The sequence below is a fragment of the Orcinus orca genome, chromosome 5 (assembly GCF_937001465.1).
Source record: "Orcinus orca chromosome 5, mOrcOrc1.1, whole genome shotgun sequence".
Taxonomy (NCBI): Eukaryota; Metazoa; Chordata; class Mammalia; order Artiodactyla; family Delphinidae; genus Orcinus; species Orcinus orca.
The window spans coordinates 1902440-1974528 of NC_064563.1; positions in this window are offsets into that span (position 1 = coordinate 1902440).

Below are 72089 nucleotides of genomic sequence, written 5' to 3' on the forward strand. Positions count from 1 at the left end.
CACAACAGCCCAGCCCACAGCCCACGGGGTAGTGCATGCTCTCACCTCTCCATTCTCTGATCAAAATATAAAGTTTCCTTTGCTTGTGAACCAAACTCAGTCTCGATCTGTTGCCCCAATGACACTGGGCAGGGGGACACTTGTTGGGGTCCACCCTGGAGGATCAGTAACAGAAATTGAGACTATTGTAACCTCAATGAACAGATGTGTGAGCCAAACTGTAGTTAACATAGAACAGTGTATAAGGCTCGGGTAAAATAAGATGTTTCTAACACTTCCATTTGATATTTCCATCACTTTATTATAAGCAGGTTCAGTGAAAAGGTTTGTCTTATTTGTCAGGTCAATATTAGAGAAACGAAGTGATTTCTTTCCAAGGATGTACATCAAATGATCTTGGTTAAAGCTTCAATCTTGTTTTAAATGCTTTTCCATTGAAAATGATACCTCTCTTTCAGCTCCCCCATTTCTGAGAAGTATAAAATCTTATAATTTATTATTACCAAAGGGGAAAGGTGGGAGGAGGGATAAATTAACAGTTTGGGATTAACACATACACACTGCTATGTATAAAATAGATCATCAACAAGGAACTACTGTATAGCACAGGGAACTACACTCAACATTTTGCAATAACCTATAAGGGGAAATAATCTGAAAAAGAATAGATAATTTTATTGACATCATCTATCAATGACAGTTAAAGTGTAACCTAAGGGAAGCTGGTGGTGAGTGCTTCTGACCCTGAAGACTTCAATCATCTAAAGTTTGGACTCTGCCTACTTCCCAAGGCCCTTAATGAACATATGTGTAGCCATAGCTTAAAAAATTCCCCAGTTTGGGTTTCGGGCAGACACTGATTTTGAAAAAGCCCTGGTGTTCTCCTTACATGAATGGGACTCTTCCTACTGCTAAAACATGTCTGTCACACCCAGAGGATGGTATACCGTCTGATCGGGAAGAGTTTGGAAAAGGCATCTCATCTCCTCATCTCCTGGTGCTCGGGTTCACCCCTCCAGCGTCTTTACTAACAGTCTCCCCACTTGGAGATGTCAGCACTGTCAACATCCTGTTGCGTACAGTTTGGAATTTGTCCAGAGGATGAAGCGGAAGGATGAGGAACAATGAGAGACAAGTCCTAGGTGTTCAGACAGGCACATGTCACTCTAATTTCCAATCAGGAAGACGAATTGACCAAAGGCTAGGGTTGCCCATGGAAACAGTAGAGGGCTTGAGGAAATCCCGCTGCTTCGTGGCCAGTTCCCATAAACACAAGTTGAACAATGGAACTCAGGGGCAGTAAAATTCACGAAACTGCAGAGTTGAAAATATCCATCACTGAAAAATGTCTTGAGGAAAGTCAGAGAAAAGGACTTGTAAGCAAGGGAGAATGGCAGGAAAGGGATTTGAGGAGGTAGAAAGGACTCGCCATTAAGCACGAGAAAAGGAGCTGAACATTGCCAACTTTGCAGTTGGCCTAAAAGGGTGTATGCGTTTTTTTCTGTATATATTCAAGAAAAGGGCATACACTTTTTTAGCCAAGCAAACAGGTGGGCACTGGAAGTCAATACTACAAAAGATATCACTTTGCATCAGTCAGAAGAGCCATCCTCATAAAGCGTAAACAACAGAAATGCAGGACAGGGCAAGGAGAAGAGGGAGCCCTGTGAGACTTATAGTGGAAATGTATATTGCCAACGGCCATTCGGGAGAAGTGTATTGTGTTTACTAAAGCATCTAAAAAATGAGCTACAGAGCATAGGGCACTTGCACTCATGGGCGTATATCTTGGGAAAAACAAAAATCGAGAGGACACAGGCACCCCAATGTTTACCCCCTCTCTGTTTAAAAGATCCTCGACTAGGATATAACTTAAATGTCTCTGGAGGGAAAAAATGGATAGAGATGTGGTACTTAGGTAGAGTGGAATATTATTCAGCCTGGAAATCAATGAACTATGGCCAGTTGTAACAATTCCGGAGGAGTTACGTATGATCATTCTAAGTGACATAATTCAAAAAGAAAAAGACACATATCATAAGATATCACTTAAAGGTGGAATCCAAAATGGCTACACATGAAATAAATTACAAAACAAAAACATAGTCAAATATGTAGAAAACACGCATAAGGCTGCTAAACGGGAAAGGTGGGGAGGGGTGAGGCATCATCCAGGAGGTTGAAATTAGCAAAGATACCATTCCAAATACCAAACTGATAATCAACAAGGCCTACACGGTAGCTAAAAGAACTGCACTCAGCACACTCAAGTCACCGGAAAAGAATATATACGACTGGTAAGAATCTGAAAAAGAATTTACTGATGTCTCTCTGTACGTGAATCAAGTGGATGTACAGCAGCAAGAAACAGAGCTTTGAAAATCAGCTGTAACCAATATAGTAATAAATTGAAAAAAATAAACGACAGAGAGACAGAGAAAACCTCTTACAACTTTTCCTCAGGGACGGTGATGCAACATGGATTGAACACATCTAGACCCACAGCAGGATGAGACATAAGGCTGGAAACCATTTGCACTAAGAGAAATGTGAGGTTGGGTGAGGAAATGCACACCCTTGAAAGTAATACTACCTGGTACCCATTCAATGGGTCCCAAATCTGCAGGTTCAAGGGATCTTCCTACAGCTAAAACATGCATGGAAAACCCAGAGGACTGTACACCATGTGATCGGGAGATGTGTCTAAAATGCAGCTCATTTATCCTCTCCTGGTGCTCCTGTTCACCATTCCAGCCACGTTACTTAGAATCTCCCCACTTGGAGAATCAGCACATTTCAACTTCTGTTTCACACATTTTGCAAATTGTGAGGAGGATGAACGGGAAGAGGGGGAACCAATGAGAGAATAGTTGTAGGGGTTTGGACGGGCACATATCACTCTAATTTCCCATTAAGAATAAGAATTGAAAAAAGGCTCAGCCCGCCTCGCCGGAGCCAAAATAGGGCCTGAAGCAATCCTGCGGGTTTGAGGCCAGCTCACAAAAGAGCAACTTAAAAAATGGAGCTCAGGGTCACTGCAATTCACAAACCTGCAGAGTTATAAATGAAAACTAACGTCCAAAAATATGTTGAGGTAAGGCAAAGGAGAGGATCTGAATGCAAGACAGAATTGCAAGAAACAGATTTCAAGAGATAGATTGGACTCGTCTTTAAAGCACATGAAAAGCGGCAGAATTTCGACAATGATGCAGTTGGCCCAAAAGGGCGTATGCGTTTTTTCCTGATTATATCCAGGAAAAAACGCATACGCACTTTATGGGCAACGAAGCAAGCAAGCAATGCAAATGTGCACAACAAAGAAGTCTCATTTCCCACCGGTCAAAAGGGCCATCCTAAAAAATTGTAAAAACCAGAAATGCAGGACAGGCCATGGAGAACAGGGAGCCTTTATACGCTGATGGGCAGTGTGTGAACTGCCGAGAGCCACTCTGGAGAAGTGTATGGTGGTTCCTAAATCATCTAAAAAACAGAGCTACAGAGCATAGGACACTTCCATCATGGGAGTATATCTAGGGAAGTCTAAAAATCAACAAGACACAAGCACACCACAGTTTAGGGCTACTCTGTTTACAAGAACCTCAAGTTCAGTACACCTTAAATATCCCAGGAAAGAGAACAATGGATAAAGAAGATGTGGTACTTATGTACAATGGAATATCTCTTCACCATGAAATCAATGTAATAAGGCTAGTAGAAGGATAAAGAGTGGATTTAGGTCCGATAATACTACTTGAAATAAGTCAAACAGAAAAAGAAACATATCATAAGATATCACTTATAGAGGGAGGGTAAATATGGCTGCACAAGAAATGAATTACAGAACAGAACAGTGTCTCACATGTAGAAAACACACTTATGTCAGCTTAAGGGGAAAGGAGAGGTGGGGTGATGCATAACCAGAGTTTGAAATTAGCACAGATACCGTTCAATAAACCAAATAGATATTAGACAAGATCTACACCTTGCTCAATGAACTGGCCTCAACACACCCTATACACCGCAGAGAAATATATCTGAGTAATAAGAATCTTAAAACCCATGTATTGATATATCTCCATAAGGGAATCAAGTGTGTGCAGAGTGGCACAAACACAGCAGTGAAAATGAGCTAAACCCCATTATAGAAATAAATTTTAAAACCAAAACGCAGAAACAATGAAAGAGAGAAAAATTCTTACAAAATTCACTCAGGGGCTGTGATGCAACCTGGATTGACCACATATAAACCCACAGCTGGATAAGACATAAAGCTGGGCACTTGGGGCTGAGAGGATTGGTGAGCTTTGGTGAGCAACTCCCAAAAGTTTAATGCAATACTTCATGCTACTCATTCCAAGGGTCCCAACAATCCAGGTTGAAGGGAATCTTCCTACAGCTAAACCATGCTTGGGAAACCCAGCGACTGGTATACCATATGATCGGGAAAGGTTTCTAAAACACACCTCATTTTTCCTCTCCTGGGGCTCCGGATCGACATTCCAGCTGCTTTACTAACAATATCCCCACATGGAGAGTCAATGCCTTTAAGTTCTGGTATCGCACAGTCTGCAGTTAGTGCGGAGGATGAATGGGAATAGGGGGAACCAGTGAGAAACTAGCTGTAGCAGTTTCAATGGGCACATGTCACTCTAATTTCACATCAGTAAGAAGAATAAACCAAAGGCACAGCAAGGTAGACCAGAAGAAGAATAGGGCCTGAAGGAATCCTGTGGTTATGAGGCAAGATCACAAAAATAAGAGCTGAAAAATGGAGCTAAGGGAAACTGCAATTCAAAAACCTGCAGAGTTATAAAGGCCAACTATTTTCAAAAAATATATTGAGGTAAGGCTATGAAGAGGCATTGAAAGCAAGGCACAATTGCAGGAAACCAATTTCAGGAGGTAGACTGGAATTGCATTTAAAGCATAGGAAAAGAGGCAGAACGTCGACAATGATGCACATGGCCAAAAAGGGCGTATGCGTTTTTTCCTGAATATATTCAGGAAAAAAGGCATACGCCCTTTTTGGCCAACCAAGCAAGCTTGCAAAGGAAATCTGCACTACAATGAAGTCTCACTTCCCCCCGGTCAAAAGGGCCATCTGAAAAAAGTGTAAAATCCAGAAAGGCAGGACAGGTCATGGAGAACTGAGAGCCTTGTTATGCTGATGGGCGGGATGTAAATTGCCAACAGCCACTCCGGAGAAGTGTATGGTGTTTCATGAAACATCTAAAAAACAAAGCAACAGAGCCTAGGGCACTTCCACTTATGGTCCTATAGCTTAGGGAAATTAAAATAAAAAAGAGACAGCCACCCCAAAGTTTGGGACGGCTCTGTTTACAAGAACCTCGTTTACAGTACAACTTCAATATCGCAGAAAGTGAAAAATGGATAAAGAAGTTGTGGTACTTACGTACAATGCAATATCACTCAGCAATGAAATCTATGTCATCAGGCCTGTAGCAGCATAATGAGTGGATTCAGGTATGATGATTCTAACTGAAATAACTCACACAGAAAAAGAAACATCATAAGATATCACTAATACACAGAATGTAAACTTGGCTACACAGGAACTGAATTACAAAACAGAACAGGGTCTCAAATTTAGAAAACCAACTTATGCTTGCTTAAGGGGAAAGGTGAGTTGGGGTGCTGCATAAAACCAGAGATTGAAATGAGCACAGATAAAGTTCCTTAAGCCAAATATGGAATAGACAAGAGCTACTCCTTGCTCAACAAAATGGACTCAACACCGCATATTAAACGCCTAAGAATGTACCTGACTAGTAAGTATCTTAAAACCTATGGATTGCTTTGTCTCCGAAAGAGAATCAAGCGTGTGTAGAGGGGCATAAACGCAGCAGTGATAGGATTGGAGAGGTTCGGTGAGCCAATGAAGACCCTTTGAAGTCATATTGCATGGTACCCATTCCACGGGTCTCAACTCTCCAGGTTTAAGGGATTCTTCCTTCAGCTAAAACATGCATGTGGAACCCAGAGTATGTTCAACCACGTGATCGGGAGACGTGTTCCAATATGTCTCAGTTCTCATACCCTGGTACTCGGGTGCAACATTCCAGACGCTTTACTAACACTCTCCCGACTTGGAGAGTCAGTGCCTTTAACCTCCTCTTTGGCCCAGTTTGCAATTTCTGCGGAAGATGAACAGGAATAGGGAGAACCAATGAGAGACTAGCTGGAGGTGTCTGGACGGGCAAATTTAACTCTCATTTCCCACCAGGAAGAGGAATTAACCAAAGGCTCAGCGTGCCGTGCCGGAACCAGATTAGGGCCTGAAGCAATCCTGCGGTGTTGCGGCCAGCTCACAAGAAAGCGAGTTGAAGAAAGGAGCTCAGGGGCACTGTAATTCACAAACCTGCAGAGTTATAAATGACAGCCATCGTCCAAAAATATAGTGAAGTAAGGCTGCCAAGAGGACTTGAAAGCGGGGCAAAATTGCAGGAAACCGATTTCAGGAGGTAGACTGGAATTGCATTTAAAGCATAGGAAAGGAGGCAGAACGTCGACAATGATGCCCTTGGCCAAAAAGGGCGTATGCGTTTTTTCCTGAATATATTCAGGAAAAAACGCATACGCCCTTTTTGGCCAACCAAGCAAGCTTGCAAAGGAAATCTGCACTACAATGAAGTCTCACTTCCCCCTGGTCAAAAGGACCATCTGAAAAAACTGTAAAATCCAGAAAGGCAGGACAGGCCATGGAAAACTGGGAGCCTTGTTATGCTGATGGGCGGGATGTAAATTGCCAACAGCCACTGGGGAGAAGTGTATGGTGTTTCCTGAAACATCTAAAAAACAAAGCAACAGAGCCTAGGGCATTTCCACTTATGGTCCTATAGCTTAGGGAAATTAAAATCAAAAAGGCACAGCCACCCCAAAGTTTGGGACGGCTCTGTTTACAAGAACCTCGTTTACGGTACAAGTTCAATATCGCAGAAAGTGAAAAATGGATAAAGAAGTTGTGGTACTTACGTACAATGCAATATCACTCAGCAATGAAATCTATGTCATCAGGCCCGTAGCAGCATAATGAGTGGATTCAGGTATGATGATTCTAACTGAAATAAGTGACACAGAAAAAGAAACATCATGAGATATCACTAATACACGGAATGTAAACCTGGCTACACAGGAACTGAATTACAAAACAGAACAGGGTCTCAAATTTAGAAAACCAACTTATGCATGCTTAAGGGGAAAGGTGAGTTGGGGTGCTGCATAAAACCAGAGATTGAAATGAGCACAGATAAAGTTCCTTAAGCCACTTATGTAATAGACAAGAGCTACTCCTTGCTCAACGAAATGGACTCAACAACCCATATTAAATGCCTAAGTATGTACCTGACTAGTAAGTATCTTAAAACCTATGGTTTGCTATGTCTCCGAAAGAGAATCAAGCATGTGTACAGGGGTGTAAATGCAGCAGTGATAGGATTCAGAAGTTTGGTGAGCAAATGAAGACCCTTTGAAGTCATATTGCATGGTACCCATTCCACGGGTCTCAACTCTGGAGGTTTAAGGGATTCTTCCTTCAGCAAAAACATGCATGTGGAACCCAGAGTATGATCAACAGTGTGATCGGGAGACGTGTTCCAATATGTCTCAGTTTTCGTCCCCTGGTACTCGGGTGCAACATTCCAGATGCTTTACTAACACTGTCCCGACTTGAACAGTCAGTGCCTTTAACCTCCTGTTTGGCCCAGTTTGCAATTTCTGCGGAAGATGAACAGGGATAGGTAGAACCAATGAGAGACTAGCTGGAGGTGTCTGGACGGGCAAATTTAACTCTCATTTCCCACCAGGAAGAGGAATTAACCAAAGGCTCAGTGTGCCGTGCCGGAACCAGATTAGGGCCTGAAGCAATCCTGCGGTGTTGCGGCCAGCTCACAAGAAAGCGAGTTGAAGAAAGGAGCTCAGGGGCACTATAATTCACAAACCTGCAGAGTTATAAATGATAGCTATCGTCCAAAAATATAGTGAAGTAAGGCTGCCAAGAGGACTTGAAAGCGGGGCAAAATTGCAGGAAACCGATTTCAGGAGGTAGACTGGAATTGCATTTAAAGCATAGGAAAGAGGCAGAACGTCGACAATGATGCACTTGGCCAAAAAGGGCGTATGCGTTTTTTCTTGAATATATTCAGGAAAAAACGCATACGCACTTTTTGGCCAACTAAGCAAGCTTGCAAAGAAAATCTGCACTACAATGAAGTCTCTCTTCACCCCTGTGAAAAGGGCCATCTGAAAAAAGTGTAAAATCCAGAAAGGTAGGACAGGTCATGGAGAACTGGGAGCCTTGTTATGCTGATGGGCGGGATGTAAATGGCCAACAGCCACTCGGGAGAATTGTATGGTGTTTCCTGAAACACCTAACAAACAAAGCAACAGAGCCTAGGGCACTTCCACTTATGGTCCTATAGCTTAGGGAAATTAAAATCAAAAAGACACAGCCACCCCAAAGATTGGGACGGCTCTGTTTACAAGAACCTCGTTTACGGTACAAGTTCAATATCACAGAAAGTGAAAAATGGATAAAGAACTTGTGGTACTTACGTACAATGCAATCTCACTCAGCAAAGAAATCTATGTCATCAGGCCCGTAGCAGCATAATGAGTGGATTCAGGTATGACGATTCTAACTGAAATAAGTCACACAGAAAAAGAAACGTCATAAGATATCACTAATACAAATGTAAACTTGGCTACACAGGAACTGAATTACAAAACAGAACAGGGTCTCAAATTTAGAAAACCAACTTATGCTTGCTTAAGAGCAAAGGTTAGTTGGGGTGTTGCATAAAACCAGAGATTGAAATGAGCACAGATAAAGTTCCTTAAGCCAAATATGTAATAGACAAGAGCTACTCCTTGCTCAACGAGATGGACTCAACACCCCATATTAAACCCCTAAGTATGTAACTGACTAGTAAGTATCTTAAAACCTATGGATTGCTATGTCTCTGAAAGAGAATCAAGCGTGTGTACAGGGGCATAAACGCAGCAGTGATAGGATTGGAGAGGTTGGGTGAGCAAATGAAGACCCTTTGAAGTCATATTGCATAGTACCCATTCCACGGGTCTCAACTCTCCACGTTTAAGGGATTCTTCCTTCAGCTAAAACATGCATGTGGAACCCAGAGTATGATCAACTGTGTGATCGGGAGACGTGTTCAAATATGTCTCCATTCTCGTCCCGTGGTACTCAGGTGCAACATTACAGACGCTTTACTAACACTCTCCCGACTTGGAGAGTCAGTGCCTTTAACCTCCTGTTTGGCCCAGTTTGCAATTTCTACGGAATATGAACAGAGATAGGGAGGACCAATGAGAGACTAGCTGAAGGTGTCTGGACGGGCAAATTTAACTCTCATTTCCTACCAGGAAGAGGAATTAACCAAAGGCTCAGCGTGCCGTGCCGGAACCAGATTAGGGCCTGAAGCAATCCTGCGGTGTTGCGGCCAGCTCACAAGAAAGCGAGTTGAAGAAAGGAGCTCAGGGGCACTGTAATTCACAAACCTGCAGAGTTATAAATGACAGCTATCGTCCAAAAATATACTGAAGTATGGCTGGCAAGAGAACTTGAAAGCGGGGCAGAATTGCAGGAAACCGATTTCAGGAGGTACACTGGAATTGCATTTAAAGCATAGGAAAAGAGGCAGAACGTCGACAATGATGCACTTGGCCAAAAAGGGCGTATGCGTTTTTTCCTGAATATATTCAGGAAAAAACGCATACGCCCTTTTAGGCCAACCAAGCAAGCTTGCAAAGGAAATCTGCACCTCAATGAAGTCTCACTTCCCCCCGGTCAAAAGGACCATCTGAAAAAAGTGTAAAATCCAGAAAGGCAGGACAGGCCATGGAGAACTGGGAGCCTTGTTATGCTGATGGGCGGGATGTAAATTGCCAACTGCCACTCCGGAGAAGTGTATGGTGTTTCCTGAAACATCTAAAAAACAAAGCAACAGAGCCTAGGGCACTTCCACTTATGGTCCTATAGCTTAGGGAAATTAAAATCAAAAAGACACAGCCACCCCAAAGTTTGGGACGCCTCTGTTTACAAGAACCTCGTTTACGGTACAAGTTCAATATCGCAGAAAGTGAAAAATGGATAAAGAAGTTGTGGTACTTACGTACAATGCAATATCACTCAGCAATGAAATCTATGTCATCAGGCCCGTAGCAGCATAATGAGTGGATTCAGGTATGATGATTCTAACTGAAATAACTCAAGAGAGAAGAAGAAACATCATAAGATATCACTAATACACGGAATGTAAACTTGGCTACACAGGAACTTGATTACAAAACAGAACAGGGTCTCAAATTTAGAAAACCAACTTATGCTTGCTTAAGGGGAAAGGTGGGTTGGGGTGCTGCATAAAACCAGAGATTGAAATGAGCACAGATAAAGTTCCTTAAGCCAAATATGTAATAGACAAGAGCTACTCCTTGCTCAACGAAATGGACTCAACACCACATATTAAACGCCTAAGAATGTACCTGACTAGTAAGTATCTTAAAACCTATGGATTGCTATGTCTCCGAAAGAGAATCAAGCGTGTGTACAGGGGCATAAACGCAGCAGTGATAGGATCAGAGAGGTTGGGTGAGCAAATGAAGACCCTTTGAAGTCATATTGCATGGTACCCATTCCACGGGTCTCAACTCTCCAGGTTTAAGGGATTCTTCCTTCAGCTAAAACATGCATGTGGAACCCAGAGTATGATCAACCATGTGATCGGGAGACGTGTTCAAATATGTCTCAGTTCTCATCCCCTGGTATTCGGGTGCAACATTCCAGACACTTTACTAACACTCTCCCGACTTGGAGAGTCAGTGCCTTTAACCTCCTGTTTGGCCCAGTTTGCAATTTTTGTGGAAGATGAACAGGAATAGGGAGAACCAATGAGAGACTAGCTGGAGGTGTCTGGACGGGCAAATTTAACTCTCATTTCCCACCAGGAAGAGGAATGAACCAAAAGCTCAGCGTGCCGTGCCGGAACCAGATTAGGGCCTGAAGCAATCCTGCGGTTTTGCGGCCAGCTCACAAGAAAGCGAGTTGAAGAAAGCAGCTCAGGGGCACTGTAATTCAGAAACCTGCAGAGTTATAAATGACAGCTATCGTCCAAAAATATACTGAAGTAAGGCTACCAAGCGGACTTGAAAGCGGGGCAGAATTTCAGGTAACCGATTTCAGGAGGTAGACTGGAATTCAATTTAAAGCATAGGAAAAGAGGCAGAACGTCGACAATGATGCACTTGGCCAAAAAGGGCGTTTCCTTTTTTTCCTGAACATATTCAGGAATAAACGCATATGCCCTTTTTGGCAAACCAAGCAAGCTTGCAAAGGAAATCTGCACTACAATGAAGTCTCACTTCCCCACAGTCAAAAGGGCCATCAGAAAAAAGTGTAAAATCCAGAAAGGCAGGACAGGCCATGGAGAACTGGGAGCCTTTGTATGCTGATGGGCGGGATGTAAATTGCCAACAGCCACTAGGGAGAAGTGTATGGTGTTTCCTGAAACATCTAAAAAACAAAGCAACAGAGCCTAGGGCACTTCCACTTATGGTCCTATAGCTTAGGGAAATTAAAATCAAAAAGACACAGCCACCCCGAAGTTTGGGGACGGCTCTGCTTACAAGAACCTTGTTTACGGTACAAGTTCAATATCGCAGAAAGTGAAAAATGGATAAAGAAGTTGTGGTACTTACGTACAATGCAATATCACTCAGCAATGAAATCTATGTCATCTGGCCCATAGCAGCATAATGAGTGGATTCAGGTATGATGATTCTAACTGAAATAAGTCACACAGAAAAAGAAACATCATAAGATATCACTAATACACGGAATGTAAACTTGGCTACACAGGAACTGGATTACAAAACAAAACAGGGTCTCATATGTAGAAAACCAACTTATGCTTGCTTAAGGGGAAAGGTGTGTTGGGGTACTGCATAAAACCAGAGATTGAAATGAGCACAGATAAAGTTCCTTAAGCCAAATATGTAAAAGACAAGAGCTAGTCCTTGCTAAACGAAATGGACTCAAAACACCATATTAAACGCCTAATAATGTACCTGACTAGTAAGTATCTTAAAACCTATGGATTGCTATGTCTCTGAAAGAGAATCAAGCGTGAGTACAGGGGCATAAACGGAGCAGTGACAGGATTGGATAGGTTCGGTGAGCAAATGAAGACCCTTTGAAGTCATATTGCATGGTACCCATTCCACGGGTCTCAACTCTCCAGGTTTAAGGGATTCTTCCTTCAGCTAAAACATGCATGTGGAACCCAGAGTATGATCAACCATGAGATCGGGAAACAGGTTCAAATATGTCTCAGTTCTTGTCCCCTGGTACTCGGGTGCAACATTCCAGATGCTTTACTAACACTCTCCCGACTTGGAGAATCAGTGCCTTTAACCTCCTGTTTGGCCCAGTTTGCAAATTCCAAGGAAGATGAACAGGAATAGGGAGAACCAATGAGAGACTAGCTGGAGGTGTCTGGACGGGCAAATTTAACTCTCATTTCCCACCAGGAAGAGGAATTAAGCAAAGGCTCAGCATGGGGTGCCAGAACCAGATTAGGGCCTGAAGAAATCCTGCGGTGTTGCGGCCAGCTCACAAGAAAGCGAGTTGAAGAAAGGAGCTCAGGGGCACTGTAATTCACAAACCTGCAGAGTTATAAATGACAGCTATCGTCCAAAAATATACTGAAGTAAGGCTGCCAAGAGGACTTGAAAGCGTGGCAGAATTGCAGGAAACCGATTTCAGGAGGTAGACTGGAATTGCATTTAAAGCATAGGAAAAGAGACAGAACGTCGACAATGATGCACTTGGCCAAAAAGTGCGTATGCGTTTTTTCCTGAATATATTCAGGAAAAAACGCATACGTCCTTTTTGGCCAACCAAGCAAGCTTGCAAAGGAAATCTGCACTACAATGAAGTCTCACTTGCCCCTGTCAAAAGGGCCATCTGAAAAAAGTGGAAAATCCAGAAAGGTAGGACAGGCCATGGAGAACTGGGAGCCTTGTTATGCTGATGGGCGGGATGTAGATTGCCAACAGCCACTGGGGAGAAGTGTATGGTGTTTCCTGAAACATCTAAAAAACAAAGCAACAGAGCCTAGGGCACTTCCACTTATGGTTCTATAGCTTAGGGAAATTAAAATAAAAAAGACACAGCCACCCCAAAGTTTGGGACGGCTCTGTTTACAAGAACCTCGTTTACGGTACAAGTTCAGTATCGCAGAAAGTGAAAAATGGATAAAGAAGTTGTGGTACTTACGTACAATGCAATATCACTCAGCAATGAAATCTATGTCATCAGGCCCGTAGCAGCATAATGAGTGGATTCAGGTATGATGATTCTAACTGAAATAAGTCAAACAGAAAAAGAAACGTCATAAGATATCACTAATACAAATGTAAACTTGGCTACACAGGAACTGAATTACAAAACAGAACAGGGTCTCAAATTTAGAAAACCAACTTATGCTTGCTTAAGGGGAAACGTGAGTTGGGGTGCTGCATAAAACCAGAGATTGAAATGAGCACAGATAAAGTTCCTTAAGCCACTTATGTAATAGACAAGAGCTACTCCTTGCTCAACGAAATGGACTCAACACCCCATATTAAACGCCTAATATGTACCTGACTAGTAAGTATCTTAAAACCTATGGATTGCTATGTCTCCGAAAGAGAATCAAGCATGTGTACAGGGGCATAAACGCAGCAGTGACAGGATTGGTGAGGTTCGGTGAGCAAACGAAGACCCTTTGAAGTCATATTGCATGGTACCCATTCCACGGGTCTCAACTCTCCAGGTTTAAGGGATTCTTCCTTCAGCTAAAACATGCATGTGGAACCCAGAGTATGATCCACCATGAGATCGGGAGACGGGTTCAAATATGTCTCAGCTCTTGTCCCCTGGTACTCGGGTGCAACATTCCAGACGCTTTACTAACACTCTACCAACTTGGAGAGTCAGTGCTTTAACCTCCTGTTTGGCCCAGTTTGCAATTTCTGCAGAAGATGAACAGGGATAGGGAGGACCAATGAGAGACTAGCTGGAGGTGTCTGGACGGGCAAATTTAACTCTCATTTCCCACCAGGAAGAGGAATTAACCAAAGGCTCAGCGTGCCGTGCCGGAACCAGATTAGGGCCTGAAGCAATCCTGCGGTGTTGCGGCCAGCTCACAAGAAAGCAAGTTGAAGAAAGGAGCTCAGGGGCACTGTAATTCACAAAACTGCAGAGTTATAAACGACAGCTATCGTCCAAAAATATACTGAAGTAAGGCTGCCAAGAGGACTTGAATGCGGGGCAGTATTGCAAGAAACCGATTTCAGGAGGTAGACTGGAATTGCATTGAAAACATAGGAAAAGAGGCAGAACGTCGACAATGATGCACTTGGCTAAAAAGGGCGTATGCGTTTTTTCCTGAATATATTCAGGAAAAAACGCATACGCTCTTTTTGGCCAACCAAGCAAGCTTGCAAAGGAAATCTGAAGTACAATGAAGTCTCTCTTCCACCCTGTCAAAAGGGCCATGTGAAAAAAGTGTAAAATCCAGAAAGGCAAGACAGTCCATGGAGAACTGGGAGCCTTGTTATGCTGATGGGCGGGATGTAAATGGCCAACAGCCATTCGGGAGAAGTGTATGGTGTTTCCTGAAACATCTAAAAAACAAAGCAACAGAGCCTAGGGCACTTCCACTTATGGTCCTATAGCTTAGGGAAATTAAAATAAAAAAGACACAGCCACCCCAAAGTTTGGGAAGGCTCTGTTTACAAGAACCTCGTTTACGGTACAAGCTCAATATCGCAGAAAGCGAAAAATGGATAAAGAAGTTGTGGTACTTACGTACAATGCAATATCACTCAGCAATGAAATCTATGTCATCAGGCCTGTAGCAGCATAATGAGTGGATTCAGGTATGATGATTCTAACTGAAATAAGTCACACAGAAAAAGAAACATCATAAGATATCACTAATACATGGAATGTAAACTTGGCTACACAGGAACTGGATTACAAAACAGAACAGGGTCTCAAATTTAGAAAACCAACTTATGCTTGCTTAAGGGGAAAGGTGAGTTGGGGTGCTGCATAAAACCAGAGATTGAAATGAGCACAGATAAAGTTCCTTAAGCCAAATATGTAATAGACAAGAGCTACTCCTTGCTCAACGAAATGGGCTCAACACACCATATTGAACGCCTAAGTATGTACCTCACTAGTAAGTATCTTAAAACCTATGGATTGCTAAGTCTCTGAAAGAGAATAAAGCGTGTGTACAGGGGCATAAACGCAGCAGTGATAGGATCAGAGAGGTTGGGTGAGCAAATGAAGACCCTTTGAAGTCATATTGCATGGTACCCATTCCACGGGTCTCAACTCTCCAGCTTTAAGGGATTCTTCCTTCAGCTAAACATGTATGTTGAACCCAGACTATGATCAACCGTGTGATCGTGAGTCGTGTTCAAATATGTCTCAGTTCTCATCCCCTGGTACTCGGGTGCAAGATTCTAGACGCTTTACTAACACTCTCCCGACTTGGAGAGTCAGTGCCTTTAACCTCCTCTTGGGCCCAGTTTGAAATTTTTGTGGAAGATGAACAGGAATAGGGAGAACCAATGAGAGACTAGCTGAAGGTGTCTGGACGGGCAAATTTAACTCTCATTTCCCACCAGGAAGAGGAAAGAACCAAAGGCTCAGCGTGCCGTGCCGGAACCAGATTAGGGCCTGAAGCAATCCTGCGGTGTTGCGGCCAGCTCACAAGAAAGCGAGTTGAAGAAAGGAGCTCAGGGGCACTGTAATTCAGAAACCTGCAGAGTTATAAATGACAGCTATCGTCCAAAAATATACTGAAGTAAGGCTGCCAAGCGGACTTGAAAGCGGGGCAGAATTTCAGGTAACCGATTTCAGGAGGTAGACTGGAATTCAATTTAAAGCATAGGAAAAGAGGCAGAACGTCGACAATGATGCACTTGGCCAAAAAGGGCGTATGCGTTTTTTCCTGAACATATTCAGGAAAAAACGCATAAGCCCTTTTTGGCAAACCAAACAAGCTTGCAAAGGAAATCTGCACTACAATGAAGTCTCACTTCCCCACAGTCAAAAGGGCCATCTGAAAAAAGTGTAAAATCCAGAATGGCAGGACAGGCCATGGAGAACTGGGAGCCTTTGTATGCTGATGGGCGGGATGTAAATTGCCAACAGCCACTAGGGAGAAGTGTATGGTGTTTCCTGAAACATCTAAAAAACAAAGCAACAGAGCCTAGGGCACTTCCACTTATGGTCCTATAGCTTAGGGAAATTAAAATCAAAAAGACACAGCCACCCCGAAGTTTGGGGATGGCTCTGCTTACAAGAACCTTGTTTACGGTACAAGTTCAATATCGCAGAAAGTGAAAAATGGATAAAGAAGTTGTGGTACTTACGTACAATGCAATATCACTCAGCAATGAAATCTATGTCATCTGGCCCATAGCAGCATAATGAGTGGATTCAGGTATGATGATTCTAACTGAAATAAGTCACACAGAAAAAGAAACATCATAAGATATCACTAATACACGGAATGTAAACTTGGCTACACAGGAACTGGATTACAAAACAAAACAGGGTCTCATATGTAGAAAACCAACTTATGCTTGCTTAAGGGGAAAGGTGTGTTGGGGTGCTGCATAAAACCAGAGATTGAAATGAGCACAGATAAAGTTCCTTAAGCCAAATATGTAAAAGACAAGAGCTACTCCTTGCTCAACGAAATGGACTCAACACCCCATATTAAACGCCTAAGAATGTACCTGACTAGTAATATCTTAAAACCTATGGATTGCTATGTCTCTGAAAGAGAATCAAGCGTGTGTACAGGGGCATAAACGCAGCAGTGATAGGATTGGAGAGGTTCGGTGAGCAAATGAACACCCTTTGAAGTCAAATAGTATGGTACCCATTCCAAGGGTCTCAACTCTCCAGGTTTAAGAGATTCTTCCTTCAGCTAAACATGCATGTGGATCCCAGAGTATAATCAACCATGTGATCGGGAGACGTGTTCAAATATGTCTCAGTTTTCGACCCCTGGTACTCGGGTGCAACATTCCAGACGCTTTACTAACACTCTCCCGACTTGGAGAGTCAGTGCCTTTAACCTCCTGTTTGACCCAGTTTGCAATTTCTGCGGAAGATGAACAGGAATAGGGAGAACCAATGAGAGACTAGCTGGAGGTGTCTGGACGGGCAAATTTAACTCTCATTTCCCACCAGGAAGAGGAATTAACCAAAGGCTCAGCGTGCCGTGCCGGAAGCAGATTAGGGCCTGAAGCAATCCAGCGGTGTTGCGGCCAGCTCACAAGAAAGCGAGTTGAAGAAAGGAGCTCGGGGGCACTGTAATTCCAAACCTGCAGAGTTATAAATGACAGCTATCGTCCAAAAATATACTGAAGTAAGGCTGCCAAGAGGACTTGAAAGCAGGGCAGAATTGCAGGAAACCGATTTCAGGAGGTAGACTGGAATTGCATTTAAAGCATAGGAAAAGAGGCAGAACGTCGACAATGATGCACTTGGCCAAAAAGGGCGTATGCATTTTTTCCTGATTCAGGAAAAAACGCATACGTCCTTTTTGGCCAACCAAGCAAGCTTGCAAAGGAAATCTGCACTACAATGAAGTCTCACTTCCCCACAGTCAAAAGGGCCATCTGAAAAAAGTGTAAAATCCAGAAAGGCAGGACCGGCCATGGAGAACTGGGAGCATTGTTATGCTGATGGGTGGGATGTAAACTGCCAACACCACTCGGGAGAAGTGTATGGTGTTTCCTGAAACATCTAAAAAACAAAGCAACAGAGCCTACGACACTTCCACTTATGGTCCTATAGCTTAGGGAATTTAAAAAAAAAGACACAGCCACCCTAATTTTGCGACGGCTCTGTTTACAAGAACCTCGTTTATGCTACAAGTTCAATATCGCAGAAAGTGAAAAATGGATAAAGAAGTTGTGGTACTTATGTACAATGCAATATCACTCAGCAATGAAATCTATGTCATCAGGCCCGTAGCAGCATAATGAGTGGATTCAGGTATGATGATTCTAACTGAAATAAGTCACACAGAAAAAGAAACATCATAAGATATCACTAATACACGGAATGTAAACTTGGCTACACAGGAACTGAATTACAAAACAGAACAAGGTCTCAAATTTAGAAAAACAACTTATGCTTGCTTAAGGGGAAAGGTGAGTTGGGGTGCTGCATAAAACCAGAGATCGAAATGAGCACAGAAGAAGTTCCTTAAGCCAAACATGTAATAGATAGGAGCTACTCCTTGCTCAACGAAATAGACTCAACAACCCATATTAAACGCCTAAGAATGTACCTGACTAGTAAGTATCTTAAAACCTATGGATTGCTATGTCTCTGAAAGAGAATGAAGCGTGTGTACAGGGGCATAAACGCAGCAGTGATAGGATTGGAGAGGTTCGGTGAGCAAATGAAGACCCTTTGAAGTCAAATTGCATGGTACCCATTCCACGGGTCTCAACTCTCCAGGTTTAGGAGATTCTTCCTTCAGCTAAACATGCATATGGATCCCAGAGTATAATCAAACATGTGATCGGGAGACGTGTCCAAATATGTCTCAGTTTTCGACCCCTGGTACTCGGGTGCAACATTCCAGACGCTTTACTAACACTCTCCCGACTTGGAGAGTCAGTGCCTTTAACCTCCTGTTTGGCCCAGTTTGCAATTTCTGCGGAAGATGAAGAGGAATAGGGAGAACCAATGAGAGACTAGCTGGAGGTGTCTGGACGGGCAAATTTAACTCTCATTTCCCACCAGGAAGAGGAATTAACCAAAGGCTCAGCGTGCCGTGCCGGAAGCAGATTAGGGCCTGAAGCAATCCAGCGGTGTTGCGGCCAGCTCACAAGAAAGCGAATTGAAGAAAGGAGCTCAGGGGCACTGTAATTCCAAACCTGCAGAGTTATAAATGACAGCTATCGTCCAAAAATATACTGAAGTAAGGCTGCCAAGAGGACTTGAAAGCGGGGCAGAATTGCAGGAAACCGATTTCAGGAGGTAGACTGGCATTGCATTTAAAGCATAGGAAAAGAGGCAGAACGTCGACAATGATGCACTTAGCCAAAAAGGGCGTATGCATTTTTTCCTGATTCAGGAACAAACGCATACATCCTTTTTGGCCAACCAAGCAAGCTTGCAAAGGAAATCTGCACTACAATGAAGTCTCACTTCCCCACAGTCAAAAGGGCCATCTGAAAAAAGTGTAAAATTCAGAAAGGCAGGACAGGCCATGGAGAACTGGGAGCCTTGTTATGCTGATGGGCGGGATGTAAACTGCCAACAGCCACTGGGGAGAAGTGTATGGTGTTTCCTGAAACATCTAAAAAACAAAGCAACAGAGCCTAGGGCACTTCCACTTATGGTCCTATAGCTTAGGGAAATTAAAATCAAAAACACACAGCCACCCCAAAGTTTGGGACAGCTCTGTTTACAAGAACCTCGTTTACGGGACAAGTTCAATATCGCAGAAAGTGAATAATGGATAAAGAAGTTGTGTTACTTACATACTATGCAATATCACTCAGCAATGAAATCTATGTCATCAGGCCTGTAGCAGCATAATGAGTGGATTCAGGTATGATGATTCAAACTGAAATAAGTCACACAGAAAATGAAACATCATAAGATATCACTAATACACGGAATGTAAACTTGGCTACACAGGAACTGAATTACAAAACAGAACAGGGTCTCAAATTTAGAAAACCAACTTATGCTTGCTTAAGGGGAAAGGTGAGTTGGGGTGCTGCATAAAACCAGAGATTGAAATGAGCACACATAAAGTTCCTTAAGCCAAATATGTAATAGACAAGAGCTACTCCTTGCTCACTGAAATGGACTCAACACCCTATATTAAACGCCTAAGAATGTACCTGACTAGTAAGTATATTAAAACCTATGGATTGCTATGTCTCCGAAAGAGAATGAAGCATGTGTCCAGGGGCATAAACGCAGCAGTGATAGGATTGGAGAGGTTCGGTGAGCAAATGAAGACCCTTTGAAGTCATATTGCATGGTACCCATTCCACGGGTCTCAACTCTCCAGGTTTAAGGGATTCTTCCTTCAGCTGAAACATGCATGTGGAACCCAGAGTATGATCAACCATGTGATCGGGAGACATGTTCAAATATGTCTCAGTTTTCTACCCCTGGTACTCGGGTGCAACATTCCAGACGCTTTACTAACACTCTCCTGAATTGGAGAGTCAGTGCCTTTAACCTCCTGTTTGGCCCAGTTTGCAATTTCTGCGGAAGATGAACAGGAATAGGGAGAACCAATGAGAGACTAGCTGGAGGTGTCTGGACGGGCAAATTTAACTCTCATTTCCCACCAGGAAGAGGAATTAACCAAAGGTTCAGCGTGCCGTGCCGGAACCAGATTAGGGCCTGAAGCAATCCTGCGGTGTTGCGGCCAGCTCACAAGAAAGCGAATTGAAGAAAGGAGCTCAGGGGCACTGTAATTCACAAACCTGCAGAGTTATAAATGACAGTTATCGTCCAAAAATATACTGAAGTAAGGCTGCCAAGAAGACTTGAAGGCGGGGCACAATTGCAGGAAACCGATTTCAGGAGGTAGACTGGAATTGCATTTAAAGCATAGGAAAAGAGGCAGAACGTCGACAATGATGCACTTGGCCAAAAAGGGCGTATGCATTTTTTCCTGATTCAGGAACAAACGCATACGTCCTTTTTGGCCAACCAAGCAAGCTTGCAAAGGAAATCTGCACTACAATGAAGTCTCACTTCCCCACAGTCAAAAGGGCCATCTGAAAAAAGTGTAAAATCCAGAAAGGCAGAACAGGCCATGGAGAACTGGGAGCCTTGTTATGCTGATGGGCGGGATGTAAATTGCCAACAGCCACTTGGGAGAATTGTATGGTGTTTCCTGAAACACCTAACAAACAAAGCAACAGAGCCTAGGGCACTTCCACTTATGGTCCTATAGCTTAGGGAAATTAAAATCAAAAAGACACAGCCACCCCAAAGTTTGGGATGGCTCTGTTTACAAGAACCTTGTTTACGGTACAAGTTCAATATCGCAGAAAGTGAAAAATGGATAAAGAAGTTGTGGTACTTACGTACAATGCAATATCACTCAGCAGTGAAATCTATGTCATCAGGCACGTAGCAGCATAATTAGTGGATTCAGGTATGATGATTCTAACTGAAATAAGTCACACAGAAAAAGAAACATCATAAGATATCACTAATACACGGAATGTAAACTTGGCTACACAGGAACTGAATTACAAAACAGAACAAGGTCTCAAATTTAGAAAAACAACTTATGCTTGCTTAAGGGGAAAGGTGAGTTGGGGTGCTGCATAAAACCAGAGATTGAAATGAGCACAGAAGAAGTTCCTTAAGCCAAACATGTAATAGATAGGAGCTACTCCTTGCTCAACGAAATAGACTCAACAACCCATATTAAACGCCTAAGAATGTACCTGACTAGTAAGTATCTTAAAACCTATGGATTGCTATGTGCCTGAAAGAGAATGAAGCGTGTGTACAGGGGCATAAACGCAGCAGTGATAGGATTGGAGAGGTTCGGTGAGCAAATGAAGACCCTTTGAAGTCAAATTGCATGGTACCCATTCCACGGGTCTCAACTCTCCAGGTTTAAGAGATTCTTCCTTCAGCTAAACATGCATATGGATCCCAGAGTATAATCAAACATGTGATCGGGAGACGTGTCCAAATATGTCTCAGTTTTCGACCCCTGGTACTCGGGTGCAACATTCCAGACGCTTTACTAACACTCTCCCGACTTGGAGAGTCAGTGCCTTTAACCTCCTGTTTGGCCCAGTTTGCAATTTCTGCGGAAGATGAACAGGAATAGGGAGAACCAATGAGAGACTAGCTGGAGGTGTCTGGACGGGCAAATTTAACTCTCATTTCCCACCAGGAAGAGGAATTAACCAAAGGCTCAGCGTGCCGTGCCGGAAGCAGATTAGGGCCTGAAGCAATCCAGCGGTGTTGCGGCCAGCTCACAAGAAAGCGAATTGAAGAAAGGAGCTCAGGGGCACTGTAATTCCAAACCTGCAGAGTTATAAATGACAGCTATCGTCCAAAAATATACTGAAGTAAGGCTGCCAAGAGGACTTGAAAGCGGGGCAGAATTGCAGGACCGATTTCAGGAGGTAGACTGGCATTGCATTTAAAGCATAGGAAAAGAGGCAGAACGTCGACAATGATGCACTTAGCCAAAAAGGGCGTATGCATTTTTTCCTGATTCAGGAACAAACGCATACATCCTTTTTGGCCAACCAAGCAAGCTTGCAAAGGAAATCTGCACTACAATGAAGTCTCACTTCCCCACAGTCAAAAGGGCCATCTGAAAAAAGTGTAAAATTCAGAAAGGCAGGACAGGCCATGGAGAACTGGGAGCCTTGTTATGCTGATGGGCGGGATGTAAACTGCCAACAGCCACTGGGGAGAAGTGTATGGTGTTTCCTGAAACATCTAAAAAACAAAGCAACAGAGCCTAGGGCACTCCCACTTATGGTCCTATAGCTTAGCGAAATTAAAATCAAAAACACACAGCCACCCCAAAGTTTGGGACAGCTCTGTTTACAAGAACCTCGTTTACGGGACAAGTTCAATATCGCAGAAAGTGAATAATGGATAAAGAAGTTGTGTTACTTACATACTATGCAATATCACTCAGCAATGAAATCTATGTCATCAGGCCTGTAGCAGCATAATGAGTGGATTCAGGTATGATGATTCAAACTGAAATAAGTCACACAGAAAATGAAACATCATAAGATATCACTAATACACGGAATGTAAACTTGGCTACACAGGAACTGAATTACAAAACAGAACAGGGTCTCAAATTTAGAAAACCAACTTATGCTTGCTTAAGGGGAAAGGTGAGTTGGGGTGCTGCATAAAACCAGAGATTGAAATGAGCACACATAAAGTTCCTTAAGCCAAATATGTAATAGACAAGAGCTACTCCTTGCTCACTGAAATGGACTCAACACCCTATATTAAACGCCTAAGAATGTTACTGACTAGTAAGTATATTAAAACCTATGGATTGCTATGTCTCCGAAAGAGAATGAAGCATGTGTCCAGGGGCATAAACGCAGCAGTGATAGGATTGGAGAGGTTCGGTGAGCAAATGAAGACCCTTTGAAGTCATATTGCATGGTACCCATTCCACGGGTCTCAACTCTCCAGGTTTAAGGGATTCTTCCTTCAGCTGAAACATGCATGTGGAACCCAGAGTATGATCAACCATGTGATCGGGAGACATGTTCAAATATGTCTCAGTTTTCTACCCCTGGTACTCGGGTGCAACATTCCAGACGCTTTACTAACACTCTCCTGAATTGGAGAGTCAGTGCCTTTAACCTCCTGTTTGGCCCAGTTTGCAATTTCTGCGGAAGATGAACAGGAATAGGGAGAACCAATGAGAGACTAGCTGGAGGTGTCTGGACGGGCAAATTTAACTCTCATTTCCCACCAGGAAGAGGAATTAACCAAAGGTTCAGCGTGCCGTGCCGGAACCAGATTAGGGCCTGAAGCAATCCTGCGGTGTTGCGGCCAGCTCACAAGAAAGCGAATTGAAGAAAGGAGCTCAGGGGCACTGTAATTCACAAACCTGCAGAGTTATAAATGACAGTTATCGTCCAAAAATATACTGAAGTAAGGCTGCCAAGAAGACTTGAAGGCGGGGCACAATTGCAGGAAACCGATTTCAGGAGGTAGACTGGAATTGCATTTAAAGCATAGGAAAAGAGGCAGAACGTCGACAATGATGCACTTGGCCAAAAAGGGCGTATGCATTTTTTCCTGATTCAGGAACAAACGCATACGTCCTTTTTGGCCAACCAAGCAAGCTTGCAAAGGAAATCTGCACTACAATGAAGTCTCACTTCCCCACAGTCAAAAGGGCCATCTGAAAAAAGTGTAAAATCCAGAAAGGCAGAACAGGCCATGGAGAACTGGGAGCCTTGTTATGCTGATGGGCGGGATGTAAATTGCCAACAGCCACTTGGGAGAATTGTATGGTGTTTCCTGAAACACCTAACAAACAAAGCAACAGAGCCTAGGGCACTTCCACTTATGGTCCTATAGCTTAGGGAAATTAAAATCAAAAAGACACAGCCACCCCAAAGTTTGGGATGGCTCTGTTTACAAGAACCTTGTTTACGGTACAAGTTCAATATCGCAGAAAGTGAAAAATGGATAAAGAAGTTGTGGTACTTACGTACAATGCAATATCACTCAGCAGTGAAATCTATGTCATCAGGCACGTAGCAGCATAATTAGTGGATTCAGGTATGATGATTCTAACTGAAATAAGTCACACAGAAAAAGAAACATCATAAGATATCACTAATACACGGAATGTAAACTTGGCTACACAGGAACTGAATTACAAAACAGAACAAGGTCTCAAATTTAGAAAAACAACTTATGCTTGCTTAAGGGGAAAGGTGAGTTGGGGTGCTGCATAAAACCAGAGATTGAAATGAGCACAGAAGAAGTTCCTTAAGCCAAACATGTAATAGATAGGAGCTACTCCTTGCTCAACGAAATAGACTCAACAACCCATATTAAACGCCTAAGAATGTACCTGACTAGTAAGTATCTTAAAACCTATGGATTGCTATGTGCCTGAAAGAGAATGAAGCGTGTGTACAGGGGCATAAACGCAGCAGTGATAGGATTGGAGAGGTTCGGTGAGCAAATGAAGACCCTTTGAAGTCAAATTGCATGGTACCCATTCCACGGGTCTCAACTCTCCAGGTTTAAGAGATTCTTCCTTCAGCTAAACATGCATATGGATCCCAGAGTATAATCAAACATGTGATCGGGAGACGTGTCCAAATATGTCTCAGTTTTCGACCCCTGGTACTCGGGTGCAACATTCCAGACGCTTTACTAACACTCTCCCGACTTGGAGAGTCAGTGCCTTTAACCTCCTGTTTGGCCCAGTTTGCAATTTCTGCGGAAGATGAACAGGAATAGGGAGAACCAATGAGAGACTAGCTGGAGGTGTCTGGACGGGCAAATTTAACTCTCATTTCCCACCAGGAAGAGGAATTAACCAAAGGCTCACCGTGCCGTGCCGGAAGCAGATTAGGGCCTGAAGCAATCCAGCGGTGTTGCGGCCAGCTCACAAGAAAGCGAATTGAAGAAAGGAGCTCAGGGGCACTGTAATTCCAAACCTGCAGAGTTATAAATGACAGCTATCGTCCAAAAATATACTGAAGTAAGGCTGCCAAGAGGACTTGAAAGCGGGGCAGAATTGCAGGAAACCGATTTCAGGAGGTAGACTGGCATTGCATTTAAAGCATAGGAAAAGAGGCAGAACGTCGACAATGATGCACTTAGCCAAAAAGGGCGTATGCATTTTTTCCTGATTCAGGAACAAACGCATACATCCTTTTTGGCCAACCAAGCAAGCTTGCAAAGGAAATCTGCACTACAATGAAGTCTCACTTCCCCACAGTCAAAAGGGCCATCTGAAAAAAGTGTAAAATTCAGAAAGGCAGGACAGGCCATGGAGAACTGGGAGCCTTGTTATGCTGATGGGCGGGATGTAAACTGCCAACAGCCACTGGGGAGAAGTGTATGGTGTTTCCTGAAACATCTAAAAAACAAAGCAACAGAGCCTAGGGCACTCCCACTTATGGTCCTATAGCTTAGCGAAATTAAAATCAAAAACACACAGCCACCCCAAAGTTTGGGACAGCTCTGTTTACAAGAACCTCGTTTACGGGACAAGTTCAATATCGCAGAAAGTGAATAATGGATAAAGAAGTTGTGTTACTTACATACTATGCAATATCACTCAGCAATGAAATCTATGTCATCAGGCCTGTAGCAGCATAATGAGTGGATTCAGGTATGATGATTCAAACTGAAATAAGTCACACAGAAAATGAAACATCATAAGATATCACTAATACACGGAATGTAAACTTGGCTACACAGGAACTGAATTACAAAACAGAACAGGGTCTCAAATTTAGAAAACCAACTTATGCTTGCTTAAGGGGAAAGGTGAGTTGGGGTGCTGCATAAAACCAGAGATTGAAATGAGCACACATAAAGTTCCTTAAGCCAAATATGTAATAGACAAGAGCTACTCCTTGCTCACTGAAATGGACTCAACACCCTATATTAAACGCCTAAGAATGTTACTGACTAGTAAGTATATTAAAACCTATGGATTGCTATGTCTCCGAAAGAGAATGAAGCATGTGTCCAGGGGCATAAACGCAGCAGTGATAGGATTGGAGAGGTTCGGTGAGCAAATGAAGACCCTTTGAAGTCATATTGCATGGTACCCATTCCACGGGTCTCAACTCTCCAGGTTTAAGGGATTCTTCCTTCAGCTAAAATATGCATGTGGAACCCAGAGTATGATCAACCATGTGATCGGGAGACATGTTCAAATATGTCTCAGTTTTCTACCCCTGGTACTCGGGTGCAACATTCCAGACGCTTTACTAACACTCTCCTGAATTGGAGAGTCAGTGCCTTTAACCTCCTCTTTGGCCCAGTTTGCAATTTCTGCGGAAGATGAACAGGAATAGGGAGAACCAATGAGAGACTAGCTGGAGGTGTCTGGACGGGCAAATTTAACTCTCATTTCCCACCAGGAAGAGGAATTAACCAAAGGCTCAGAGTGCCGTGCCGGAACCAGATTAGGGCCTGAAGCAATTCTGCGGTGTTGCAGCCAGCTCACAAGAAAGCGAGTTGAAGAAAGGAGCTCAGGGGCACTGTAATTCACAAACCTGCAGAGTTATAAATGACAGCGATCGTCCAAAAATATACTGAAGTAAGGCTGCCAAGAGGAGTTGAAAGCGGGGCAGAATGGCAGGAAACCGATTTCAGGAGGTAGACTCGAATTGCATTTAAAGCATAGGAAAAGAGGCAGAACGTCGACAATGATGCACTTGGCCAAAAAGGACGTATGCGTTTTTTCCTGAATATATTCAGGAAAAAACGCATACGCCCTTTTTGGCGAACCAAGCAAGCATGCAAAGGAAATCTGCACTACAATGAAGTCTCACTTCCCCCGGTCAAAAGGGCCATCTGAAAAAAGTGTAAAATCCAGAAAGGCAGGACAGGCCATGGAGAACTGGGAGCGTTGTTATGCTGATGGGTGGGATGTAAACTGCCAACAGCCACTCGGGAGAAGTGTATGGTGTTTCCTGAAACATATAAAAAACAAAGCAACAGAGCCTAGGGCACTTCCACTTATGGTCCTATAGCTTAGGGAAATTAAAATCAAAAAGACACAGCCACCCCAAAGTTTGGGACGGCTCTGTTTACAAGAAACTCGTTTACGGGACAAGTTCAATATCACAGAAAGTGAAAAATGGATAAAGAAGTTGTGGTACTTACATACAATGCAATATCATTCAGCAATGAAATCTATGTCATCAGGCCCGTAGCAGCATAATGAGTGGATTCAGGTATGATGATTCTAACTGAAATAAATCACACAGAAAAAGAAACATCATAAGGTATCACTAATACACGGAATGTAAACTTGGCTACACAGGAACTGGATTACAAAACAGAACAGGGTCTAAAATTTAGAAAACCAACTTATGCTTGCTTAAGGGGAAAGGTGAGTTGGGGTGCTGCATAAAACCAGAGATTGAAATGAGCACAGATAAAGTTCCTTAAGCCAAATATGTCATAGACAAGAGCTACTCCTTGCTCAACGAAATGGACTCAAAACCCCATATTAAACGCCTAGGAATGTACCTGACTAGTAAGTATCTTAAAACCTATGAATTGCTATGTCTCCGAAAGAGAATCAAGCATGTGTACAGGGGCATAAACGCAACAGTGATAGGATTGGAGAGGTTCGGTGAGCAAATGAAGACCCTTTGAAGTCATATTGCATGGTACCCATTCCACGGGTCTCAACTCTCCAGGTTTAAGGGATTCTTCCTTCAGCTAAAATATGCATGTGGAACCCAGAGTATGATCAACCATGTGATCGGGAGACATGTTCAAATATGTCTCAGTTTTCTACCCCTGGTACTCGGGTGCAACATTCCAGACGCTTTACTAACACTCTCCTGAATTGGAGAGTCAGTGCCTTTAACCTCCTGTTTGGCCCAGTTTGCAATTTCTGCGGAAGATGAACAGGAATAGGGAGAACCAATGAGAGACTAGCTGGAGGTGTCTGGACGGGCAAATTTAACTCTCATTTCCCACCAGGAAGAGGAATTAACCAAAGGCTCAGAGTGCCGTGCCGGAACCAGATTAGGGCCTGAAGCAATTCTGCGGTGTTGCAGCCAGCTCACAAGAAAGCGAGTTGAAGAAAGGAGCTCAGGGGCACTGTAATTCACAAACCTGCAGAGTTATAAATGACAGCGATCGTCCAAAAATATACTGAAGTAAGGCTGCCAAGAGGAGTTGAAAGCGGGGCAGAATGGCAGGAAACCGATTTCAGGAGGTAGACTGGAATTGCATTTAAAGCATAGGAAAAGAGGCAGAACGTCGACAATGATGCACTTGGCGAAAAAGGATGTATGCGTTTTTTCCTGAATATATTCAGGAAAAAACGCATACGCCCTTTTTGGCGAACCAAGCAAGCATGCAAAGGAAATCTGCACTACAATGAAGTCTCACTTCCCCCGGTCAAAAGGGCCATCTGAAAAAAGTGTAAAATCCAGAAAGGCAGGACAGGCCATGGAGAACTGGGAGCGTTGTTATGCTGATGGGTGGGATGTAAACTGCCAACAGCCACTCAGGAGAAGTGTATGGTGTTTCCTGAAACATATAAAAAACAAAGCAACAGAGCATAGGACACTTCCACTTATGGTCCTACAGCTTAGGGAAATTAAAATCAAAAAGACACAGCCACCCCAAAGTTTGGGACGGCTCTGTTTACAAGAAACTCGTTTACGGGACAAGTTCAATATCACAGAAAGTGAAAAATGGATAAAGAAGTTGTGGTACTTACATACAATGCAATATCATTCAGCAATGAAATCTATGTCATCAGGCCCGTAGCAGCATAATGAGTGGATTCAGGTATGATGATTCTAACTGAAATAAATCACACAGAAAAAGAAACATCATAAGGTATCACTAATACACGGAATGTAAACTTGGCTACACAGGAACTGGATTACAAAACAGAACAGGGTCTCAAATTTAGAAAACCAACTTATGCTTGCTTAAGGGGAAAGGTGAGTTGGGGTGCTGCATAAAACCAGAGATTGAAATGAGCACAGATAAAGTTCCTTAAGCCAAATATGTCATAGACAAGAGCTACTCCTTGCTCAACGAAATGGACTCAAAACCCCATATTAAACGCCTAGGAATGTACCTGACTAGTAAGTATCTTAAAACCTATGAATTGCTATGTCTCCGAAAGAGAATCAAGCATGTGTACAGGGGCATAAATGCAACAGTGATAGGATTGGAGAGGTTCGGTGAGCAAATGAAGACCCTTTGAAGTCATATTGCATGGTACCCATTCCACGGGTCTCAACTCTCCAGGTTTAAGGGATTCTTCCTTCAGCTAAAACATGCATGTGGAACCCAGAGTATGATAAACCATTTGATCGGGAGACGTGTTCAAATATGCCTCAGTTTTCAACCCCTGGTACTCGGGTGCAACATTCCAGACGCTTTACTAACACTCTCCCGACTTGGAGAGTCAGTGGCTTTAACCTCCTGTTTGGCCCAGGTTGCAATTTCTGTGGAAGATGAACAGGAATAGGGAGAACCAATGAGAGACTAGCTGGAGGTGTCTGGACAGGCAAATTTAACTCTCATTTCCCACCAGGAAGAGGAATTAACCAAAGGCTCAGCGTGCCCTGCAGGAACCGGATTAGGGTCTGAAGCAATCCTGTGGTGTTGCGGCCAGCTCACAAAAAAGCGAGTTGAAGAAAGGAGCTCAGCGGCACTGTAATTCACAAACCTGCAGAGTTATAAATGACAGCTATCGTCCAAAAATATACTGAAGTAAGGCTGCCAAGAGGACTTGAAAGCGGGGCAGAATTGCAGGAAACCGATTTCAGGAGGTAGACTGGAATTGCATTTAAAGCATAGGAAAAGAGACAGAACGTCGACAATGATGCACTTGGCCAAAAAGTGCGTATGCGTTTTTTCCTGAATATATTCAGGAAAAAACGCATACGTCCTTTTTGGCCAACCAAGCAAGCTTGCAAAGGAAATCTGCACTACAATGAAGTCTCACTTGCCCCTGTCAAAAGGGCCATCTGAAAAAAGTGGAAAATCCAGAAAGGTAGGACAGGCCATGGAGAACTGGGAGCCTTGTTATGCTGATGGGCGGGATGTAGATTGCCAACAGCCACTGGGGAGAAGTGTATGGTGTTTCCTGAAACATCTAAAAAACAAAACAACAGAGCCTAGGGCACTTCCACTTATGGTTCTATAGCTTAGGGAAATTAAAATAAAAAAGACACAGCCACCCCAAAGTTTGGGACGGCTCTGTTTACAAGAACCTCGTTTACGGTACAAGTTCAGTATCGCAGAAAGTGAAAAATGGATAAAGAAGTTGTGGTACTTACGTACAATGCAATATCACTCAGCAATGAAATCTATGTCATCAGGCCCGTAGCAGCATAATGAGTGGATTCAGGTATGATGATTCTAACTGAAATAAGTCAAACAGAAAAAGAAACGTCATAAGATATCACTAATACAAATGTAAACTTGGCTACACAGGAACTGAATTACAAAACAGAACAGGGTCTCAAATTTAGAAAACCAACTTATGCTTGCTTAAGGGGAAACGTGAGTTGGGGTGCTGCATAAAACCAGAGATTGAAATGAGCACAGATAAAGTTCCTTAAGCCACTTATGTAATAGACAAGAGCTACTCCTTGCTCAACGAAATGGACTCAACACCCCATATTAAACGCCTAATATGTACCTGACTAGTAAGTATCTTAAAACCTATGGATTGCTATGTCTCCGAAAGAGAATCAAGCATGTGTACAAGGGCATAAACGCAGCAGTGACAGGATTGGTGAGGTTCGGTGAGCAAACGAAGACCCTTTGAAGTCATATTGCATGGTACCCATTCCACGGGTCTCAACTCTCCAGGTTTAAGGGATTCTTCCTTCAGCTAAAACATGCATGTGGAACCCAGAGTATGATCCACCATGAGATCGGGAGACGGGTTCAAATATGTCTCAGTTCTTGTCCCCTGGTACTCGGGTGCAACATTCCAGACGCTTTACTAACACTCTACCAACTTGGAGAGTCAGTGCCTTTAACCTCCTGTTTGGCCCAGTTTGCAATTTCTGCAGAAGATGAACAGGGATAGGGAGGACCAATGAGAGACTAGCTGGAGGTGTCTGGACGGGCAAATTTAACTCTCATTTCCCACCAGGAAGAGGAATTAACCAAAGGCTCAGCGTGCCGTGCCGGAACCAGATTAGGGCCTGAAGCAATCCTGCGGTGTTGCGGCCAGCTCACAAGAAAGCAAGTTGAAGAAAGGAGCTCAGGGGCACTGTAATTCACAAAACTGCAGAGTTATAAACGACAGCTATCGTCCAAAAATATACTGAAGTAAGGCTGCCAAGAGGACTTGAATGCGGGGCAGTATTGCAAGAAACCGATTTCAGGAGGTAGACTGGAATTGCATTGAAAGCATAGGAAAAGAGGCAGAACGTCGACAATGATGCACTTGGCTAAAAAGGGCGTATGCGTTTTTTCCTGAATATATTCAGGAAAAAACGCATACGCTCTTTTTGGCCAACCAAGCAAGCTTGCAAAGGAAATCTGAAGTACAATGAAGTCTCACTTCCACCCTGTCAAAAGGGCCATGTGAAAAAAGTGTAAAATCCAGAAAGGCAACACAGTCCATGGAGAACTGGGAGCCTTGTTATGCTGATGGGCGGGATGTAAATGGCCAACAGCCATTCGGGAGAAGTGTATGGTGTTTCCTGAAACATCTAAAAAACAAAGCAACAGAGCCTAGGTCACTTCCACTTATGGTACTATAGCTTAGGGAAATTAAAATAAAAAAGACACAGCCACCCCAAAGTTTGGGAAGGCTCTGTTTACAAGAACCTCGTTTACGGTACAAGCTCAATATCGCAGAAAGCGAAAAATGGATAAAGAAGTTGTGGTACTTACGTACAATGCAATATCACTCAGCAATGAAATCTATGTCATCAGGCCTGTAGCAGCATAATGAGTGGATTCAGGTATGATGATTCTAACTGAAATAAGTCACACAGAAAAAGAAACATCATAAGATATCACTAATACACGGAATGTAAACTTGGCTACACAGGAACTGAATTACAAAGCAGAACAGGGTCTCAAATTTACAAAACCAACTTATGCTTGCTTAAGGGGAAAGGTGAGTTGGGGTGCTGCATAAAACCAGAGATTGAAATGAGCACAGATAAAGTTCCTTAAGCCAAATATGGAATAGACAAGAGCTACTCCTTGCTCAACGAAATGGACTCAACACCCCATATTAAACGCCTAATAATGTACCTGACTAGTAAGTATCTTAAAACCTATGGATTGCTATGTCTCCAAAAGAGAATCAAGCGTGTGTACAGGGGCATAAACACAGCAGTGATAGGATTGGAGAGTTTTGGTGAGCAAATGAAGACCCTTTGAAGTCATATTGCATGGTATCCATTCCACGGGTCTCAACTCTCCAGGTTTAAGGGATTCTTCCTTCAGCTAAAACATGCATGTGGAACCCAGAGTATGATCAACCATGTGATCGGGAGACATGTTCAAATATGTCTCAGGTTTCTACCCCTGGTAGTCGGGTGCAACATTCCAGACGCTTTACTAACACTCTCCTGAATTGGAGAGTCAGTGCCTTTAACCTCCTGCTTGGCCCAGTTTGCAATTTCTGCGGAAGATGAACAGGAATAGGGAGAACCAATGAGAGACTAGCTGGAGGTGTCTGGACGGGCAAATTTAACTCTCATTTCCCACAAGGAAGAGGAATTAACCAAAGGCTCAGCGTGCCGTGCCGGAACCAGATTAGGGCCTGAAGCAATCCTGCGGTGTTGCGGCCAGCTCACAAGAAAGCGAGTTGAAGAAAGGAGCTCAGGGGCACTGTAATTCACAAACCTGCAGAGTTATAAATGACAGCTATCGTCCAAAAATATACTGAAGTAAGGCTGCCAAGAGGACTTGAATGCGGGGCAGAATTACAGGAAACCGATTTCAGGAGGTAGACTGTAATTGCATTTAAAGCATAGGAAAAGAGGCAGAACGTCGACAATGATGCACTTGGCCAAAAAGGGCGTATGCGTTGTTTCCTGAATATGTACAGGAAAAAACGCATATGCCCTTTTTGGCCAACCAAGCAAGCTTGCAAAGGAAATCTGCACTACAATGAAGTCTCACTTCCCCCCGGTCAAAAGGGCCATCTGAAAAAAGTGTAAAATCCAGAAAGGCAGGACAGGCCATGGAGAACTGGGAGCCTTGTTATGCTGATGGGCGGAATGAAAATTGCAAACAGCCACTCAGGAGAAGTGTATGGTGTTTCCTGAAACATCTAAAAAACAGAGGAACAGAGCCTAGGGCACTTCCACTTATGGTCCTATAGCTTAGGGAAATTAAATTCAAAAAGACACAGCCACCCCAAAGTTTGGGACGGCTTTGTTTACAAGAAACTCGTTTACAGTACAAGTTCAATATCGCAGAAAGTGAAAAATGGATAAAGAAGTTTTGGTACTTACGTACAATGCAATATCACTCAGCAATGAAATCTATGTCATCAGGCACATAGCAGCATAAAGAGTGGATTCAGGTATGATGATTCTAACTGAAATAAGTCACACAGAAAAAGAAACATCATAAGATATCACTAATACACGGAATGTAAACTTGGCTACACAGGAACTGGATTACAAAAGAGAACAGGGTCTCAAATTTAGAAAACCACCTTATGCTTGCTTAAGGGGAAAGGTGAGTTGGGGTGCTGCATAAAACTAGAGATTGAAATGAGCACAGATAAAGTTCCTTAAGCCAAATATGTAATAGACAAGAGCTACTCCTTGCTCAACGAAATGGACTCAACACCCCATATTAAACGCCTAAGAATGTACCTGACTAGTAAGTATCTTAAAACCTATGGATCGCTATGTCTCTGATAGAGAATCAAGCGTGTGTACAGGGGCATAAACGCAGCAGTGATAGGATTGGAGAGGTTCGGTGAGCAAATGAAGACCCTTTGAAGTCATATTGCATGGTACCCGTTCCACAGATCTCAACTCTCCAGGTTTAAGGGATTCTTCCTTCAGCTAAACATGCATGTGGAACCCAGAGTATGATCAACTGTGTGATCGGGAGACGTGTTCCAATATGTCTCAGTTCTCGTCCCCTGGTACTCGGGTGCAACATTCCAGACGCTTTACTAACAGTCTCCCGACTTAGAGAGTCAGTGCCTTTAACCTCCTGTTTGGCCCAGTTTGCAATTTCTGCGGAAGATGAACAGGAATAGGGAGAACCAATGAGAGACTAGCTGGAGGTGTCTGGACGGGCAAATTTAACTGTCATTTCCCACCAGGAAGAAGAATTAGCCAAAGGCTCAGCGTGCCGTGCCCGAACCAGATTAGGACCTGAAGCAATCCTGCGGTGTTGCAGCCAGCTCACAAGAAAGCGAGTTGAAGAAAGGAGCTCAGTGGCACTGTAATTCACAAACCTGCAGAGATATAAATGACAGCTATCGTCCAAAAATATACTGAAGTAAGGCTGCTAAGAGGACTTGAAAGCGGGACACAATTGCAGGAAACTGATCAGGAGGTAGACTGGAATTGCATTTAAAGCATAGGAAAAGAGGCAGAACGTCGACAATGATGCACTTGGCCAAAAAGGGTATATGCGTTTTTTCCTGAATATATTCAGGAAAAAACGCATATGCCCTTTTTGGCCAACCAAGCAAGCTTGCAAAGGAAATCTGCACTACAATGAAGTCTCACTTCCCCCTGGTCAAAAGGGCCATCTGAAAAAAGTGTAAAATCCAGAAAGGCAAGACAGACCATGGAGAACTGGGAGCCTTGTTATCCTGATGGGCGGGATGTAAATTGTCAACAGCCAATGGGGAGAAGTGTATGGTGTTTCCTGAAACATCTAAAAAACAAAGCAACAGAGCCTAGGGCACTTCCACTTATGGTCCTATAGCTTAGGGAAATTAAAATCAAAAAGACACAGCCACCCCAAAGTTTGGGACGGCTCTGTTTACAAGAACATCGTTTACGGTACAAGTTCAATATTGAAGAAAGCGAAAAATGGATAAAGAAGTTGTGGTACTTACGTACAATGCAATATCACTCAGCAATGTAATCTATGTCATCAGGCCCGTAGCAGCATAATGAGTGGATTCAGCTATGATGAATCTAACTGAAATAAGTTACACAGAAAAAGAAACATCATAAGATATCACTAATACATGGAATGTAATCTTGGCTACACAGGAACTGGATTACAAAAGAGAACAGGGTCTCAAATTTAGAAAACCAACTTATGCTTGCTTAAGGGGAAAGATGAGTTGGGGTGCTGCATAAAACCAGAGATTGAAATGAGCACAGATAAAGTTCCTTAAGCCAAATATGGAATAGACAAGAGCTACTCCTAGCTCAACGAAATGGACACAACACCCCATATTAAACGCCTAAGAATGTACCTGACTAGTAAGTATCTTAAAACCTATGGATTGCTATGTCTCCAAAAGAGAATCAAGCGTGTGTACAGGGACATAAACGCAGCAGTGATAGGATTGGAGAGGTTCGGTGTGCAAATGAAGACCCTTTGAAACATATTGCATGGTACCCATTCCACGGGTCTCAACTCTCCAGGTTTAAGGGATTCTTCCTTCAGCTAAAACATGCATGTGGAACGCAGAGTATGATCAACCGTGTGATCGGGAGACGTGTTCAAATATGTCTCAGTTCTCGTCCCCTGGTACTCGGGTGCAACATTCCAGACGCTTTACTAACAGTCTCCCGACTTAGAGAGTCAGTGCCTTTAACCTCCTGTTTGGCCCAGTTTGCAATTTCTGTGGAAGATGAACAGGAATAGGGAGAACCAATGAGAGACTAGCTGGAGGTGTCTGGACGGGCAAATTTAACTCTCATTTCCCACCAGGAAGAGGAATTAACCAAAGGCTCAGCGTGCCGTGCCGGAACCAGATTAGGGCCTGAAGCAATCCTGCGGTGTTGCGGCCAACTCACAAGAAAGCGAGTTGAAGAAAGGAGCTCAGGGGCACTGTAATTCACAAACCTGCAGAGTTATAAATGACAGCTATCGTCCAGAAATATAATGAAGTAAGGCTGCCAAGACGACTTGAAAGCGGGGCAGAATTGCAGGAAACCGATTTCAGGAGGTAGTCTGGAATTGCATTTAAAGCAAAGGAAAAGAGGCAGAACGTCCACAATGATGCACTTGGCCAAAAAGGGCATATGCGATTTTTCTTGAATATATTCAGGAAAAAAAGCATATGTCCTTTTTGGCCAACCAAGCAAGCTTGCAAAGGAAATCTGCACTACAATGAAGTCTCACTTCCCCCCGGTCAAAAGGGCCATCTGAAAAAAGTGTAAAATGCAGAAAGGCAGGACAGGCCATGGAGAACTGGGAGCCTTGTTATGCTGATGGGCGGGATGTAATTTGCCAACAGCCACTCAGGAGAAGTGTATGGTGTTTCCTGAAACATCTAAAAAACAGAGGAACAGAGCCTAGGGCACTTCCACTTATGGTCCTATAGCTTAGGGAAATTAAAATCAAAAAGACACAGCCACCCCAAAATTTGGGACGGCTCTGTTTACAGGAACCTCTTCTGAAGCACAAGTTAAATATGCCAGAGAGCAAATAATGGATAAAGAAGGTGCGGTACTTACGTACAACAGAATACCTCTCAGCAATGAAATCTATGTCACCAGGCCCGTACCAACATAATGAGTGCATTGAGGCATGGTGATTCTAAGTGAAAAAAGTCACACAGAAAAAGAAACATCATAAGGTACCACTAATACATGGAATGAGAACTTGGCTACACATGAACTGAATTACAAAACAGAAGAGGGTCTCATGTTTAGAAAACCAACTTATTCTTGCTTAAGGGGGAAGGTGAGTTGGGGTGCTGCATAAAACCAGAGTTTGAAATTAGCACAGATACCGTTCCGTAAGCTAAATATGTAATAGACAAGACCTACCCCTTGCTCAAGGAAATGGACTCAACAATGAGGTATCACCTCACACCTGGTAGAATGGGCATCATCAGAAAATCTACAAACAAAAAATGCTGGAAAGGGTGTGGAGAAAAGGAACCCTCTTCCACTATTGTTGGGAATATAAATTGATACAGTCACTATGGAGAACAATATGGAGTTTCTTAAGAAACTAACAGTAGAATTACCATATGATACAGCAATCCCAGTTCTGGATATATACCCAGACAAAACCGTAAATCAAAAAGAGACATTCACCGCAATGTTCATTGCCTCACTCTTTACAATATCGAGGTAATGGAAGCAACCTAAATGCCCACAGACAGACGAATGCATAAAGCTGTGGTACATATATAAAATGGAATATTACTAAGCCATGAAAAGGAATGAAATTGGGTCATTTGTAGAGATGTCGATGGATCTAGAGACTGTCATACAGAGTGAAGTAAGTCAGAAAGAGAAAAACAAATCTTGTATATTCATGCATATATGTGGAACCTAGAAAAACTGTACAGATTAACCGTTTTGCAAGGCATAAATAGAGCAACAGATGTAGACAACAAACGTATGGACAACAAGGGGGGAAAGTTGTTGGGGGGGTGGTGGTGGGAGGAGTTGAGAGACTGGGATTGGCATGTATACATTTATATGTATAAAATAGATAACCAATAAGAACCTGCTGTATAAAAATATAAAATAAAATTCAAAATTAAAAGGAAATAAAATTTAAAAAATAAAACAGAAAAAACAATTATTCCCTTCACATACATGTATTTATATGAATAAATTATTTCCATGCTTATATCTGTAAATACAAAAAAGAGGAATAAAATCTACCTTGAACCGAAAACGAAAAAGAGAAAAAAAACACAGAACCCACCAGTTCCACAGAGGAAAACCGTATCAGGGCACTTGCTCCAATTGTAAACAATTCTGAAGTTGGTCAGTGGTGGGGAATCGTCTCCCATTCAGCCAGCAGCCCCCACGCAACAAGCGTCCTCATTGCAAAGCTGGGGCACTGTGCTGAGGCATCTGTGAGTAAACATGAGCTGAGCCCCAGGCCAGTTGCTGCTGAACTATTCCCACCCATCCCAGGTAAAACACCTGAATATATACAAGGACTTGAAAGCCTAGAGGAAGGGCCATAGAGCCACACGAGTGACAGCATGCCGGCCGACTTGGTGCCTGCAGGCCAGCCAGGATGGTCCTGGCCCTGGGTGCTCTTCTGGAAGATTTCCATTTCCCTGCCTGAGATACCCGTCCTGTCCCTGCCCCCACTGCTTTTTTCCTTCCTCACCTCTGCCCAGGGAGAAATTCCAGCAGCAGGTATGGGTGACACATCCTCTTCTTTAGCAGGTGACAGCCTGGCAACTGCTGCAGAAAGTCCAGCAGAGCCCCACTCACACTGGGCCACCCACAAAGCCGTGGCCTCTCACTCCCTCCCACCAGCCTAGCCCCGAGACTGCTGACAGAGCTGAGAAAATGGCGTCAGGCACGGCTGCAGGGGCTCTTGCTGCCTGGAGTGGTATTTATATTGATCTCAACCCAGGCACACCTGGGGAGGGCTGGCCGGCACGGTAAGGCTGCCCAGGTCAGCCAATCATCACCCCTCAGGGGCTCACAGTTGCAGAAAATGGAACTTGCTGAACCGGCCAGGTCCAAGGAACAGGTGTGGGCTCCTGAGAGTCAGGATAGACAAGGGGCTGCAGCTTTGGCTTGTTTTCTAATCATTTTATCTGGCCCATGAGTGGGAGACAACTTCAAGAAAACCCTCTCCTAATGAGAGGAACCCAGGAGTCAGGGAGAGGAGGGGTGGGTGGTGGTTGGAGACAGAGGCCTGGTGCCCCGGGTGCAGTGGAAGTCTCTGGAAGACCAGGTGGAGGGAGGCCACACAGAGTGATGCCCAGGGTCACAGACCTGTCGCAGCTGCTGTTTGTTAATTCAAGTTCTGCTGTGAGGTGCTCTGTGTCAGCTCTGAGTGACAGGTGAGCTGGGGGTGCTCTGCAATGAGGGCTATGTGCACGGTTCCTGTGTGCCCAGCCCTGCCACGGTACCTGCAACGGTAGCTCTGTATCCTGGGAGGGGCCTGACCACGAGAGCCCCGTGGGCTGGGGTGGGGGTGGGGTACCTGCCCAGGTGAGCTCCATATTCTGGGATTGGTCTGACCACGAGAGCCCCATGGGCTGCTGGGGACCTGGTAAAGGATGTCAGGACAGTCAGTGAAGCCACCGAGGATATACCTCCAGCTGCTCCTAATTCCTACACCCTGCTGGTCATTCTACCAACCACCAGGACATGGTATTCTGTATTAGTCTTCAATGATGCCTTCTTTTGTATTCCATTAGTCCCAGAGTCACAAGAAATTTTGGCTTGTGAGTGGCAGGACTCAACATACAACTAAAACAATACTTCCGGGCCGTCTTGCCCCAAGGGTGCAAAAATTCCCACACCATCTTTGGGGAAAGCTTAGCTAAAGACCTAAAAGTTCTACCTCTGGAAAAGGAAACCCTCCTTCAGGACGCAGATGACATTCTGATCGCCAGCCCTACTAAGGAGGCCTCTGAACTACCAAGCCAATAAAGGATAGAAGTTGTCCAAGAAAAAGCTCAAATATCACAGACTGCGGTGACCTGCCTGGGCTTCATTCTCACAGAAGGTCGGAGAACCCCATCCCAGGAAAGGGAAGAAACCATTTTCAGCCTTACCCCTTTCTAAAACTAGAAGACAGCTTAGGGGTTCCTGGGGAGGCCAGGGTTTGCTTCTTCTGGATCCCTAACTACAGTCTACTAGCTGGGCCTTTATATGAAACACTGAAAGGAAAAGATGATGATCCTTTTGAATAGAATCCAGAAGTGGCCTTTCAAGAATGGAAAGAGCAGTCAATTCAGACCCTTGCCCTGGAACTCCCTAATTTAGCTAAACCCTTTGACCTTTACATTCCCGGTGAAAGGTGAATCACCACTGGACAATTAGTGCAAAAACTGGGACCACTTGAAATGGAACAATGCAAGAATGCCATCCAGGTAGGATAAACTACGGTCACCAAGGGGCTTGGCCCACTGCCACATCTGGCCAAGATACTGGCGGTATCTAAAAACCTGGAAATCAGCAGCCCCAAAGGCCACCTCCCTCCTAAGGGAAAAGGACCCCACATGGTGATCCTAACCACCAACCATGCCCTGAAGTTGCAGGGTTCGCTCTGTGGGCACACCAACCTCGAGTGAGGAGGCCTTCCAACTCCAACATCCAGAGAGATAACCGGGGGCAACAGGGCACCATGACGACTCGTGTGAACATCACTTGACCTGGAGTTTCTCTCATAAAACAACAAGAGTGTGTCCCAAAAGAGTAGACTACTGCTTGCAGGACTTACTGCACCCAGAGGGGAGCTAATAATCTTGGCGGGGGAACCGTATATCACACTGTCACCATAGAAAAGCCTACAGACACCGTGATGATGGTGGCCAATGAGACTGGCTGGACTCCTGTTTACTTCAAAAGGCTGTTGACTCAGTGGCCATCATGGTCCTTGATCACCACTGACCCTGGACTGTCTGGGAGTTGAGCGGGCAGGGCTCTGACACCTGGTGCTGTTTGTACGTTAATTCAGGGGCCTAATTGAAGAAAGCGCAGACTACTGGTCAGAGCATCTAGGCTGGCAGAAACGGTCAGCCTAAGGTGGCCGAACAAATGTGGGGCGGGGTGAAACCGGCCCCCACAACGTCTCTGCACATCTCTTTCCTGGACCCTTAAAGGTCATTAGAATCTATAACACTTCCAATGCTGGTGCTCAGGTGGACGAGCAGGGAGGCAGGGGGCCTGGGGACAATCAACGTCACCTGGAGGCTGCTGGGGAGAAGCTCTGACCCTCGCCCCCGGGTATGAGGGCTCCCAACTCAGCACTCAGCAGTTACAGAAGAAGGGTCTGCACCCTCAGCATTCCAAGAATGAGGAACAGGACAAAAGGCAGAGGAGGGGTTTGTCCCCAGCAAAGCCCATTAAAAATCCCTGGGAGATAAAAATAGAATCTGGGCAATAAAGTCAAGTCTAACCGTTTTTATCCTTTGTGCTTTGTCTAATTTCATGTGCTCCTAGGGTCCCGCATGCAGAGGTTCCACACCCGGCACTTCAGACCAGATTTCCTAGTGCAGAATGGCTGGGACGACACCTCAGCTCCTGGGGCCCAGTGCAGACTCCGCGATACAGAGCCTGAGCTGCAGCCAACCCGGCCCTCGAGAGCTCTGCCCCCTCCCTCCCACTGACTCTGACAGGATCTCTACACAGCAGCCCAGCCCACAGCCCACGGGGTAGTGCATGCTCTCACCTCTCCATTCTCTGATCAAAATATAAAGTTTCCTTTGCTTGTGAACCAAACTCAGTCTCGATCTGTTGGCCCCAATGACACTGGGCAGGGGGACACTTGTTGGGGTCCACTCTGGAGGATCAGTAACAGAAATTGAGACTATTGTAACCTCAATGAACAGATGTGTGAGCCAAACTGTAGTTAACATAGAACAGTGTATAAGGCTCGGGTAAAATAAGATGTTTCTAACACTTCCATTTGATATTTCCATCACTTTATTATAAGCAAGTTCAGTGAAAAGGTTTGTCTTATTTGTCAGGTCAATATTAGAGAAACGAAGTGATTTCTTTCCAAGGATGTACATCTAATAATCTTGGTTAAAGCTTCAATCTTGTTTTAAATGCTTTTCCATTGAAAATGATACCTCTCTTTCAGCTCCCCCATTTCTGAGAAGTATAAAATCTTATAATTTATTATTACCAAAGGGGAAAGGTGGGAGGAGGGATAAATTAACAGTTTGGGATTAACACATACACACTGCTATGTATAAAATAGATCATCAACAAGGAACTACTGTATAGCACAGGGAACTACACTCAACATTTTGCAATAACCTATAAGGGGAAATAATCTGAAAAAGAATAGATATTTTTATTGACATCATCTATCAATGACAGTTAAAGTGTAACCTAAGGGAAGCTGGTGGTGAGTGCTTCTGACCCTGAAGACTTCAATCATCTAAAGTTTGGACTCTGCCTACTTCCCAAGGCCCTTAATGAACATATGTGTAGCCGTAGCTTAAAAAATTCCCCAGTTTGGGTTTCGGGGAGACACTGATTTTGAAAAAGCCCTGGTGTTCTCCTTACATGAATGGGACTCCTCCTACTGCTAAAACATGTCTGTCACACCCAGAGGATAGTATACCGTCTGATCGGGAAGAGTTTGGAAAAGGCATCTCATCTCCTCATCTCCTGGTGCTCGGGTTCACCCCTCCAGCGTCTTTACTAACAGTCTCCCCACTTGGAGATGTCAGCACTGTCAACATCCTGTTGCGTACAGTTTGGAATTTGTCCAGAGGATGAAGCGGAAGGATGAGGAACAATGAGAGACAAGTCCTAGGTGTTCAGACAGGCACATGTCACTCTAATTTCCAATCAGGAAGACGAATTGACCAAAGGCTAGGGTTGCCCATGGAAACAGTAGAGGGCTTGAGGAAATCCCGCTGCTTTGTGGCCAGTTCCCATAAACACAAGTTGAACAATGGAACTCAGGGGCAGTAAAATTCACGAAACTGCAGAGTTGAAAATATCCATCACTGAAAAATGTCTTGAGGAAAGTCAGAGAAAAGGACTTGTAAGCAAGGCAGAATGGCAGGAAAGGGATTTGAGGAGGTAGAAAGGACTCGCCATTAAGCACAAGAAAAGGAGCTGAACATTGCCAACATTGCCAACATTGCAGTTGGCCAAAAAGGGTGTATGCGTTTTTTTCTGTATATATTCAAGAAAAGGGCATACACTTTTTTAGCCAACCAAACAGGTGGGCACTGGAAGTCAATACTACAAAAGATATCACTTCGCATCAGTCAGAAGAGCCATCCTCATAAAGCGTAAACAACAGAAATGCAGGACAGGGCAAGGAGAAGAGGGAGCCCTGTGAGACTTATAGTGGAAATGTATATTGCCAACGGCCATTCTGGAGAAGTGTATTGTGTTTACTAAAGCATCTAAAAAATGAGCTACAGAGCATAGGGCACTTGCACTCATGGGCGTATATCTTGGGAAAAACAAAAATCGAGAGGACACAGGCACCCCAATGTTTACCCCCTCTCTGTTTAAAAGATCCTCGACTAGGATATAACTTAAATGTCTCTGGAGGGAAAAAATGGATAGAGATGTGGTACTTAGGTAGAGTGGAATATTATTCAGCCTGGAAATCAATGAACTATGGCCAGTTGTAACAACTCCGGAGGAGTTACGTATGATCATTCTAAGTGACATAATTCAAAAAGAAAAAAACACATATCATAAGATATCACTTAAAGGTGGAATCCAAAATGGCTACACATGAAATAAATTACAAAACAAAAACATAGTCAAATATGTAGAAAACACGCATAAGGCTGCTAAACGGGAAAGGTGGGGAGGGGTGAGGCATCATCCAGGAGGTTGAAATTAGCAAAGATACCATTCCAAATACCAAACTGATAATCAACAAGGCCTACACGGTAGCTAAAAGAACTGCACTCAGCACACTCAAGTCACCGGAAAAGAATATATACGACTGGTAAGAATCTGAAAAAGAATTTACTGATGTCTCTCTGTACGTGAATCAAGTGGATGTACAGCAGCAAGAAACAGAGCTTTGAAAATCAGCTGTAACCAATATAGTAATAAATTGAAAAAAATAAACGACAGAGAGACAGAGAAAACCTCTTACAACTTTTCCTCAGGGACGGTGATGCAACATGGATTGAACACATCTAGACCCACAGCAGGATGAGACATAAGGCAGGAAACTGTTTGCACTAAGAGAAATGTGAGGTTGGGTGAGGAAATGCACACCCTTGAAAGTAATACTACCTGGTACCCATTCAATGGGTCCCAAATCTGCAGGTTCCAGGGATCTTCCTACAGCTAAAACATGCATGGAAAACCCAGAGGACTGTACACCATGTGATCGGGAGATGTGTCTAAAATGCAGCTCATTTATCCTCTCCTGGTGCTCCTGTTCACCATTCCAGCCACGTTACTTAGAATCTCCCCACTTGGAGAATCAGCACATTTCAACTTCTGTTTCACACATTTTGCAAATTGTGAGGAGGATGAACGGGAAGAGGGGGAACCAATGAGAGAATAGTTGTAGGGGTTTGGACGGGCACATATCACTCTAATTTCCCATTAAGAATAAGAATTGAAAAAAGGCTCAGCCCGCCTCACCGGAGCCAAAATAGGGCCTGAAGCAATCCTGCGGGTTTGAGGCCAGCTCACAAAAGAGCAACTTAAAAAATGGAGCTCAGGGTCACTGCAATTCACAAACCTGCAGAGTTATAAATGAAAACTAACGTCCAAAAATATGTTGAGGTAAGGCAAAGAAGAGGATCTGAATGCAAGACAGAATTGCAAGAAACAGATTTCAAGAGATAGATTGGACTCGTCTTTAAAGCACATGAAAAGCGGCAGAATTTCGACAATGATGCAGTTGGCCCAAAAGGGCGTATGTGTTTTTTCCTGATTATATCCAGGAAAAAACGCATACGCACTTTATGGGCAATGAAGCAAGCAAGCAATGCAAATGTGCACAACAAAGAAGTCTCATTTCCCACCGGTCAAAAGGGCCATCCTAAAAATTGTAAAAACCAGAAATGCAGGACAGGCCATGGAGAACAGGGAGCCTTTATACGCTGATGGGCAGTGTGTGAACTCCCAAGAGCCACTCTGGAGAAGTGTATGGTGGTTCCTAAATCATCTAAAAAACAGAGCTACAGAGCATAGGACACTTCCAATCATGGGAGTGTATCTAGGGAAGTCTAAAAATCAACAAGACACAAGAACACCACAGTTTAGGGCTACTCTGTTTACAAGAACCTCAACTTCAGTACACCTTAAATATCCCAGGAAAGAGAACAATGGATAAAGAAGATGTGGTACTTATGTACAATGGAATATCTCTTCACCATGAAATCAATGTAATAAGGCTAGTAGAAGGATAAAGAGTGGATTTAGGTCCGATAATACTACTTGAAATAAGTCAAACAGAAAAAGAAACATATCATAAGATATCACTTATATTGGGAGGGTAAATATGGCTGCACAAGAAATGAATTACAGAACAGAACAGTGTCTCACATTTAGAAAACACACTTATGTCAGCTTAAGGGGAAAGGAGAGGTGGGGTGATGCATAAAACCAGAGTTTGAAATTAGCACAGATACCGTTCAATAAACCAAATAGATATTAGACAAGATCTACACCTTGCTCAATGAACTGGCCTCAACACACCCTATACACCGCAGAGAAATATATCTGAGTAATAAGAATCTTAAAACCCATGTATTGATATATCTCCATAAGGGAATCAAGTGTGTGCAGAGTGGCACAAACACAGCAGTGAAAATGAGATAAACCCCATTATAGAAATAAATTTTAAAAACAAAATGCAGAAACAATGAAAGAGAGAAAAATTCTTACAAAATTTGCTCAGGGGCTGTGATGCAACCTGGATTGACCACATATAAACCCACAGCTGGATAAGACATAAGGCTGGACACTTGGGGCTGAGAGGATTGGTGAGCTTTGGTGAGCAACTCCCAAAAGTTTAATGCAATACTTCATGCTACTCATTCCAAGGGTCCCAAAACTCCAGGTTGAAGGGAATCTTCCTACAGCTAAACCATGCTTGGGAAACCCAGCGACTGGTATACCATATGATCGGGAAAGGTTTCTAAAACACACCTCATTTTTCCTCTCCTGGGACTCCGGATCGACATTCCAGCCGCTTTACTAACAATATCCCCACATGGAGAGTCAATGCCTTTAAGTTCTGGTATCGCACAGTCTGCAGTTAGTGCGGAGGATGAATGGGAATAGGGGGAACCAGTGAGAAATTAGCTGTAGCAGTTTCAATGGGCACATGTCACTCTAATTTCACATCAGTAAGAAGAATAAACCAAAGGCACAGCAAGGTGCCCCAGAAGAAGAATAGGGCCTGAAGGAATGCTGTGGTTATGAGGCAAGATCACAAAAATAAGAGCTGAAAAATGGAGCTAAGGGCCACTGCAATTCAAAAACCTGCAGAGATATAAAGGCCAACTATTTTCAAAAAATATATTGAGGTAGGCTATGAAGAGGCATTGAAGGCAAGGCAGAATTGCAGGAAACTGATTTCAGGAGGTAGACTGGAATTGCATTTAAAGCATAGGAAAAGAGGCAGAACGTCGACAATGATGCACTTGGCCAAAAAGGGCGTATGCGTTTTTTCCTGAATATATTCAGGAAAAAACGCATACGCCCTTTTTGGCCAACAAAGCAAGCTTGCAAAGGAAATCTGCACTACAATGAAGTCTCACTTCCCCCCGTCAAAAGGGCCATCTGAAAAAAGTGTAAAATCCAGAAAGGCAGGACAGGCCATGGAGAACTGGGAGACTTGTTATGCTGATGGGCGGGATGTAAATTGCCAACAGGCACTTGGGAGAAGTGTGTGGTGTTTCCTGAAACATCTAAAAAACAAAGCAACAGAGCCTAGGGCACTTCCACTTATGGTCCTATAGCTTAGGGAAATTAAAATCAAAAAGACACAGCCACCCCAAAGTTTCAGACGGCTCTGTTTACAAGAACCTCGTTTACAGTACAAGTTCAATATCACAGAAAGTGAAAAATGGATAAAGAAGTTGTGGTACTTACGTACAATGCAATATCACTCAGCAATGAAATCTATGTCATCAGGCCCGTAGCAGCATAATGAGTGGATTCAGGTATGATGATTCTAACTGAAATAAGTCACACAGAAAAAGAAACATCATAAGATATCACTAATACACGGAATGTAAACTTGGCTACACAGGAACTGAATTACAAAGCAGAACAGGGTCTCAAATTTACAAAACCAACTTATGCTTGCTTAAGGGGAAAGGTGAGTTGGGGTGCTGCATAAAACCAGAGATTGAAATGAGCACAGATAAAGTTCCTTAAGCCAAATATGGAATAGACAAGAGCTACTCCTTGCTCAACGAAATGGACTCAACACCCCATACTAAACGCCTAAGAATGTACCTGACTAGTAAGTATCTTAAAACCTATGGATTGCTATGTCTCCGAAAGAGAATCAAGCATGTGTCCAGGGGCATAAACACAGCAGTGATAGGATTGGAGAGGTTCGGTGAGCAAATGAAGACCCTTTGAAGTCATATTGCATGGTACCCATTCCACGGGTCTCAACTCTCCAGGTTTAAGGGATTCTTCCTTCAGCTAAAGTGTGCATGTGGAACCCAGAGTATGGTCAACCGTGTGATCGGGAGACGTGTTCAAATATGTCTCAGTTCTCGTCCCCTGGTACTCGGGTGCAACATTCCAGATGCTTTACTAACCCTCTCCCGACTTGGAGAGTCAGTGCCTTTAACCTCCTGTTTGGCCCAGTTTGCAATTTCTGTGGAAGATGAACAGTAATAGGGAGAACCAATGAGAGACTAGCTGTACGTGTCTGGACGGGCAAATTTGACTCTCATTTCCCACCAGGAAGAGGAATTAACCAAAGGCTCAGCGTGCCGTGCCGGAACCAGATTAGGGCCTGAAGCAATCCTGCGGTGTTGCGGCCAGCTCACAAGAAAGCGAGTTGAAGAAAGGAGCTCAGGGGCACTGTAATTCAAAAACATGCAGAGTTATAAATGACAGCTATCATCCAAAAATATACTGAAGTAAGGCTGCAAAGAGGACTTGAAAGCGGGGCAGAATTGCAGGAAACCGATTTCAGGAGGTAGACAGGAATTGCATTTAAAGCAAAGGAAAAGAGGCAGAACGTCGACAATGATGCACTTGGCCAAAAAGGTCGTACGCGTTTTTTCCTGAATATATTCAGGAAAAAATGCATACGCCCTTTTTGGCCAACCAAGCAAGCTTGCAAAGGAAATCTGCACTACAATGAAGTCTCACTTCCCCCCGGTCAAAAGGGCCATCTGAAAAAAGTGTAAAATCCAGAAAGGCAGGACAGGCCATGGAGAACTGGGAGCCTTGATATGCTGATGGGCGGGATATAAATTGCCAACAGCCACTCGGGAGAAGTGTATGGTGTTTCCTGAAACATCTAAAAAACAAAGCAACAGAGCCTAGGGCACTTCCACTTATGGTCCTATAGCTTAGGGAAATTAAAATCAAAAAGACACAGCCACCCCAAAGTTTGGGACGGCTCTGTTTACAAGAACCTCCTTTACGGTAGAAGTTCAATTTCGCAGAAAGTTAAAAATGGATAAAGAAGTTGTGGTACATACCTACAATGCAATATCACTCAGCAATGAAATCTATGTCATCAGGCCCATAGCAGCATAATGAGTGGATTCAGGTATGATGATTCTAACTGAAATAAGTCACAAGAAAAAGAAACATCATAAGATATCACTAATACATGGAATATAAACTTGGCTACACAGGAACTGGATTACAAAACAGAAGAGGGTCTCAAATTTAGAAAACCAACTTATGCTTGCTTAAGGGGAAAGGTGAGTTGGGGTGCTGTATAAAACCAGAGATTGAAATGAGCACAGATAAACTTCCTTAAGCCAAATATGTAATAGACAATAGCTACTCCTTGCTAAACGAAATGGACTCAACACCCCATATTAAACGCCTAAGAATGTATCTGACTAGTAAGTATCTTAAAACCTATGGATTGCTATGTCTCCAAAAGAGAATCAAGCGTGTGTACAGGGGCATAAAAGCAGCAGTGATAGGATTGGAGAGGTTCGGTGAGCAAATGAAGACCCTTTGAAGTCATATTGCATGGTACCCATTCCACGGGTCTCAACTCTCCAGGTTTAAGGGATTCTTCCTTCAGCTAAATCATGCATGTGGAACCCAGAGTATGATCAACCATGTGATCGGTAGACGTGTTCCAATATGTCTCAGTTCTCGTCCCCTGGTACTCGGGTGCAACATTCCAGACGCTTTACTAACAGTCTCCTGACTTGGAGAGTCAGTGCCTTTAACCTCCTGTTTGGCCCAGTTTGCAATTTGTGCGGAAGATGAACAGGAATAGGGAGAACCAATGAGAGACTAGCTGGAGGTGTCTGGACGGGCAAATTTAACTGTCATTTCCCACCAGGAAGAGGAATTAACCAAAGGCTCAGCATGCCATGCCGGAACCAGATTAGGGCCTGAAGCAATCGTGCAGTGTTGCGGCCAGCTCACAAAAAAGCGAGTTGAAGAAAGGAGCTCAGTGGCACTGTAATTCACAAACCTGCAGAGTTATAAATGACAGCTATCGTCCAAAAATATACTGAAGTAAGGCTGCCAAGAGGACTTGAAAGCGGGACAGAATTGCAGGAAACTGATCAGGAGGTAGACTGGAATTGCATTTAAAGCATAGGAAAAGAGGCAGAACGTCGACAATGATGCACTTGGCCAAAAAGGGCATATGCGTTTTTTCCTGAATATATTCAGGAAAAAACGCATATGCCCTTTTTGGCCAACCAAGCAATCTTGCAAAGGAAATCTGCACTACAATGAAGTCTCACTTCCCCCTGGTCAAAAGGGCCATCTGAAAAAGGTGTAAAATCCAGAAAGGCAAGACAGACCATGGAGAACTGGGAGCCTTGTTATCCTGATGGGTGGGATGTAAATTATCAACAGCCAATGGGGAGAAGTGTATGGTGTTTCCTGAAACATCTAAAAAACAAAGCAACAGAGCATAGGGCACTTCCACTTATGGTCCTATAGCTTAGGGAAATTAAAATCAAAAAGACACAGCCACCCCAAAGTTTGGGACGGCTCTGTTTACAAGAACATCGTTTACGGTACAAGTTCAATATTGAAGAAAGCGAAAAATGGATAAAGAAGTTGTGGTACTTACGTACAATGCAATATCACTCAGCAATGTAATCTATGTCATCAGGCCCGTAGCAGCATAATGAGTGGATTCAGCTATGATGAATCTAACTGAAATAAGTTACACAGAAAAAGAAACATCATAAGATATCACTAATACATGGAATGTAATCTTGGCTACACAGGAACTGGATTACAAAAGAGAACAGGGTCTCAAATTTAGAAAACCAACTTATGCTTGCTTAAGGGGAAAGGTGAGTTGGGGTGCTGCATAAAACCAGAGATTGAAATGAGCACAGATAAAGTTCCTTAAGCCAAATATGGAATAGACAAGAGCTACTCCTAGCTCAACGAAATGGACACAACACCCCATATTAAACGCCTAAGAATGTACCTGACTAGTAAGTATCTTAAAACCTATGGATTGCTATGTCTCCAAAAGAGAATCAAGCGTGTGTACAGGGACATAAACGCAGCAGTGATAGGATTGGAGAGGTTCGGTGTGCAAATGAAGACCCTTTGAAACATATTGCATGGTACCCATTCCACGGGTCTCAACTCTCCAGGTTTAAGGGATTCTTCCTTCAGCTAAAACATGCATGTGGAACGCAGAGTATTATCAACCGTGTGATCGGGAGACGTGTTCAAATATGTCTCAGTTCTCGTCCCATGGTACTCGGGTGCAACCTTACAGACGCTTTACTAACAGTCTCCCGACTTGGAGAGTCAGTGCCTTTAACTTCCTCTTTGGCCCAGTTTGCAATTTCTGCGGAAGATGAACAGGAATAGGGAGAACCAATGAGAGACTAGCTGGAGGTGTCTGGACGGGCAAATTTAACTCTCATTTCCCACCAGGAAGAGGAATTAACCAAAGGTTCAGCGTGCCGTGCCGGAACCAGATTAGGGCCTGAAGCAATCCTGCGGTGTTGCGGCCAGCTCACAAGAAAGTGAGTTGAAGAAAGGAGCTCAGGGGCACTGTAATTCACAAACCTGCAGAGTTATAAATGACAGCTATCGTCCAGAAATATAATGAAGTAAGGCTGCCAAGACGACTTGAAAGCGGGGCAGAATTGCAGGAAACCGATTTCAGGAGGTAGTCTGGAATTGCATTTAAAGCAAAGGAAAAGAGGCAGAACGTCCACAATGATGCACTGGGCCAAAAAGGGCATATGCGATTTTTCTTGAATATATTCAGGAAAAAAAGCATATGTCCTTTTTGGCCAACCAAGCAAGCTTGCAAAGGAAATCTGCACTACAATGAAGTCTCACTTCCCCCCAGTCAAAAGGGCCATCTGAAAAAAGTGTAAAATCCAGAAAGGCAGGACAGGCCATGGAGAACTGGGAGCCTTGTTATGCTGATGGGCGGGATGTAATTTGCCAACAGCCACTCGGGAGAAGTGTATGGTGTTTCCTGAAACATCTAAAAAACAGAGGAACAGAGCCTAGGGCACTTCCACTTATGGTCCTATAGCTTAGGGAAATTAAAATCAAAAAGACACGGACACCCCAAAGTTTGGGACGGCTCTGTTAACAAGAAGCTCGTTTACGGTACAAGTTCAATATCACAGAAAGCAAAAAATCGATAAAGAAATTGTGGTACTTACGTACAATGCAATATCACTCAGCAATGAAATCTACGTCATCAGGCCCATAGCAGCATAATGAGTGGATTTAGGTATGATGATTCTAACTGAAATAAGTCACACAGAAAAAGAAACATCTTAAGATATCACTAATACACGGAATGTAAACTTGGCTACACAGGAACTGGATTACAAAACAGAAGAGGGTCTCAAATTTAGAAAACCAACTTATGCTTGCTTAAGAGGAAAGGTGAGTTGGGGTGCTGCATAAAACCAGAGATTGAAATGAGCACAGATAAAGTTCCTTAAGCCAAATATGGAATAGACAAGAGCTACTCCTTGCTCAACGAAATGGGCTCAAAACCCCATATTAAACGCATAAGAATGTATCTGACTAGTAAGTATATTAAAACCTATGGATTGCTATGTCTCCGAAAGAGAAACAAGCTTTTGTACAGGGGCATAATCGCAGCAGTGATAGGATTGGAGAAGTTTGGTGAGCATATGAAGACCATTTGAAGTCATATTGCATGGTACCCATTCCACAGCTCTCAACTCTCCAGGTTTAAGGGATTCTTCCTTCAGCTAAAACATGCATGTGGAACCCAGAGTATGATCAACTGTGTGATCAGGAGACGTGTTCGAATATGTCTCAGTTTTCGACCCCTGGAACTCGGGTGCAACATTCCAGATGCTTTACTAACACTCTCCCGTCTTGGAGAGTCAGTGCCTTTAACCTCCTGTTTGGCCCAGTGTGCAATTTCTGTGGAAGATGAACAGGAATAGGGAGGACCAATGAGAGACTAGATGGAGGTGTCTGGACGGGCAAATTTAACTCTCATTTCCCATCAGGAAGAGGAATTAACCAAAGGCTCAGCGTGCCGTGCCGGAACCAGATTAGGGCCTGAAGCAATCCTGCGGTGTTGCGGCCAGCTCACAAGAAAGCGAGTTGAAGAAAGGAGCTCAGGGGCACTGTAATTCAAAAACATGCAGAGTTATAAATGACAGCTATGGTCCAAAAATATACTGAAGTAAGGCTGCCAAGAGGACTTGAAAGCGGGGCAGAATTGCAGGAAACCGATTTCAGGAGGTAGACTGGAATTGCATTTAAAGCATAGGAAAAGAGGCAGAACGTCCACAATGATGCAGTTGGCCAAAAAGGGCGTATGCGTTTTTTCCTGAATATATTCAGGAAAAAACGCATACGCCCTTTTTGGCCAACCAAGCAAGCTTGCAAAGAAATCTGCACTACAATGAAGTCTCAATTCCCCCCTGTCAAAAGGGTCATCTGAAAAAAGTGTAAAATCCAGAAAGGCAGGACAGGCCATCTAGAACTGGGAGCCTTGTTATGCTGATGGGTGGGATGTAAATTGTCAACAGCCACTCGCGAGAACTGTATGGTGTTTCCAGAAACATCTAAAAAACAAAGCAACAGAGCCTAGGGCACTTCCAGTTATGGTCCTATAGCTTAGGGAAATTAAAATCAAAAAGACACAGCCACCCCAAAGTTTGGGATGGCTCTGTTTACAAGAACCTCGTTTACGGTACAAGTTCAATATCGCAGAAAGTAAAAAATGGATAAAGAAGTTGTGGTACTTACGTACAATGCAATATCACTCAGCAATGATATCTATGTCATCAGGCCCGTAGCAGCATAATGAGTGGATTCAGGTATGATGATTCTAACTGAAATAAGTCACTGAGAAAAAGAAACATCATAAGATATCACTAATACACGGAATGTAAACTTGGCTACACAGGAACTGCATTACAAAACAGAAGAGGGTCTCAAATTTAGAAAACCAACTTATGCTTGCTTAAGGGGAAAGGTGAGTTGGGGTGCTGCATAAAACCAGAGATTGAAATGAGCACAGATAAAGTTCCTTAAGCCAAATATGTAATAGACAAGAGCTACTCCTTGCTCAACGAAATGGACTCAACACCCCATATTAAATGCCTAAGAATGTACCTGACTAGTAAGTACCTTAAAACCTATGGATTGCTATGTCTCCGAAAGAGAATCAAGCGTGTGTACAGTGGCATAAACGCAGCAGTGATAGGATTGGAGTGGTTCGGTGAGCAAATGAAAACCCTTTGAAGTAATATTGCATGGTACCCATTCCACAGGTCTCAACTCTCCAGTTTTAAGGGATTCTTCCTTCAGCTGAAACATGCCTGTGGAACCCAGAGTATGATCAACCGTGTGATTGGGAGACGTGTTCAAATATGTCTCAGTTCTCGTCTCCTGGTACTCGGGTGCAACATTCCAGACGCTTTACTAACACTCTCCCGACTTGGAGAGTCAGTGCCTTTAACCTCCTGTTTGGCCCAGTTTGCAATTTCTGCGGAAGATGAACAGGAATAGGGAGAACCAATGAGAGACTAGCTGGAGGTGTCTGGACGGGCAAATTTAACTCTCATTTCCCACCAGGAAGAGGAATTAACCAAAGGCTCAGCGTGCCGTGCCGGAATCAGATTAGGGCCTGAAGCAATCCTGCGGTGTTGCGGCCAGCTCACAAGAAAGCGAGTTGAAGAAAGGAGCTCAGGGGCACTGTAATTCACAAACATGCAGAGTTATAAATGACAGCTATCGTCCAAAAATATACTGAAGTAAGGCTGCCAACAGGACTTCAAAGTGGGGCAGAATTGCAGGAAACCGATTTCAGGAGGTAGACTGGAATTGCATTTAAACCATAGGAAAAGAAGCAGAACGTCCACAATGAAGCACTTGGCCAAAAAGGGCGTATGCGTTTCTTCCTGAATATATTCAGGAAAAAACGCATATTCCCTTTTTGGCCAACCAAGCAAGCTTGCAAAGGAAATCTGCACTACAATGAAGTCTCACTTCCCCGCAGTCAAAACGGCCATCTGAAAAAAGTTTAAAATCCAGAAAGGCAGGACAGGCGTTGGAGAACTGGGAGCCTTGTTATGCTGATGGGTGGGATGTAAATTGCCAACAGCCACTCGGGAGAAGTGTATGCTGTTTCCTGAAACATCTAAAAAACAAAGCAACAGAGCCTAGGGCACTTCCACTTATGGTCCTATAGCTTAGGGAAATTAAAATCAAAAAGACACAGCCACCCCAAATTTTGGTACGGCTCTTATTACAAGAACCTCGTTTACGGTACAAGTTCAATATCACAGAAAGTGAAAAATGGATAAAGAAGTTGTGGTACTTACGTACAATGCAATATCACTCAGCAATGAAATCTATGTCATCAGGCACGTAGCAGCATGAGTGGATTCAGGTATGATGATTCTAACTGAAATAAGTCACACAGAAAAAGAAACATCATAAGATATCACTAATACACGGAATGTAAACTTGGCTACACAGGAACTGAATTACAAAGCAGAACAGGGTCTCAAATTTACAAAACCAACTTATGCTTGCTTAAGGGGAAAGGTGAGTTGGGGTGCTGCATAAAACCAGAGATTGAAATGAGCACAGATAAAGTTCCTTAAGCCAAATATGGAATAGACAAGAGCTACTCCTTGCTCAACGAAATGGACTCAACACCCCATACTAAACGCCTAAGAATGTACCTGACTAGTAAGTATCTTAAAACCTATGGATTGCTATGTCTCCGAAAGAGAATCAAGCATGTGTCCAGGGGCATAAACACAGCAGTGATAGGATTGGAGAGGTTCGGTGAGCAAATGAAGACCCTTTGAAGTCATATTGCATGGTACCCATTCCACGGGTCTCAACTCTCCAGGTTTAAGGGATTCTTCCTTCAGCTAAAGTGTGCATGTGGAACCCAGAGTATGATCAACCGTGTGATCGGGAGACGTGTTCAAATATGTCTCAGTTCTCGTCCCCTGGTACTCGGGTGCAACATTCCAGATGCTTTACTAACCCTCTCCCGACTTGGAGAGTCAGTGCCTTTAACCTCCTGTTTGGCCCAGTTTGCAATTTCTGTGGAAGATGAACAGTAATAGGGAGAACCAATGAGAGACTAGCTGTACGTGTCTGGACGGGCAAATTTGACTCTCATTTCCCACCAGGAAGAGGAATTAACCAAAGGCTCAGCGTGCCGTGCCGGAACCAGATTAGGGCCTGAAGCAATCCTGCGGTGTTGCGGCCAGCTCACAAGAAAGCGAGTTGAAGAAAGGAGCTCAGGGGCACTGTAATTCAAAAACATGCAGAGTTATAAATGACAGCTATCATCCAAAAATATACTGAAGTAAGGCTGCAAAGAGGACTTGAAAGTGGGGCAGAATTGCAGGAAACCGATTTCAGGAGGTAGACAGGAATTGCATTTAAAGCAAAGGAAAAGAGGCAGAACGTCGACAATGATGCACTTGGCCAAAAAGGTCGTACGCGTTTTTTCCTGAATATATTCAGGAAAAAATGCATACGCCCTTTTTGGCCAACCAAGCAAGCTTGCAAAGGAAATCTGCACTACAATGAAGTCTCACTTCCCCCCGGTCAAAAGGGCCATCTGAAAAAAGTGTAAAATCCAGAAAGGCAGGACAGGCCATGGAGAACTGGGAGCCTTGATATGCTGATGGGCGGGATATAAATTGCCAACAGCCACTCGGGAGAAGTGTATGGTGTTTCCTGAAACATCTAAAAAACAAAGCAACAGAGCATAGGGCACTTCCACTTATGGTCCTATAGCTTAGGGAAATTAAAATCAAAAAGACACAGCCACCCCAAAGTTTGGGACGGCTCTGTTTACAAGAACCTCCTTTACGGTAGAAGTTCAATTTCGCAGAAAGTTAAAAATGGATAAAGAAGTTGTGGTACATACCTACAATGCAATATCACTCAGCAATGAAATCTATGTCATCAGGCCCATAGCAGCATAATGAGTGGATTCAGGTATGATGATTCTAACTGAAATAAGTCACAAGAAAAAGAAACATCATAAGATATCACTAATACATGGAATATAAACTTGGCTACACAGGAACTGGATTACAAAACAGAAGAGGGTCTCAAATTTAGAAAACCAACTTATGCTTGCTTAAGGGGAAAGGTGAGTTGGGGTGCTGTATAAAACCAGAGATTGAAATGAGCACAGATAAACTTCCTTAAGCCAAATATGTAATAGACAAGAGCTACTCCTTGCTAAACGAAATGGACTCAACACCCCATATTAAACGCCTAAGAATGTATCTGACTAGTAAGTATCTTAAAACCTATGGATTGCTATGTCTCCAAAAGAGAATCAAGCGTGTGTACAGGGGCATAAAAGCAGCAGTGATAGGATTGGAGAGGTTCGGTGAGCAAATGAAGACCCTTTGAAGTCATATTGCATGGTACCCATTCCACGGGTCTCAACTCTCCAGGTTTAAGGGATTCTTCCTTCAGCTAAATCATGCATGTGGAACCCAGAGTATGATCAACCATGTGATCGGTAGACGTGTTCCAATATGTCTCAGTTCTCGTCCCCTGGTACTCGGGTGCAACATTCCAGACGCTTTACTAACAGTCTCCTGACTTGGAGAGTCAGTGCCTTTAACCTCCTGTTTGGCCCAGTTTGCAATTTGTGCGGAAGATGAACAGGAATAGGGAGAACCAATGAGAGACTAGCTGGAGGTGTCTGGACGGGCAAATTTAACTGTCATTTCCCACCAGGAAGAGGAATTAACCAAAGGCTCAGCATGCCATGCCGGAACCAGATTAGGGCCTGAAGCAATCGTGCGGTGTTGCGGCCAGCTCACAAAAAAGCGAGTTGAAGAAAGGAGCTCAGTGGCACTGTAATTCACAAACCTGCAGAGTTATAAATGACAGCTATCGTCCAAAAATATACTGAAGTAAGGCTGCCAAGAGGACTTGAAAGCGGGACAGAATTGCAGGAAACTGATCAGGAGGTAGACTGGAATTGCATTTAAAGCATAGGAAAAGAGGCAGAACGTCGACAATGATGCACTTGGCCAAAAAGGGCATATGCGTTTTTTCCTGAATATATTCAGGAAAAAACGCATATGCCCTTTTTGGCCAACCAAGCAATCTTGCAAAGGAAATCTGCACTACAATGAAGTCTCACTTCCCCCTGGTCAAAAGGGCCATCTGAAAAAGGTGTAAAATCCAGAAAGGCAAGACAGACCATGGAGAACTGGGAGCCTTGTTATCCTGATGGGTGGGATGTAAATTATCAACAGCCAATGGGGAGAAGTGTATGGTGTTTCCTGAAACATCTAAAAAACAAAGCAACAGAGCATAGGGCACTTCCACTTATGGTCCTATAGCTTAGGGAAATTAAAATCAAAAAGACACAGCCACCCCAAAGTTTGGGACGGCTCTGTTTACAAGAACATCGTTTACGGTACAAGTTCAATATTGAAGAAAGCGAAAAATGGATAAAGAAGTTGTGGTACTTACGTACAATGCAATATCACTCAGCAATGTAATCTATGTCATCAGGCCCGTAGCAGCATAATGAGTGGATTCAGCTATGATGAATCTAACTGAAATAAGTTACACAGAAAAAGAAACATCATAAGATATCACTAATACATGGAATGTAATCTTGGCTACACAGGAACTGGATTACAAAAGAGAACAGGGTCTCAAATTTAGAAAACCAACTTATGCTTGCTTAAGGGGAAAGGTGAGTTGGGGTGCTGCATAAAACCAGAGATTGAAATGAGCACAGATAAAGTTCCTTAAGCCAAATATGGAATAGACAAGAGCTACTCCTAGCTCAACGAAATGGGCTCAAAACCCCATATTAAACGCATAAGAATGTATCTGACTAGTAAGTATATTAAAACCTATGGATTGCTATGTCTCCGAAAGAGAAACAAGCTTTTGTACAGGGGCATAATCGCAGCAGTGATAGGATTGGAGAAGTTTGGTGAGCATATGAAGACCATTTGAAGTCATATTGCATGGTACCCATTCCACAGGTCTCAACTCTCCAGGTTTAAGGGATTCTTCCTTCAGCTAAAACATGCATGTGGAACCCAGAGTATGATCAACTGTGTGATCAGGAGACGTGTTCGAATATGTCTCAGTTTTCGACCCCTGGAACTCGGGTGCAACATTCCAGATGCTTTACTAACACTCTCCCGTCTTGGAGAGTCAGTGCCTTTAACCTCCTGTTTGGCCCAGTGTGCAATTTCTGTGGAAGATGAACAGGAATAGGGAGGACCAATGAGAGACTAGATGGAGGTGTCTGGACGGGCAAATTTAACTCTCATTTCCCACCAGGAAGAGGAATTAACCAAAGGCTCAGCGTGCCGTGCCGGAACCAGATTAGGGCCTGAAGCAATCCTGCGGTGTTGCGGCCAGCTCACAAGAAAGCGAGTTGAAGAAAGGAGCTCAGGGGCACTGTAATTCAAAAACATGCAGAGTTATAAATGACAGCTATGGTCCAAAAATATACTGAAGTAAGGCTGCCAAGAGGACTTGAAAGCGGGGCAGAATTGCAGGAAACCGATTTCAGGAGGTAGACTGGAATTGCATTTAAAGCATAGGAAAAGAGGCAGAACGTCCACAATGATGCAGTTGGCCAAAAAGGGCGTATGCGTTTTTTCCTGAATATATTCAGGAAAAAACGCATACGCCCTTTTTGGCCAACCAAGCAAGCTTGCAAAGAAATCTGCACTACAATGAAGTCTCAATTCCCCCCTGTCAAAAGGGTCATCTGAAAAAAGTGTAAAATCCAGAAAGGCAGGACAGGCCATCTAGAACTGGGAGCCTTGTTATGCTGATGGGTGGGATGTAAATTGTCAACAGCCACTCGCGAGAACTGTATGGTGTTTCCAGAAACATCTAAAAAACAAAGCAACAGAGCCTAGGGCACTTCCAGTTATGGTCCTATAGCTTAGGGAAATTAAAATCAAAAAGACACAGCCACCCCAAAGTTTGGGATGGCTCTGTTTACAAGAACCTCGTTTACGGTACAAGTTCAATATCGCAGAAAGTAAAAAATGGATAAAGAAGTTGTGGTACTTACGTACAATGCAATATCACTCAGCAATGATATCTATGTCATCAGGCCCGTAGCAGCATAATGAGTGGATTCAGGTATGATGATTCTAACTGAAATAAGTCACTGAGAAAAAGAAACATCATAAGATATCACTAATACACGGAATGTAAACTTGGCTACACAGGAACTGCATTACAAAACAGAAGAGGGTCTCAAATTTAGAAAACCAACTTATGCTTGCTTAAGGGGAAAGGTGAGTTGGGGTGCTGCATAAAACCAGAGATTGAAATGAGCACAGATAAAGTTCCTTAAGCCAAATATGTAATAGACAAGAGCTACTCCTTGCTCAACGAAATGGACTCAACACCCCATATTAAATGCCTAAGAATGTACCTGACTAGTAAGTACCTTAAAACCTATGGATTGCTATGTCTCCGAAAGAGAATCAAGCGTGTGTACAGTGGCATAAACGCAGCAGTGATAGGATTGGAGTGGTTCGGTGAGCAAATGAAAACCCTTTGAAGTAATATTGCATGGTACCCATTCCACAGGTCTCAACTCTCCAGTTTTAAGGGATTCTTCCTTCAGCTGAAACATGCCTGTGGAACCCAGAGTATGATCAACCGTGTGATTGGGAGACGTGTTCAAATATGTCTCAGTTCTCGTCTCCTGGTACTCGGGTGCAACATTCCAGACGCTTTACTAACACTCTCCCGACTTGGAGAGTCAGTGCCTTTAACCTCCTGTTTGGCCCAGTTTGCAATTTCTGCGGAAGATGAACAGGAATAGGGAGAACCAATGAGAGACTAGCTGGAGGTGTCTGGACGGGCAAATTTAACTCTCATTTCCCACCAGGAAGAGGAATTAACCAAAGGCTCAGCGTGCCGTGCCGGAATCAGATTAGGGCCTGAAGCAATCCTGCGGTGTTGCGGCCAGCTCACAAGAAAGCGAGTTGAAGAAAGGAGCTCAGGGGCACTGTAATTCACAAACATGCAGAGTTATAAATGACAGCTATCGTCCAAAAATATACTGAAGTAAGGCTGCCAACAGGACTTCAAAGTGGGGCAGAATTGCAGGAAACCGATTTCAGGAGGTAGACTGGAATTGCATTTAAACCATAGGAAAAGAAGCAGAACGTCCACAATGAAGCACTTGGCCAAAAAGGGCGTATGCGTTTCTTCCTGAATATATTCAGGAAAAAACGCATATTCCCTTTTTGGCCAACCAAGCAAGCTTGCAAAGGAAATCTGCACTACAATGAAGTCTCACTTCCCCGCAGTCAAAACGGCCATCTGAAAAAAGTTTAAAATCCAGAAAGGCAGGACAGGCGTTGGAGAACTGGGAGCCTTGTTATGCTGATGGGTGGGATGTAAATTGCCAACAGCCACTCGGGAGAAGTGTATGCTGTTTCCTGAAACATCTAAAAAACAAAGCAACAGAGCCTAGGGCACTTCCACTTATGGTCCTATAGCTTAGGGAAATTAAAATCAAAAAGACACAGCCACCCCAAATTTTGGTACGGCTCTTATTACAAGAACCTCGTTTACGGTACAAGTTCAATATCACAGAAAGTGAAAAATGGATAAAGAAGTTGTGGTACTTACGTACAATGCAATATCACTCAGCAATGAAATCTATGTCATCAGGCACGTAGCAGCATGAGTGGATTCAGGTATGATGATTCTAACTGAAATAAGTCACACAGAAAAAGAAACATCATAAGATATCACTAATACACGGAATGTAAACTTGGCTACACAGGAACTGAATTACAAAGCAGAACAGGGTCTCAAATTTACAAAACCAACTTATGCTTGCTTAAGGGGAAAGGTGAGTTGGGGTGCTGCATAAAACCAGAGATTGAAATGAGCACAGATAAAGTTCCTTAAGCCAAATATGGAATAGACAAGAGCTACTCCTTGCTCAACGAAATGGACTCAACACCCCTTACTAAACGCCTAAGAATGTACCTGACTAGTAAGTATCTTAAAACCTATGGATTGCTATGTCTCCGAAAGAGAATCAAGCATGTGTCCAGGGGCATAAACACAGCAGTGATAGGATTGGAGAGGTTCGGTGAGCAAATGAAGACCCTTTGAAGTCATATTGCATGGTACCCATTCCACGGGTCTCAACTCTCCAGGTTTAAGGGATTCTTCCTTCAGCTAAAGTGTGCATGTGGAACCCAGAGTATGATCAACCGTGTGATCGGGAGACGTGTTCAAATATGTCTCAGTTCTCGTCCCCTGGTACTCGGGTGCAACATTCCAGATGCTTTACTAACCCTCTCCCGACTTGGAGAGTCAGTGCCTTTAACCTCCTGTTTGGCCCAGTTTGCAATTTCTGTGGAAGATGAACAGTAATAGGGAGAACCAATGAGAGACTAGCTGTACGTGTCTGGACGGGCAAATTTGACTCTCATTTCCCACCAGGAAGAGGAATTAACCAAAGGCTCAGCGTGCCGTGCCGGAACCAGATTAGGGCCTGAAGCAATCCTGCGGTGTTGCGGCCAGCTCACAAGAAAGCGAGTTGAAGAAAGGAGCTCAGGGGCACTGTAATTCAAAAACATGCAGAGTTATAAATGACAGCTATCATCCAAAAATATACTGAAGTAAGGCTGCAAAGAGGACTTGAAAGTGGGGCAGAATTGCAGGAAACCGATTTCAGGAGGTAGACAGGAATTGCATTTAAAGCAAAGGAAAAGAGGCAGAACGTCGACAATGATGCACTTGGCCAAAAAGGTCGTACGCGTTTTTTCCTGAATATATTCAGGAAAAAATGCATACGCCCTTTTTGGCCAACCAAGCAAGCTTGCAAAGGAAATCTGCACTACAATGAAGTCTCACTTCCCCCCGGTCAAAAGGGCCATCTGAAAAAAGTGTAAAATCCAGAAAGGCAGGACAGGCCATGGAGAACTGGGAGCCTTGATATGCTGATGGGCGGGATATAAATTGCCAACAGCCACTCGGGAGAAGTGTATGGTGTTTCCTGAAACATCTAAAAAACAAAGCAACAGAGCCTAGGGCACTTCCACTTATGGTCCTATAGCTTAGGGAAATTAAAATCAAAAAGACACAGCCACCCCAAAGTTTGGGACGGCTCTGTTTACAAGAACCTCCTTTACGGTAGAAGTTCAATTTCGCAGAAAGTTAAAAATGGATAAAGAAGTTGTGGTACATACCTACAATGCAATATCACTCAGCAATGAAATCTATGTCATCAGGCCCATAGCAGCATAATGAGTGGATTCAGGTATGATGATTCTAACTGAAATAAGTCACAAGAAAAAGAAACATCATAAGATATCACTAATACATGGAATATAAACTTGGCTACACAGGAACTGGATTACAAAACAGAAGAGGGTCTCAAATTTAGAAAACCAACTTATGCTTGCTTAAGGGGAAAGGTGAGTTGGGGTGCTGTATAAAACCAGAGATTGAAATGAGCACAGATAAACTTCCTTAAGCCAAATATGTAATAGACAAGAGCTACTCCTTGCTAAACGAAATGGACTCAACACCCCATATTAAACGCCTAAGAATGTATCTGACTAGTAAGTATCTTAAAACCTATGGATTGCTATGTCTCCAAAAGAGAATCAAGCGTGTGTACAGGGGCATAAAAGCAGCAGTGATAGGATTGGAGAGGTTCGGTGAGCAAATGAAGACCCTTTGAAGTCATATTGCATGGTACCCATTCCACGGGTCTCAACTCTCCAGGTTTAAGGGATTCTTCCTTCAGCTAAATCATGCATGTGGAACCCAGAGTATGATCAACCATGTGATCGGTAGACGTGTTCCAATATGTCTCAGTTCTCGTCCCCTGGTACTCGGGTGCAACATTCCAGACGCTTTACTAACAGTCTCCTGACTTGGAGAGTCAGTGCCTTTAACCTCCTGTTTGGCCCAGTTTGCAATTTGTGCGGAAGATGAACAGGAATAGGGAGAACCAATGAGAGACTAGCTGGAGGTGTCTGGACGGGCAAATTTAACTGTCATTTCCCACCAGGAAGAGGAATTAACCAAAGGCTCAGCATGCCATGCCGGAACCAGATTAGGGCCTGAAGCAATCGTGCGGTGTTGCGGCCAGCTCACAAAAAAGCGAGTTGAAGAAAGGAGCTCAGTGGCACTGTAATTCACAAACCTGCAGAGTTATAAATGACAGCTATCGTCCAAAAATATACTGAAGTAAGGCTGCCAAGAGGACTTGAAAGCGGGACAGAATTGCAGGAAACTGATCAGGAGGTAGACTGGAATTGCATTTAAAGCATAGGAAAAGAGGCAGAACGTCGACAATGATGCACTTGGCCAAAAAGGGCATATGCGTTTTTTCCTGAATATATTCAGGAAAAAACGCATATGCCCTTTTTGGCCAACCAAGCAATCTTGCAAAGGAAATCTGCACTACAATGAAGTCTCACTTCCCCCTGGTCAAAAGGGCCATCTGAAAAAGGTGTAAAATCCAGAAAGGCAAGACAGACCATGGAGAACTGGGAGCCTTGTTATCCTGATGGGTGGGATGTAAATTATCAACAGCCAATGGGGAGAAGTGTATGGTGTTTCCTGAAACATCTAAAAAACAAAGCAACAGAGCATAGGGCACTTCCACTTATGGTCCTATAGCTTAGGGAAATTAAAATCAAAAAGACACAGCCACCCCAAAGTTTGGGACGGCTCTGTTTACAAGAACATCGTTTACGGTACAAGTTCAATATTGAAGAAAGCGAAAAATGGATAAAGAAGTTGTGGTACTTACGTACAATGCAATATCACTCAGCAATGTAATCTATGTCATCAGGCCCGTAGCAGCATAATGAGTGGATTCAGCTATGATGAATCTAACTGAAATAAGTTACACAGAAAAAGAAACATCATAAGATATCACTAATACATGGAATGTAATCTTGGCTACACAGGAACTGGATTACAAAAGAGAACAGGGTCTCAAATTTAGAAAACCAACTTATGCTTGCTTAAGGGGAAAGGTGAGTTGGGGTGCTGCATAAAACCAGAGATTGAAATGAGCACAGATAAAGTTCCTTAAGCCAAATATGGAATAGACAAGAGCTACTCCTAGCTCAACGAAATGGGCTCAAAACCCCATATTAAACGCATAAGAATGTATCTGACTAGTAAGTATATTAAAACCTATGGATTGCTATGTCTCCGAAAGAGAAACAAGCTTTTGTACAGGGGCATAATCGCAGCAGTGATAGGATTGGAGAAGTTTGGTGAGCATATGAAGACCATTTGAAGTCATATTGCATGGTACCCATTCCACAGGTCTCAACTCTCCAGGTTTAAGGGATTCTTCCTTCAGCTAAAACATGCATGTGGAACCCAGAGTATGATCAACTGTGTGATCAGGAGACGTGTTCGAATATGTCTCAGTTTTCGACCCCTGGAACTCGGGTGCAACATTCCAGATGCTTTACTAACACTCTCCCGTCTTGGAGAGTCAGTGCCTTTAACCTCCTGTTTGGCCCAGTGTGCAATTTCTGTGGAAGATGAACAGGAATAGGGAGGACCAATGAGAGACTAGATGGAGGTGTCTGGACGGGCAAATTTAACTCTCATTTCCCACCAGGAAGAGGAATTAACCAAAGGCTCAGCGTGCCGTGCCGGAACCAGATTAGGGCCTGAAGCAATCCTGCGGTGTTGCGGCCAGCTCACAAGAAAGCGAGTTGAAGAAAGGAGCTCAGGGGCACTGTAATTCAAAAACATGCAGAGTTATAAATGACAGCTATGGTCCAAAAATATACTGAAGTAAGGCTGCCAAGAGGACTTGAAAGCGGGGCAGAATTGCAGGAAACCGATTTCAGGAGGTAGACTGGAATTGCATTTAAAGCATAGGAAAAGAGGCAGAACGTCCACAATGATGCAGTTGGCCAAAAAGGGCGTATGCGTTTTTTCCTGAATATATTCAGGAAAAAACGCATACGCCCTTTTTGGCCAACCAAGCAAGCTTGCAAAGAAATCTGCACTACAATGAAGTCTCAATTCCCCCCTGTCAAAAGGGTCATCTGAAAAAAGTGTAAAATCCAGAAAGGCAGGACAGGCCATCTAGAACTGGGAGCCTTGTTATGCTGATGGGTGGGATGTAAATTGTCAACAGCCACTCGCGAGAACTGTATGGTGTTTCCAGAAACATCTAAAAAACAAAGCAACAGAGCCTAGGGCACTTCCAGTTATGGTCCTATAGCTTAGGGAAATTAAAATCAAAAAGACACAGCCACCCCAAAGTTTGGGATGGCTCTGTTTACAAGAACCTCGTTTACGGTACAAGTTCAATATCGCAGAAAGTAAAAAATGGATAAAGAAGTTGTGGTACTTACGTACAATGCAATATCACTCAGCAATGATATCTATGTCATCAGGCCCGTAGCAGCATAATGAGTGGATTCAGGTATGATGATTCTAACTGAAATAAGTCACTGAGAAAAAGAAACATCATAAGATATCACTAATACACGGAATGTAAACTTGGCTACACAGGAACTGCATTACAAAACAGAAGAGGGTCTCAAATTTAGAAAACCAACTTATGCTTGCTTAAGGGGAAAGGTGAGTTGGGGTGCTGCATAAAACCAGAGATTGAAATGAGCACAGATAAAGTTCCTTAAGCCAAATATGTAATAGACAAGAGCTACTCCTTGCTCAACGAAATGGACTCAACACCCCATATTAAATGCCTAAGAATGTACCTGACTAGTAAGTACCTTAAAACCTATGGATTGCTATGTCTCCGAAAGAGAATCAAGCGTGTGTACAGGGACATAAACGCAGCAGTGATAGGATTGGAGAGGTTCGGTGAGCAAACGAAGACCCTTTGAAGTCATAATGCATGGTACCCATTCCACGGGTCGCAACTCTCCAGGTTTAAGGGATTCTTCCTTCAGCTAAAACATGCATGTGGAACCCAGAGTATGATCAACCATGTGATCGTGAGATGTGTTCCAATATGTCTCAGTTCTCGTCCCCTGGTTCTCGGGTGCAACATTCCAGACACTTTACTAACACTCTCCCGACTTGGAGAGTCAGTGCCTTTAACTTCCTGTTTGGCCCAGTTTGCAATTTCTGTGGAGGATGAACAGGAATAGGGAGAACCAATGAGAGATTACCTGGAAGTGTCTGGACGGGCAAATTAACTCTCATTTCCCACCAGGAAGAGGAGTTAACCAAAGGCTCAGCGTGCCGTGCCGGAACCAGATTAGGGCCTGAAGCAATCCTGCAGTGTTGTGGCCAGCTCACAGGAAAGCGAGTTGAATAAAGGAGCTCAGGGGCACTGTAATTCACAAACCTGCAGAGTTATAAATGACAGCTATCGTCCAAAAATATACTGAAGTAAGGCTGCCAAGAGGACTTGAATGTGGGGCAGAATTGCAGGAAACCGATTTCAGGAGGTAGACTGGAATTGCATTTAAAGCAGAGGAAAAGAGGCAGAACGTCCATAATGATGCACTTGGCCAGAAAGGGTGTATGCGTTTTTTCCTGATTCAGGAACAAACGCATACGTCCTTTTTGGCCAACCAAGCAAGCTTGCAAAGGAAATCTGCACTACAATGAAGTCTCACTTCCCCCCAGTCAAAAGGGCCATCTGAAAAAAGTGTAAAATCCAGAAAGGCAGGACAGGCCATGGAGAACTGGGAGCTTTGTTATGATGATGGGCGGGATGTAAATTGCCAACAGCCACTCGGGAGAAGTGTATGGTGTTTCCTGAAACATCTAAAAAACAAAGCAACAGAGCCTAGGGCACTTCCAGATATGGTCCTATAGCTTAGGGAAATTAAAATCAAAAAGACACAGCCACCCCAAAGTTTGGGACGGCTCTGTTTACAAGAACCTCGTTTACAGTACAAGTTCAATATCACAGAAAGTGAAAAATGGATAAAGAAGTTGTGGTACTTACGTACAATGCAATATCACTCAGCAATGAAATCTATGTCATCAGGCCCGTAGCAGCATAATGAGTGGATTCAGGTATGATGATTCTAACTGAAATAAGTCACACAGAAAAAGAAACATCATAAGATATCACTAATACACGGAATGTAAACTTGGCTACACAGGAACTGAATTACAAAGCAGAACAGGGTCTCAAATTTACAAAACCAACTTATGCTTGCTTAAGGAGAAAGGTGAGTTGGGGTGCTGCATAAAACCAGAGATTGAAATGAGCACAGATAAAGTTCCTTAAGCCAAATATGGAATAGACAAGAGCTACTCCTTGCTCAACGAAATGGACTCAACACCCCATACTAAACGCCTAAGAATGTACCTGACTAGTAAGTATCTTAAAACCTATGGATTGCTATGTCTCCGAAAGAGAATCAAGCATGTGTCCAGGGGCATAAACACAGCAGTGATAGGATTGGAGAGGTTCGGTGAGCAAATGAAGACCCTTTGAAGTCATATTGCATGGTACCCATTCCACGGGTCTCAACTCTCCAGGTTTAAGGGATTCTTCCTTCAGCTAAAGTGTGCATGTGGAACCCAGAGTATGATCAACCTTGTGATCGGGAGACGTGTTCAAATATGTCTCAGTTCTCGTCCCCTGGTACTCGGGTGCAACATTCCAGATGCTTTACTAACCCTCTCCCGACTTGGAGAGTCAGTGCCTTTAACCTCCTGTTTGGCCCAGTTTGCAATTTCTGTGGAAGATGAACAGTAATAGGGAGAACCAATGAGAGACTAGCTGTACGTGTCTGGACGGGCAAATTTGACTCTCATTTCCCACCAGGAAGAGGAATTCACCAAAGGCTCAGCGTGCCGTGCCGGAACCAGATTAGGGCCTGAAGCAATCCTGCGGTGTTGCGGCCAGCTCACAAGAAAGCGAGTTGAAGAAAGGAGCTCAGGGGCACTGTAATTCAAAAACATGCAGAGTTATAAATGACAGCTATCATCCAAAATATACTGAAGTAAGGCTGCAAAGAGGACTTGAAAGCGGGGCAGAATTGCAGGAAACCGATTTCAGGAGGTAGACAGGAATTGCATTTAAAGCATAGGAAAAGAGGCAGAACGTCGACAATGATGCACTTGGCCAAAAAGGTCGTATGCGTTTTTTCCTGAATATATTCAGGAAAAAATGCATACGCCCTTTTTGGCCAACCAAGCAAGCTTGCAAAGGAAATCTGCACTACAATGAAGTCTCACTTCCCCCCGGTCAAAAGGGCCATCTGAAAAAAGTGTAAAATCCAGAAAGGCAGGACAGGCCATGGAGAACTGGGAGCCTTGTTATGCTGATGGGCGGGATATAAATTGCCAACAGCCACTCGGGAGAAGTGTATGGTGTTTCCTGAAACATCTAAAAAACAAAGCAACAGAGCCTAGGGCACTTTCACTTATGGTCCTATAGCATAGGGAAATTAAAATCAAAAAGACACAGCCACCCCAAAGTTTGGGACGGCTCTGTTTACAAGAACCTCCTTTACGGTAGAAGTTCAATTTCACAGAAAGTTAAAAATGGATAAAGAAGTTGCAGTACTTACGTACAACAGAATACCACTCAGCAATGAAATCTATGTCACCAGGCCCATACCAGCCTAATGAGTGGATTGAGGCACGATGATTCTAAGTGAAATAAGTCACACAGAAAAAGAAACATCATAAGGTATCACTAATACACGGAATGTAAACTTGGCTACACATGAACTGAATTACAAAACAGAACAGGGTCTCAAGTTTAGAAAGCCAACTTATGCTTGCTTAGGGGAAAGGTGAGTTGGGGTGCTGCATAAAACCAGAGTTTGAAATTAGCACAGATACCGTTCCATAAGCCAAATATGTAATAGACAAGACCTACCCCTTGCTCAACGAAATCGACTCAACTATGAGGTATCACCTCACACCTGTTAGAATGGGCATCATCAGAATATCTACAAACAAAAAATGCTGGAAAGGGTGTGGAGAAAAGGAACCCTCTTCCACTATTGTTGGGAATATAAATTGATACAGTCACCCTGGAGAACAATATGGAGTTTCTTAAGAAACTAACAATAGAATTACCATATGATACAGCAATCCCAGTACTGGACATATACCCAGACAAAACCATAAATCAAAAAGAGACATTCACCGCAATGTTCATTGCATCACTATTTACAATATCGAGGTAATGGAAGCAACCTAAATGCCCACAGACAGACGAATGCATAAAGCTGTGGTACATATATAAAATGGAATATTACTAAGCCATGAAAAGGAATGAAATTGGGTCATTTGTAGTGACGTCGATGGATCTAGAGACTGTCAGGCAGAGTGAAGTAAGTGAGAAAGAGAAAAACAAATCTTGTATATTCATGCATATATGTGGAACCTAGAAAAACTGTACAGATTAACCGTTTTGCAAGGCATAAATAGAGCAACAGATGTAGACAACAAACGTATGGACAACAAGGGGGAAAGCTGTTGGGGGGGTGGTGGTGGGAGGAGTTGAGAGACTGGGATTGGCATGTATACATTTATATGTATAAAATAGATAACCAATAAGAACCTGCTGTATAAAAATATAAAATAAAATTCAAAATTAAAAAGAAATAAAATTTAAAAAATAAAACAGAAAAAACAATTATTCCCTTCACATACATGTATTTATGAATAAATTATTTCCATGCTTATATCTGTAAATACAAAAAAGAGGAATAAAATCTACCTTGAACCAAAAACGAAAAAGAGAAAAAAAACACAGAACCCACCAGTTCCACAGAGGAAAACCGTATCAGGGCACTTGCTCCAGTTGTAAACAATTCTGAAGTTGGTCAGTGGTGGGGAATCGTCTCCCATTCAGCCAGCAGCCCCCACGCAACAAGCGTCCTCATTGCAAAGCTGGGGCACCGTGCCGAGGCATCTGTGAGTAAACGTGAGCTGAGCCCCAGGCCAGTTGCTGCTGAACTATTCCCACCCGTCCCAGGTAAAACACCTGAATATGTACAAGGACTTGAAAGCCTAGAGGAAGGGCCATAGAGCCACACGAGTGACAGCATGCCGGCCGACTTGGTGCCTGCAGGCCAGCCAGGATGGTCCTGGCCCTGGGTGCTCTTCTGGAAGATTTCCATTTCCCTGCCTGAGATACCCGTCCTGTCCCTGCCCCCACTGCATTTTTCCTTCCTCACCTCTGCCCAGCGAGAAATTCCAGCAGCAGGTATGGGTGACACATCCTCTTCTTTAGCAGGTGGCAGCCTGGCAACTGCTGCAGAAAGTCCAGCAGAGCCCCACTCACACTGGGCCACCCACAAAGCCGTGGCCTCTCACTCCCTCCCACCAGCCCAGCCCCGAGACTGCTGACAGGGCAGAGAAAATGGCATCAGGCATGGCTGCAGGGGCTCTTGCTGCCTGGAGTGGTATTTATATTGATCTCAACCCAGGCACACCTGGGGAGGGCTGGCCGGCACGGTAAGGCTGCCCACGTCAGCCAATCATCACCCCTCAGGGGCTCACAGGTGCAGAAAATGGAACTTGCTGAACCGGCCAGGTCCAAAGAACAGGTGTGGGCTCCTGAGAGTCAGGATAGACAAGGGGCTGCAGCTTTGGCTTGTTTTCTAATCATTTTATCTGGCCCATGAGTGGGAGACAACTTCAAGAAAACCCTCTCCTAATGAGAGGAACCCAGGAGTCAGGGAGAGGAGGGGTGGGTGGTGGTTGGAGACAGAGGCCTGGTGCCCCGGGTGCAGTGGAACTCTCTGGAAGACCAGGTGGAGGGAGGCCGCACAGAGTGATGCCCAGGGTCACAGACCTGTCGCAGCTGCTGTTTGTTAGTTCAAGTCCTGCTCTGAGGTGCTCTGTGTCAGCTCTGAGCGACAGGTGAGCTAGGGGTGCTCTGCAATGAGGGTTATGTGCACGGTTCCTGTGTGCCCAGCCCTGCCACGGTACCTGCAATGGTAGCTCTGTATCCTGGGAGGGGCCTGACCACGAGAGCCCCGTGGGCTGGGGTGGGGGTGGGGTACCTGCCCAGGTGAGCTCCATATTCTGGGATTGGTCTGACCACGAGAGCCCCATGGGCTGCTGGGGACCTGGTAAAGGATGTCAGGACAGTCAGTGAAGCCACCGAGGATATACCTCCAGCTGCTCCTAATTCCTACACCCTGCTGGTCATTCTACCAACCACCAGGACATGGTATTCTGTATTAGTCTTCAATGATGCCTTCTTTTGTATTCCATTAGTCCCAGAGTCACAAGAAATTTTGGCTTGTGCGTGGCAGGACTCAAAATACAACTAAAACAATACTTCCGGGCCGTCTTGCCCCAAGGGTGCAAAAATTCCCACACCATCTTTGGGGAAAGCTTAGCTAAAGACCTAAAAGTTCTACCTCTGGAAAAGGAAACCCTCCTTCAGTACGCAGACGACATTCTGATCGCCAGCCCTACTAAGGAGGCCTCTGAACTACCAAGCCAATAAAGGATAGAAGTTGTCCAAGAAAAAGCTCAAATATCACAGACTGCGGTGACCTGCCTGGGCTTCATTCTCACAGAAGGTCGGAGAAGCCCATCCCAGGAAAGGGAAGAAA